Raw genomic sequence first — 72,089 nt, forward strand, 5'->3', positions numbered from 1 at the left:
AGTGATGATAAAGGCAAGACTGAATGGAAAGATGGTAATTCTTACCAAGGAGGCACTAATTCTTACCGGGGAAGAGGTAATTCCTATTCTAGAAGTGGATTTCATGATAATTGTTTTAGATGTGGCAAAGAAGGGCATAGATCTGTTGAATGTAGATCCTCTGAAAGTGGACAGAATAATAGAAATGTTGTGATTCAAGAAGACATTGAAAGTTCACCAAGTGGACTTGAGGTTGGAGAAAATCTGATGGTGAGAAGAACCTTATGTAATAAGAGAAGTGATGAGGAACCTATTTTAAGGAGAAGTCTTTTCAAGACAAGATGTAAGATGGCTGAAAAATGCTGCAAAGTGATCATTGAAAGTGGGAGTTCTACAAATCTAGCATTAGAAGAGTTGGTTACCAAGTTGCAGTTAGAGAGGCTGAAACATTTCAAACCTTATCATGTTTCATGGATCAAAGATGAGCATAAGATATTGGTAAGTGAGCAATGCCTTGTGAAATTTAAAATTGGACATTATGTTGATGAAGTTTTGTGTGATATTATGCCCATGGATTGTTGTCATATTTTGTTGGGTAGACCTTGGCAATATGATAGACATGTTGTACATGATGGAAGATTGAATCAATATACACTTTGGGTGAATGGAAAGAAACAAACATTGTTGCCTTTGATTGAAGTTCCATATGAGGTTAATTGTACTACTATAAAGATTTGTATGGTTAATGAGAAGTAATTTGAAAAGGAAGTGAAGAAGAATTAGGTTTGTTTTGCCATAATTTCAAGAAATCCAAGTTTTGTCAATGAAGTCCAAGTGCAAGAAAATAATGCTAACAAAGTGCCAAATAGTGGTGACTGAGTGACAGATGGTAGTATTGACCAAGTGCCAAAAGAAATTGTAGAACTGCCCAATGAATATAAAGACATTATTGCTGATGATCTTCCTGATGGATTACCTCTAGTAAGAAGTATAAGTCATTGTATGGATTTGATTCTTGGAGCAAGTTTGGCACACAAAGCACCATATAGATTGACACCTACAGAGAATGAAGAACTTAACAGAAAAGTGCATGAGTTGTTGCAGAAAGGTTTGATTAGAGAAAGCTTGAGTCTATGTGTTGTACCTACTATATTAGCACCTAAAAAGAATGGAGAATGGAGAATGTGTACTGATTCCACAACCATTAACAAGATAACAGTTAAATATAGGTTTCCTATGCCAAGGATGGATGACATAATGGATTGTTTAAGTGGAGCAAAGTATTTTACCAAGATTGATTTGAAGAATGGCTATCATCAGATCAAAATTAGAGAAGGTGATGAATGGAAGACTACTTTCAAGACAAAAGATCATTTGTATGAATGGTTGGTTATGCCTTTTGGTTTGACTAATGCACCTAGTACTTTCATGAGGTTAATGAATAAAGTTTTGAAAAGATTTTTGGGTAAGTTTGTGATTGTTTATTTGGATGATATTTTGATATTTAGTAAGACTAAGGAAGAACATCTTGAGCATATTAGACAAGTATTGCAGAGATTGAAAGAGGAAAAGTTGCTGATTAATCTGAAAAAGTGGTCTTTTATGCAAGAGGAGATTGTGTATCTGGGATTTGTGATTTCAGCTAATGGTTTGAAGATGGATCTTGAGAAGGTTAAAGCAATTTTAGAATGGCCTACACTTGAGAATGTGAGTGAGGTAAGATCATTTCATGGTTTAGCTAGTTTTTATAGAAAGTTTATAAAGAATTTTAGTGATGTTTGCAATGCTATGACTGAGACAATGAGGGGAGATAAAAAGGAATTCAAGTGGACACATGCAAAAGGTTGCAGAATTATCGGTATTGGCTTTGCCTAATTTCAACAAAGTATTTCAAGTTGAATGTGATGCAAGTGGTAATGCAATAGGAGCTATATTAAGTCAAGAAGGTAAGCCTATTGCTTTCTTTAGTAAAAATTTGAATGATGCTAGAAGGAAATATTATGTGTATGATCAAGAGTTTTATGCTATTGTTCAAGCATTGAAGAAGTGGAGACATTATTTGATGCCTAAGGAGTTTGTGTTGTATACTGATCATAAAGCTTTACAATACTTGGGAAGTCAACATAAATTGAATCAAAGACATATGAAGTGGGTTGAATATTTGCAGAGTTTTACACTTGTGATTAAGCATAAGAGTGGAGTTACTAACAAAGTTGTTGATGCATTGAGTAGAAGATGTTCTTTGTTGACTAAAATGAAGGTTGAAGTTCTTGGTTTTGATGAGATGAAAGAGTTATATGATGCTGATCCTAATTTTTCTAAGGCATGGAGAGAGTGTAGAGCACCAAATCTGACAGATCACATAAGTAAGTATGATGAGTATTTCATTCAAGAAGGTATGTTGTTCAAAGGCATTCAGTTGTGTATTCCTAGAAGTTCTATGAGGTTGAATCTAATTAAGGAAAAGCATAGTGGTGGATTAGCTGAACATTTTGGAATTGATAAGACATTGGGTTTGCTGAAAGAAAAATATTATTGGCCACAAATCTATAAGGATGTTCAAAAATTTGTAAAGAGTTGTGGAGTTTGTCAAGTTGCAAAAGGAGTGAGTCAAAATACTGGTTTGTATACACCTATTACTATTCCTGAGAAACCTTGGACTAACATTAGTATGGATTTTGTTCTTGGATTGCCTAAGACAATGAAAGGTTATGATTCCATATTTGTGGTAGTGGATAGATTTTCTAAGATGGCTCATTTTATACCATGTAATAAGACATCAGATGCTGAGCATGTTGCTGAACTTTTTTTTAAAGAGATTGTGAGATTGCATAGATTACCAAGAAGTATTATTTCTGACAGAGACAGTAAATTTGTTGGATATTTTTGGAAGACTTTGTGGAAGAAGATGGGTACTGAGTTGAAGTTTAGTTCTACATTCCATCCACAAATAGATGGACAGACAGAGGTTGTGAATAGAAGCTTGGGTAATTTGCTAAGATGTTTGGTTGGGAATAAGCCAAGTAATTGGGAGATGGTATTGGCACAAGTTGAATTTGCATATAACAATTATGTGAATAGGAATACAAGGAAGACACTTTTTGAGATTGTTATTGGAATGCATCCTAGAGGCATATCAGATTTGAGAGATGTTGGTGAAGAAAAGAGAAGCACTGCAGGAGAAGAATTTGCTGATTTTACGGAGTCTTTGCATAAGGAAGTGAAGTTGAGATTGGAACAAAGTAATCAAAAGTATAAAGAGAATGCTAATCAGTCTAGAAGACACCATGATTTTTAGGTTGGTGATGAGGTGATGGTTCATCTGAAGAAAGGAAGATTCCCAGCTAGAACATACAATAAGCTGAAGATGAAGAAATTTGGACCTTGTAAGATCTTGAAGAAGTTTGATAGTGGTAATGCTTATGAAGTTGAGTTACCTGATGACATGGATATATCTCCTATATTCAATATTGCTGATTTGTATAAGTATCATGAGTCAGAGGATGAAATTGTTGTACCTGATGATTATCCTAAGAAGAAAATTGAAGAGGTTGAACATATATTGGATCAAAGAGTTGGTAAGAGCATAGGAGGAAAAGATTACTATGAATATTTGGTGAAGTGGAAGAATAGACTAGTTGAAGATGCTACATGGATTTCATAGTCTGAGTTGGATTCAACTCAGGATGTGACACTTGCATGATTCAGGAGAATCATTTTTTTCCCCAACCTTAGTTGTTTGATGTAGGAGCATCCTAGGTTTCTTTGTAATCCTGCACATTAGTTCATTCTACCTAGTTCCAATTGGGCCGACTTTGCTCACATTTAATTTTGGTATAGTTAATTATATTTGATGAGGGCTGACTTGTCGTTTATCTATGTTCTAGAATTATTCATAAGCTATTTTGGCAAGTATAAGTAGGGTGTTTAGGTTTAGGGTTAGAGCATATTTTAGGGGGGAGTTCAAAAGAAAAGAGATATGTGGATTTAAAAAGTTGACTTGGAGATTTGGAAGTTGTACATTTGTAATTGGTCGTAACCCAGAAGGCCTTATAGCTGGGCATGTATGATGAATATTTGATGAATCAATAAATATATCCTTGTTCTCTCTTTCCTTGGTGTTGTTCCTCATGTTTTCTTCCACTGTGTTAACTCTTGCAGGGTGGTATAGATAGCTGGGTGTGCCTTTGGCCCTAGTTTTCATCCCTTGCCTGCATCAATTTAGGATATGTGTTTATGGGTCATGGTCCTGAGCTCACTACAGTCTGTAAAACATACTAGAAAAAGCTATGGTGGATTTTAAAATGACTGTTAGTTTTACATTCAGTTCAATGATAGTTAGAGATTAACCAAACTTTAAATTTATAAATTTGTGAGGATATTTTTGTTGCCTTAATTCAAATTTCTAATCGGTGCCTTGCTAGCCAAATTTTATATATAATAAAACATATATAAGCTAGTTGTGCTTGGAGGTGTCTACAATGACAAAATGAATTGGAAAATCCATGTAAACAAAAACCCTTTTTGAATAAATTTGACCTCTTTGTTGATAGTTATGGATGCATTGGATGTAGTGGAAGAATAAACACCCTCAAGCTATGCATATTACAATTGAAATATATAATAGCTAAAGCTGTTAGAAATATCAAACAACCCATGTTAAGAATAACCTAATCTGTGAGAAATAATAAATATTTCAATCACAAAAACCAACCCTAAAAATTTCTTGCACAACCCTAAAAATGCTTGGCAACAACTATTACCGAGTAATAGATTTTGCTTGGTAACCAAAGAAAATAGGTGGCAAGAGAGTTTATCAAGTGAGCTTGGTAAATAAAGGATAAACAACTCTGTAGCCAAAGGATGCTGAGTGAGCTCGGTAGTGTGATTACTGAGTGAACTCAGTAACTACAAGAAGGTGGAGCTCGGTAGAAGAAAGCACCAAGTGAGGTCGATAGCCACTGCAGGGAGGAGCTCAGTAGAAGATGTTACTGAGTGAGGTTGATTTGAACTGCAAATGACTTCTACCAAAGACAATACCGAGTGCAGACTTATGACATGAATATTTTCACCATTAAAACTATAGACTCAAAACTTGAAATACTCAACAATAAACTTCACCAATGCAATGAACAAGAAGCAAGAGAATCACGTATGCCTGCTTGCTTACTATTCAACTTAGATTCAAACTATTAGAAAATCTGGGAGCATTCAACTTCAACCAGAAAGCTCTAAAATAACCCTAAACTTTAAACTGATAAAACTTCAAACTTTAAAATTCAAACTTGCAGCTCTAATGGCTACATACAATAACACCTAGAGCAATCACTACTTCAATAGGTTGAAACCAATAAACTACAAACATACAAAATGACACAAAGAAGCACATGCAACTACAAACACGACAATGATCCCTTCTGTCCCTACAACAACTGATCTGTTGATCACCTTCTCTACTCTCTACAACTTCTGAGCTCTCCAACTTCTTCTCTCTCTATGTCTCTCGATCGAATGGAATAGAACATTCCTCTTGTTATATTTTCAAAATGTTTTCCCCCTCATTTATGAATTTGAAAACTCACCCACCACATTTATGTTTCTATCTATTCTACTGATCGTTAGGTGGTAGGTGGGTGTTTGGCTCTGGGGAGAAACGACCAACAATAATTAACATTCCAACATAATCATGGTAAATTGCATCCCTTGCAACTATGTCAGAACCACTATGCACTGCATGCTGGTTAAAAGCGGCAACAAATAGTAATTTTACGCTTCATAATTATAGTATAGAATAATTATGATCATTAAAGATGAAAATAGTCATTTACTTGTTTAAGAATGGTGATAGACGATCATAGTCATTGTACTCTTCGACCAATACAATGTTTGTAAATGTCATAGTAAAATATGCAAAAATAGTACCAAGTACAAATGAAGGTAACAAGGGAATCACAATAAAATAGGGTACAAGAATAAAACAGAACCAACTATAAACTAAGCTAAACACAACTTGTAGATAATAGTATGCTACAACTTACAAACAATAGTTCTATTAATTGAGAACATAATATACAAAATATGAACTCTATAGCATTCTTAGTAATCTCTATGCTCTCTCACAATGTAATTACATGGTCTCACAATGTATGTTTTCTATAGAAACATAATCTTCTCTGATCATATTTCAAATCAACTCTACAGACTTCTAAGTTCTCTCAAATTCTTTGATTACACACATCCCTTAACATTACATATTGGCCCCTTTGTATTTATAACCATATTGAAGAGGTTACATTGCATACATGTTGTTCAAGTAACTTATTGGTTAAGAACTACATAAATGTGAAGACAAGATCATATCAATGGTTGAGTAACTTGGAGCTCCCAAGTTGGTAATTGGATTGCGAACCGTGAATGTATGTGAGTCTGTAAAGTCTAGACTGAGAGTTGGCGAAAAATTCCATAGAGTTGGTGCAAGCAGCAGTTTGGACTGAGGCACTGGAAATAGTTGGCAGGGGAGAAATTATTTCCAAAAATGAATATAGAACTTTGACTTCAATGAAAATGTCTTCCTCAAAACATATGTTTAGATCTCTATTTTCTTTTATTAGTACATAGATCTTATCTATTGACAGTGAATAAACTATTAACACAGATCAATGAATGGATTCCTGAGAGAGTGAATGAGCTTAGATTAATGACTCTATTTGATGGAATAGTTAATAGTTGATAGGATAGTCATAGTGTCTGATAGAACAATGAATATGACCCTCAAAATAGCAATGGATATAGATCTCATGAACGTGAATCCTTCATGACAATGAATATATTATATCTTCTATGGAATAGTGAATACACCTACAAGAACAGTTAATGGACCTTAGAAATAGCGAACAAACTCTTCAAGAATAGTGAATAAATCTTGTGGGAGTCAATATCTCTTTCATGCTACTACTGTTTTATCAACTAATGTTCTTTTCATGGAAAGTGTTGTTCTTTCCTGAATAGAAAACTCAAATCGTCTCACGAAAACACTTTCAATCAGATTTTTTTACTCAAAATCTCATCCATCCTTCTCAAATTTGACCCATGCTTCCAACTCATGCCCAATTTTTAGGGAAGAAATTTCATTCACGCAATTTAGGTCAGATTTTGACCCATCTTGGGCATTTTTCTAAAAACCAAATTGATCATTTTAATTATATCTCCAGCCCAGTCGATTTCCTCTTGTTCAATTTGGCTAAGTCCATGTTGATTCCATGTTCATAAAAATTTTGGGCCAAAAGGAGTGGAAATCACCAAGATTTGGGCAAAATGCCCAAGGAAGGTCGGACTCCCATCCATCTTGGGCAATCTCAATCAAACTCAATCATTTCCACCAACATTTTGGCCCCTTTTAAGTTGTTTTATTTTTTCATATTTTGTCAAGTTCCATCAATTGGCTTGATATCCCAAAGGATTTTTCCAAAAGGTGAAGGTGGAATTTGGATAGTGTTGGGCATTAATGCCCATAGAGGGTCGGGCATTTTTTCATCATTGGCCTCTTGCTTTCCCTTGCTTAGAAATAAAGTTTCAATACAAAGAGACCTCCTTGTATAAAAATCAAGCATCTCTTTGAAGACAAACAATGCCAATTGAATTTTTCACATGATTAAAATTTTCTTTTGGCTATCCCCAATGTGTGGGAAAGGCTGAGAATGTCACAATTACCAATATTGACATGTAAAGATGCTCTCAAAATGATCCCTTTATTATAATCTTTGAGACCTTTTGGTGTGGGTTTTAGTCCACTACAACATGCTAAATAAAACACTGAATGTTTTAAAGTGGAACACTTAGATGCTCAATCCTCTCTTTATATAAGGTCTTCTCTCATGCTAAGCTTGCAAAGTAAGATCATGAAATGACTTCAAGGTTCCTTCAATTTGTGGATACTTTTGTAGTGAAACAATATGATTTGTTGGTTATCACTTAAAGGACTTATGCTATTCATTCATGGATATCAAATGCTTGCAATACTGAAGATTTAGTTTCACAATATGCAGTGAAACTTTAGTTAGATTTTCCATCTCTCACTTCAACTTAAACTTGCTAAATTTGACTACTAGTACTACTATGAATGCAAGGAATCATGGATGGACTTGGACTCTACTATAAAACTCAATCAGTGGCTCCATGTAACAACCATTTTTCCTGGGTCTAATTTTAACATCTATCATAAGCATAGAATACAATTTTAACTTTGACTTCATAAGAAGGATGTTACATCATTCATGTTCATGTGAAGAAGATTACCGTTAAAGTCAGTTAAACAAAATTTTGTAACTAAATACTTGAAATACCTTTTAATGAAATTACTTCAAAAATTGAAATCACATACCTTGAAAAAACTGAGACTGAAATTCATCTAAGTATGCTTCTACAACCACCTAGGTTAGTCCACAAATATACTATAACAATTTCTCAAATCGACTGCTATCTCAAAAATCATTTGATGAATACCACTAAATGCCAATATAACTTAAATTAGGGCATCACATATCATCTTACCAATTAGGGCATCAATTACCATCAATTTATTTAGGGCTTCTGGTACTGCTTTACCACTTAGGGCTTCTGCAACCACGAATTCAATTTAGGGCTTCTGCGACAACAGATTTTATCTAGGGTTTTTGTGATGACAGATTCAATTTAGGGTTTTTGATACCACAGATTTAGTTAGGGCTTCCAATACCACCATATCAATTAAGGTTCAAGCTATTATGCAATCAATTAGGACTTCAGATTTCTTTTCCTTCCGATTGCTTATCTATGACAATTTCTCAAGATTAGATAATTACTTATATTCAATATTCATTTATATGAAGTAAAATGATGATAAAAATGAAATACCTCAATTTAATCTTACCTTCTCATAAACAAAAATGATAATACATGTTTTCGATAAATAATTGATTTCATGGCTTATCTCTGTTTGATGCATATCTGACATCTTGAGAGAGGTGAAACATTGCCAAGGGCTTTACCACCCAACCTTGGACCACAATATATATATCCCCACATGAAATCTAATGAGAAAGGCCCTCCCTACCCAGAATTGACAGGGAACATCTTACCCTTCACTAGGCATCATGATATATAACATGCCATATGACTTGGTAGCAAGAGATCATCATAACAGGAATATGCATGAGCTATTATTAATTCATATTAAATGATATACGTTAAAATTTCATAACTGATATTACTAGTTCTTATTGTTGATGAATCTTTCCTCATGCCCCCTCAATCTCATCAGGCCTCCAAGCCCATGATTTCTAGGTGCTTGTTTAATATTAATAAATTCACTCTTGTAGGGTATGAATGTTTGTAATACATTCTGAACTGAATTAGTTAAACATAGTTTTGCATTGCATATCCATATCTTTTATACATGTTTAATAATTTCTTATGAATAAAGAAACATTTATGGTTTAAGGCAATTTTCCAAGAACTAGAATTCTTTTACTGACAACCTTGATTCAGTCTGCAATTATATTAATGAAAAAGAGACACATTGAACATTCTTGATTCAACAGTTGCATTAGAAAGAAAAACACGATTGGCCATTCGGAAACATTCTTAATTGTTTCCTACGCTTATATCTTCAACCAATTTTCAATATCTATATCCTTGAAAAAAAAATTCTCAATACACATAGATACAACAGATGAACTCATATTATATCCAACTTGCAAACTAGAAAAGAACAACTGATTGTACTCACTAACCATCAAGAGATCTTTAGATGGGTGTCTCCTCGATGCCTGAACCATTACATCTTATACCTATTCATAAAATTAAGACTCTACATTCTCAAAATTTCCTTGGTATTCATAGTTGATCATTATTACTGTTTGTTTGTTTGTTTCAGAACATAGCTTTTCATGACAAAATCTATAGAGTTAAGACATACGTGGTTTGATAAAGGTATAGTCTATATTCAAAAGTATTTTTGAATTAAGTGATGGCAATCGATAATATCAGACAATGAATAAGATGAGAACATAAAGTTTTATTACTTCCTTTATTGGCTTCTATCATAAGCATCAACTACTTTATTAGTAATCATGTAAAAAAGCTCTGTTGGCATTTTATAATATTCTGAGCACAAGGTAAACATCAGGACTCCATTCTATGCACACAACTCTTACGTTTTGTATCAACCTAACCCAGAAAAGACAAGAAAATGTGAGTGAAAGAAGTTTAAAATGATTTAGCACATCCTTACTTGGCTACGGATTACTATGTGCCCTTCTTTGTGAACTCTTCAAATACCCATTGAATCTGTTGTTTAGTGATGCACAAGATTGATCTCGTGTAAGCTCAGAGGTATGATATTGTGCTAGGTAGGAATAATGTTGCAGGTGATAACATTTTGCAAAATGGACGACGGATCTTAGTAGGGTGTTAAACATATTTGCAAAAGAAGAATTTGAGACAGATATAACAGGATACAAGGCACATAGACAAACTCAGGTTGCAGAATAGTGAGGTTCTGAGACTATGGTGGAAACAAGAACATATTGGTATCTTGTTGGTGATGTTTGAAAATGACAAGGAAACCATATAAAAAGATAATGAATGGCTTTTCAGCTTTCGCCATTACAAGACTCAAATGCGCTTTGAATTCCATTAAATGGAAAAATGAATCGTTAGAATAAAGGTGAAAAAGTTTTATTAATATTATTTAATGTTTAAATCAATGACTAAGTGCTAATACTAAAGAATATTAAATTAGAAATAATAGAGCTGGAAAGTGAAAATAACACAAATATTATTATAATTCAAAAATTTATTAAAATCTTATAAGTATTTTTTTAAAACATCATTCTATTAATTTATTAACATATAAAGTGTTGGAATTATGATATATTTGTTATTAGTGCAAACACTTATTTAATTCTGAATGCTTATCTAGCTCATCACTTAGTCTCAAGTATATACCGAGTATTCAATGGTTACCTTATAACTTCAAGCAAGTAAATAGTTCTCACCGAGCATTCTTGAAGATACTGAGTGAATGAGAAGTTCAGCAGTGTTTACCAAGTGGAAAAGGTAAACAACGGACTTAGTGTTTATTAAGTTAAGCAAGGTAAATGAAGAAGTTAGTTTTTATCGAGTGAAACTATATCTACCAAGTCACCAATGGTTATCGAGTTCCAAGTAATGTCATGTGGCTAGTATGAACTGAGTCTCTACTTCTACCGAGTGCATGATGATACCAAGTAATGTAGTGAATGTCGAGTATCAGAAGGTCACCGAGTCAGTTCAGTGAACCTGAGTTATTTACTATTGGGCCGACTCACTACTATTTTGTTCACTTGTGTTTTGGCCGACCTTGTAATTTTAAATATTGGAATGGTATATATGTAATGTATGATATCATTTGAAATATAAGGATGACATGTATGAAATGAGAGAGTAATGTTCACATGTGAAGAAGGTATTACTATCAGCAGCAGAGTAAAAAGGGATACAACAAGGTCAACATAGGAGCAGAAAAGTTATATCTATCACATCAGGTGATCAATGCAAAAAGGATCTTATCAGCAAAAAAGTTGTAAGTAGATCCACTACTTCATCCTAACAGGTGAATCAGTTTTTAAATCCTTTAACAGGGTAGACTTAATAGTCCTTTTGTAAATCTCCTAACAGAGTGCATACTTCACTATATGTTTGTAAATCCTCTAACAAGGTGGATCTAGCAATCCTACTTGCTCCTAATAGAGTAGGTCACCAGAAGTGATCATTGTAAGCCTTAACCAGCCAACTTCATACTGTAGTAACGAATTTTTGTGGGTATCATCCCCACCCCAATTTTACTTTCTAATTGGAAGGTTTTTGGGTCACCAAATCATTGTGTTCAAGTGTTACATATGATTGATCTTTCATTTATGTAGTAGATTAGATGAATGAATGATGAAAGGTTAAAATGATGAATTGCTTAAAAAATTTATAAGTTACTGATTCACCCCACCCCTCTTAGTAACATATCTCATCCTAAATATTTCCAACAATTAGTATTAGAGCTTTGTGGTTCTCAGGATAAAGTTTGATAGCTTGAGAAAAAATCAAGGACAATGGAGATATTCAAACTTGACAAATCTATTGAAAATGAAAAGCTAGATTTGGAAATGGTCATGGCTCAACTCAAAGAAGCTAAGGAGCATCTTTCTCAATCCTTGAAAAGAAGCAAGGAACTTGCAAGACAAATGAATGATCATCAGTATGTTGAAGAAAAGATTGAAGACCTTTTACCATCAAGCAGTTCAAATGAAGCTAATGAGGCAATCAAGGAACTCTTAGAAAAGAATGGTTCCCTGCAGGAAGAAGTAAGAAAACTCAAAGGAGAACAGGAAATCCAATCAATCAGGCTGTGTGAAGTCTTGGAACAAAGAAACAAGGAAAATGAAGACTTAGAGGTAAGAAATAGTCAACCCCTTCAGCATCAAGATCTTATAAATCAACTATCCATTGCAAATGAAGCAATTATGAATCTAAGATCTAAAAATGAAGACCTAAGGAATGATCTGATCACTGAAAGACAAATCAATGAAAGCTTAAAAAGTGACTTAAGATCTGAAAGACAAATCAATGAAATTTTGGAAAATGACCTAAACACTGAAAATAAAATCAATAAGAGAGTGATGAAATCAAAAGCATACATGACTCAATTAAATCAGCTAGGTGAGCAAAATCTTCATAGACAAAGAGGCAAAGCTGGACTTGGTTACAAGGAAGAAGGTGAAACTTCCAAACAAGGTGCACAAAGGAATCAAAGGCCTACTTGTAATCACTGTGGTAAGATAGGTCATACATCAAACAAATGTTGGAGTAATGGAAAGGTAAAATTCAATGGTAAATGCTTCAATTGCAATCAGCATGGTCACAAAGCTAATGAATGCAAAGAAAAACCAAAATTTGAAGGCAAATGTCACAAATGCAAGAAACAAGGTCACAAGGCATCTAAATGCAAATAAAAAACATTCAATCTAGCAGAACAAATTTTCAAAGAAATATTTGGTTGGGACTACAATACTTGGTGCAGGTGTCACTATTGTGGAGAATATGGACACATTGGAATAAACTGTGCAAGACATCACCTAAGAAAGAAAGATACAACCATAAGATGTTACACATGTACTGAACTTGATCATATAGCTAAAAATTGCATGAATATCGGAAGAATTGAAGATGAAAAGAAAGCTAAAGCTGATAACATTCAGAAGTAGATGAGACAATAGTGGATTCCTAAATCTACTGAGCAAGACAGTTCAAATAATGGTCATGTCACTCAAAAAGTGGGTGACTCCACCATTTCTAATTAAGATTTAAGAAGACTCAAGAATTGCATCTTCTAGCCACATCTTAAATAGTTCTAGAATAAAAAAGTGCAAATGATCAAATCAGTATTTCAGATACAAGGATCAAAGAAAAGTTATCATTCACCAAGTTGCATGTATCGAGCAAGGTTGACTAAAGACCTTACCGAGCTAGGTTGGGAGTATCAAAAATTTTGTTAGACCACCGAGTTGCAAGGTTTTATCGATTAAATCAATGACAGACTGGCATGCACTATGTCATCTCAGCTACCTTCATACTGAGCTTTAATGATAATATTTCATCAAAAAGTGCAGAATTTGATTTCATTTTTCACCGCGACTTAAGAATACTCAGAGTCAAAAGATTTCTAGTTGCACGCCGAGCAATTTTAAGAAAAATTCTTGTGAAGAATTTGTTTGAAGAATTTATCATCCACCAAGTAGCAATGGCATCCGCAAGCACTAGTAGCAGCAAGGCGAAGAGAGGTTCTAAAATGCTAGTGAAAGGAGTCGAATGGAAAGCCCCAAAATTCAAACTAGTGCCTGCAATTGCTGAATCACTTGACCCACATGGAGCTCAATCAAAAATTCCACCTAAGGTACTTCTTGTTAATGATATTCATGTTCATTTCAAATGCACTGTTCAAAAATTTGGTACATTAGATATGGATAATGCCCTAGGTCAATTATGTGTTGATGGAGCCCTAAAAATTGAGCATAAGCACTTAGAAGCAAAAGGCTTGACCCACATTTTGCACCTACCAAGGAATTTCCAAATTAAATGGGTTAGATATGTTCTAAACCATGTACACAATGGTCATTTGTGGTTGGAGCAACCCGTATTGATAACCAAAAAGATGATTAATAAGATCACAGGTCTGCCTATGCTTAGTAAAGCCAAAACCACTAAAACCCTAGGTCAGGATGAGTTGCAGAAGAAAACCCTAGCAGAATGGGATGGTAGAGGACTAAAACTTATCAATATATCTAACATGGAACTTAGATTTGGCATTTATGTAATCGCATATAAACTATACGGCTCCAGCAGATTGAATAGTGTACCGTGTGAGGCTGTGGATTTAGCATTTAAGATTGTAAAGAAAAATCTAGAATTTGATCTATTAGAATTACTGTTAAGACAGCTAAATAAGAATATGGAAAGCATAAGGACTTTAAAGAATAACCCTTGTAAATTTGGTTCTTTGTTAATTTTCTTATTCTTTTATGTACAAAAGTTTTTTCCATGCAAAGGATCTGTAGTATGGAGAAAAGATACCCCAATTCTATATTAAATTAATGAATTTATAGCAAAAATGGCTGAAAATTTTGACAAAGTCATGGATAATTATTTTGAAGACTTCAAGAAAAGGATGAATAATAGGTTCAAAATTCCTCCTAAGCTTGTTGAGGATTATAAAGATGATATATGTTTCATGGTTGACTATGATCATGTGTACATACAAGCAGTCATACATCGAGTGGCATGGGTAAAACCATTGCCCTATGAATTAAATATTGATGAAACAAGAGACATCATTGAGGCACTGGTGAATGAACCAGCTATCCCTAACATCCCTACCTTTGGAACTTATGATGAAGCAAAGGCTAGAATAGAGCTTGAAATCAAGCTACCACAGGCCATAAGCAAAGGCAAGAGAAACATAGCCAAAATAAAAATTGCAACCGGTCCTCTCATGCTAACTAAAGGAAAAGGCGAGGACGAAGAAGATGATGAAGAAGAAGAAGAAGAAGAAGAAAAAGAACATGAGTCCAAAGAAGAACCTCCAAAGAAGAAAGGTAAGGTAATCATTACCAAACCTAAGAAGACGCCTACTGCAATATTCTCAAGGAGAACCAGAAAAGGCAAACAGGAACCTATACTGGTCAAGCCTCCACCCACATTTGAGGAAAGGCTCAAACAATTGGAAGAAGGAGCAAGCATCAAAAATTTCAAGGCATTGGAATTCGAAACAAGAACAGATGCTGAGAAAATGCAGATTGAGGAACGGATACTCTCCAAGATGGGAAAATGGAAATACTCCCCAGACAAGCTTGCCTCTCAAATCTCCAAGGAACTATTGGAGAGATTTCAACTAAGATGGGAGACAGCCACCCAAATGGTAAAAGATATCTATGAGCAATCTCTGAAGAATCTTCAACCAAATCTCACTGGAGAAGAAATAAAGACTGCAATGAAAAATCATGAAGGAAAAATGATGATCAGATTTCACAATTGTTTGATTTTAATCAAAGACATTGAGCATGTTGTAAATGATGCAACAAACATGTGGAAAAACATCTATTATCTGCATAAGCCTAGTGAAGACCCAGTAGAAATCAAAGATGATGACAACAGTGACAATGATGATATAAATGACACTCCATCCATCATAGTCTCTATAATTAAATTATAAATTATAAATAATCATACTAGTTAACCTTTCATCTTAATTCCATGAAATCATGATTAACGAATAACTAGCATGTCATCTTCACTTGAAATCATAATGATTAACTATCTTACCATTTCACTAGATTATATCAAATTAAACTACCAACTGACTTCATGTGAACTTCAATGTCTATATTTCAAGCTAGGTCAAAAATTGGGATGTAATACTCCACCCACCTAGTACAAGATTCTAAGGAACATTCAAATGGTTTTAAAATCAATACCCACTTCCTAATCCCATCAAACTGATGCAAAAGATTGAATATCAATTGAACATAAGTGCTTTCAATCATCAGCTAGACACACAAGGCACTCCTACCATCAGTAAGAGGCTAGTTGCCTCAAGTTTTTTGAGTCACACAAGCAAATTTACACAATTACTTTCATTCAACTAAACTACTTCAACATGAAAAGAAATCTACTACAAGATGTACATTCTTTGAAATCCATGGTGCAACTTTTGAGTACTTAACCAAACTATTTACCATACCAACTAGTTACATATATATATATATATATATATATATATATATATATATATATATATATATATATATATATATATATATATATATATATATATATATATATATTTATGCATGTATATATATATATATGTGTGTACGTATATGTACATACATATATATATGTATATATGTATATATATATATATATACATACATAGATACATATATACATGTATATATATGCATATACATATATACATGTGTATATATATACATATATACATATATATATATGTATGTGTATATACATACACATATATATATACATGCATATATATATATATGTATATATATATATGTATATATATGTATATATATGCATGTATATATATATATATGTATGTAAATATATATATATACATACATATATATATATGTATGTATGTATGTATGTATATATATATATATACATATATATATATATATATATATATATATATACATACATACATATATATGTATGTATGTATGTATGTATGTATATATCAGAGGAGACAAAATATTGTGTTTGGTGGTATCAACATTGTGTTGGCAATCAATGTAATCCCTAGAATTGTGCTCACAAACTCCTTCTATGTTGCAAGAAAGGGAAAAGCTTCTTGCAAAGGGCCATGGGTAATGTTGATGAGTGTTTTATGAAATCACAAAATGCCCTATATCCTCTAAGAAGCAAAGAAACCATGTATGCTAAGATTGCAAAAAGATTATAGAGGTGGCTACAAGGTTCCTACTTGCAGACTGGCAACTTTAAGTTGGATACATGCTCATTGGCTTGATGTATGTTTATAATCCAAAGGGACCTACTCTATTCCATCTACAGATATAAACTTTCATTGTAAATGATATTGTAAATGCAAGTACTTGATCCTATTCTAATTTCACCACATGTACTTGACACTATTCTAGTTGCATGACAATGTCTAAACATAAAATTGAAACGTATATATAACCAATGGCAACACTTCATTTTTTTCCAAAATCTATTTATCTACTTTAGTTGGCTATTTAGACACTACCTAATCGTACCCCTTACTTCCAAAAGTCATTTCCCCCTTTCCTTGAACGTGAATGATTTTTTTGTTGTTTTCCTCACTTGACCTTGACTTAGCAATTTTCCTAGCTCGAAAGGTATAAAAATAAGGAAAATAAACCCTATGCTGCTTGGACTAATAACTACTTCCTTGACTTCATCATGTTAAAGTTTGTAGCTATGATACAGATCTTTATCTGGATGTTATTACCATTATTATCATCTTTAACTGAAAAGGACACTTAAGTTTAATTTGTAACATTGAATGTAAATGACATGTGTCATTCTCATGCATTGAGGCATGAATATTCAAAGAGTCATAGGAGTTATGAGAATCTCAAGAGACTTTTGGTTATAATGTAAAGAGTCTCTCCTATTGTTATATATATCGCATTAAGTGATAGACATTGTACACTTGAACATTTTCATTATCAATAAGGATATTTTTTGTGTTGTGCGGCTGAGTTTTTTTTCTTTCATTCTCGAAGGGTTTCCTAGGATATTTCTGGTGTTCTCTATTTCTATTTTGTCTCTTTTATTGTTTGTTATTTTCATGGATTTTTGGGCTCTAGTTTTAACATGATATCAGAGCCTAGCTATTGATGACAGAAATATAGCATTTCAAGCTACACTAGATTAATGCAATAATTTCATTTGCTGCACAGATCTTATCTTGTTATATTAAAAAAATTGTAACAATTTGAATCTTTAGTTTTTTCTATTTTTGTATTTCTATATGGAGATGAGGCAATATTTTATCAGCTTCGAGTCTTCTACAGCTCTTTTTTTTTCCCTACTGGTGTTCAACAGTTTTAGGCGCCATGCTCAATAGACTGTGTTCCATCTTGTATCGTTTTTCAGTTGGTAGCTCATAATATGTAACCACTTCAAATATTTCAGTGTTGTTTTAGTATCATGCAAGTGTTGTTTTCCTTCATTTAATTGTCGTATGTGGATTTGGCTCATATTATGGTTGTGTGAGGTCTCGGCTATCCTTTGTGTTGAGTCTTCCAGCTTGCCTTCTGTGATGATGTGGCACAATATATATATATGTGTGTGTGTGTGTGTGTGTGTGTGTGTGTGTGTGTGTGTGTGTATATATATATCTTGTTATCAGGGTTTTCTTATCATATATAGGAGATCTGGAGAAGCGATGCTAGTGTAATGATGCTTTTCATTCTAGTGTTGATATTGATTGGTTGTTTCATTTTTCCAAGTGGGAACTTGCATGTTGGCAATTTTATTTTTCAGAAATATTGTAAATTTGGTTGATAGTGGAGAAGCATCCAAAGTTATTGAATCAATGGTGATTTTGTATCGCATGCATTATTGCCTATTGCTGATAGAGTCTTGAATTGGATCTCTTTGATGTTCGAAGACGGGCTCGACCTTGAAACCAGGATGAGTTTTTTCTTTTAGTTCTCAACGACATCTTGTGTAAGTAAGAAAGGTTTGGTAAGGTGAGTCATATATCTCTACAACCGGACACCGTGCATGTGTCATTTTCATGTTGGAGTTTTTTATTTTAGCATTCTCAGGTTATTAATCATTTTCTTGCTTAATATTTCCTTCTTTTATTCTCTGTCATGAATTAAGATTTGGTGGTCACTTGGTGTTCTCTTCCTTTCGATGTTATTCATGATGACAGAATTTTGTATGATCAGTTTTTTAATTGCCAAGTGTCGATAATCTTGTCTTCTTTTTATTGGTTTCCTATTTTGGCTTCAGGTGTTACTTATTATTTTATGAGTTTGATGTTTGTATCACTCGTCTTTGGGGTATGCATATCATTTCTCTTTATGCAAGATTTATATTTTTATTGCTTTATGTGGACGCTGTCTAGGCATCAGTTTCTTTTTGCCAACCAATTTTACGATTTGAACTTCTCATTGGCATCAGTTTCTTTCTTTTCATTAATTTGAGGCAGTCATTGGCATTAGTTTCTTTCTTTATTTGGAATTTATTTGAGTGATGAGGGAAGGAATTCCATGGGACCATATGGGGGATCTGGCCAACGTTGCATAGTTGACAGGGCTCGATGCTATCAGACTGATTGCCTTGATGGTGAAGGCGGCCAGCAATGCACGGATGCGTTAAAAGAATTATCGTCAATTTGCTTAGAACCTAAAGCTTATTGGGAATCTGCTGGAACGACTTAAGATTATCGAGTTGAAGAAATATCTTGAAACCAGAGAGCCTCTAGAACAGCTTGAAGATGCACTTAGGAGGTCTTATATTCTCATGGATAGTTGCCAGAATAGGAGCTATCTGTATTTGCTGGCAATGGGGTGGCAGTGCAGGTGGAAATTGACAGATATTTGAAGCTAATTCCTCTTATTAGCTTATTTGATAATTACAGAGTCAAGGAACGACTGCAAGCTATTGAGAAGGACCAACGGGAATACACCCTTGATGAAGAGGAGGAGGAAGTTCATCAAGCAATCCTAAATATAGAATCTTCAATAATGAACACCTCAATGTTGCAGAAATCACTCTCCCATAGGTATCCTAACTTGGGATTTGAGGAGGCTTTTAAAAGAGAGTGTGAGAAACTGCAAGTTGAGCTACAAAGTTCCTGATACTTGAACAGTGATCAATGTGATGTGATTACCAAGTCTGTGGTAAATATTCCTTCCAATAATAAACATTTTCACCATTCAAGTTGTGAGGAAGATAATCATCTTTGTGCAGATTGTTGTGAACAACAACCCTGCCCAATGGATGGAAGTTATCTTCAGAAGCAAGATGGAAGTTCTTGGAAACCTTGGGCTGGTCCATGTGAATACTGATTTAAAGAAACTTCTCTAATAATATAAAATGCTTGGAAAGCCAAGGGCTGGTGCACGTTAATGTTGGTTTAAAAACATTCTTGTACATCATATGAAACACAGATACGAAACTTTAGTCTAGTACAGGTTGCAGAGATAAGTATTATTGTGACGTTTAAACTTTAAAGTATATTCTTATAATTATGCAATAACATTTACATTTTCTGTAGAGGCATTATTATAAATCTCTTTGTTTGTGTGTTTTTATTGAGATTAGACCACAAAGAGAAGTACTAATGATCTTGCTGTGAGCCAATCTGATGCTTCGATGGTCATTTAACTGGCTGCAACAAGATAAGGATTATAGCTCCAAAGAGATGTTGAGCTTCAGAGGGAGGCTTCATAATTAAGAGGGAGTACTTATGGAATCCCTATCACTCTCATAAATGCTTGTGATGCTTGTGGTATTTTTGAAATTTGAGACTTAAATGGAATCAAGTCTTAGTTTGTTATTGTCTATTTTCTTGTGTGAATAAAGGAGATTGTAAGATCAGCTATGGAAATTCTTTCACTATGGGATAGTGAACATCATGTTGAGAGAGTCCATGATGTCATCACGTTGGGGATTCTGTGATGGGAGTTGGATGTCATGTTGAGAGATTCCATGACAGTTCATGTTGAGAGAGTTTGTGAACAAAGGCTTAGCAGTGAGTCTTGCAAATCTTTTCATATTAAGTGATTTCATGAATATGACTCATTGTTACAGGTTTTCATGTTGAGTGATTCCATGAATATGATTCATTATTATAGGTTGTCATGTTGAGTGATTCCATGAATATGATTCATTTTTACAGGTTTTCAAGTTGAGTGATTCCATGAATATGATTCATTGTTACAAGTATTCATGTTGAGTAACTCCATGAATTATGCTTTGAATTTATATGATCAGAATTTATCATTGGCATTTTTTGTTGTAGCTTTATGTGACTGATTCAGCTCTAAAGATCTCTCTCTTGCTAAGAGGGAGTGTTAAAGTTTGTAGCTGCGATAGAGTTCTTTATCTAGATGTTATTACCATTATTATCATCTTCAGCTGAAAATGACACTTGAGTTTAATTTATAACATTAAATGTAAATGACATGTGTCATTTGCATGCATTGAGGCATGAATATTCGAAGAGTCATAGGAGTTATGAGAATCTCAAGAGACCTTTGGTTATAAGGTGAAGAGTCTCTCCTATTGTTATATATATCACATTAAGCGATAGGCATTGTACATTTGAACATTTTCATTATCAATAAAGATATTTTTTGTGTTGTGTGGTTGGGTTTTTTTTTCCTTCATTCTTGAAAGGTTTCCCAAAATATTTTTGGTGTTCTTTGTTTCAGTTTTGTCTCTTTTATTGCTGGTCATTTTCATGAATTTCTGGGCTCTAGTTTTAACATGGTATCAGAGCCTAGTTATTGATGACAAAAATATAGCATTTCAAGTTATACTAGATTCATGCAATAATTTCTTTTGTTGCGCAGATCTTATCTTGTTATATTAAAAAAATTGTAACAATTTGGATCTTCATTTTTTGCTTATTTTTGTATTTCTATATAGAGATGAGGCAATATTTTATTAGCTTGGAGTCTTTTGTAGCTATTTTGTTTTCTTGCTGGTGTTCAACGGTTTTAGGCGCCATGCTCAATAGATTGTGTTCTATCTTGTATCTTTTTTCAGTTGGTAGCTCATAATATGTAACCACTTCAAATATTTCAGTGTTGTCTTAGTATCATGCAAGTGTCATTTTCCTTCATTTAATTGTCGTATGTGGATTTGGCTCATATTATGGTTGTGTGAGGTCTCGGCTATCCTTTGTGTTGAGTATTCTAGCTTGCCTTCTGTGATGATGTGGCACGATATATATATATATATATATATAAATATAATGATGTATCTTGTTATCAAGGTTTTCTTATCGTATATGGGAGATCTGGAGAAGTGATGCCAGTGTAACGATGCTTTTCATTCTAGTGTTGATATTGATTGGTTGTTTCATTTTTCCAAATAGGAACTTGCATGTTGGCAATTTTATTTTTCAGAAATATTGTAAATTTGGTTGATAGTGGAGAAGCATCCAAAGTTATTGAATTGGTTGTGATCTTGTATAGCATGCATTCTTGCCTATTGCTGATAGAGTCTTGAATTGGATCTCTTTGTTCTTTGAAGATGGGCTTGACCTTGAAACCAGGATGAGTTTTTTCTTTTAGTTCTCAATGACATCTTGTGTAAGTAAAAAAGGTTTGGTAAGGTGAGTCATATATCTCTACAACCAGACACCGTGCATGTGTCATTTTCATGCTGGAGTTTTTTATTTTAGCATTCTCAGGTTATTAATCATTTTCTTGCTTAATATTTCCTTCTTTTATTCTCTGTCATGAATTAAGATTTGGTGGTCACTTGGTGCTCTCTTCCTTTCAATGTTATTCATGATGACAGAATTTTGTATGATCAGTTTTTTAATTGCCAAGTGTCGATAATCTTGTCTTCTTTTATTCGTTTCCTATTTTGGCTTCAGGCGCTACTTATTATTTTATGAGTTTGATGTTTGTATCACTTGTCTTTGGGGTATGCATATCATTTCTCTTTATGCAAGATTTATGTTTCTATTGCATTATGTGGACGCTGTCTGGGCATCGGTTTCTTTTTGCCAACAAATTTTACAATTTGATCTTCTCATTGGCATCAGTTTCTTTCTTTTCATTAATTTGAGGCAGTCATTGGCGTTAGTTTCTTTCTTTATTTGGAAAGGATTTGAGTGATGAGGGCAGGAATTCCATGGGACCATATGGAGGATCTGGCCAACGTTGCACAGTTGACAAGGCTCGATGTTGTCAGACTGATTGCCTTGATGGTGAAGGCAGCCAGCAATGCACGGATGCATTAAAAGAATATGTCATCAATTTTCTTAGAACCTAAAGCTTATTGGGAATCTATTGGAACGACTTAAGATTACCGAGTTGAAGAAATATCATGAAACCAGAGAGCCTCTGGAACAGCTTTAAGATGCACTCAGGAGGTCTTATATTCTCGTGGATAGTTGCCAGAATATGAGCTATTTGTATTTTCTGGCAATGGGGTGGTAGTGCAGGTGGAAATTGATAGATATTTGAAGCTAATTCCTCTTATTAGCTTCTTCGATAATTACAGAGTCAAGGAACGACTACAATCTATTGATAAGGACTAGTGGGAATACACCCTTGATGATGAAGAGGAGGAAGTTCATCAAGAAATCTTGAATCCATAATCTTCGATAATGAACACCTCAATGTTGCAGAAATCATTCTCCCATAGGTATCCTGACTTGGGATTTGAGGAGGCTCTTAAGAGAGAGAGTGAGAAACTACAAGTTGAATTACAAAGTTCTTGATGCTTGAACAATGATCAATGTGATGTGATTACCGAGTCTGTGGTATATATTCCTTTCGACAATAAACATTTTTGTCGTTCAAGTTGTCAGGAAGATAATCATCCTTGTGCATATTGTTCTGAACAACCACCCTACCTAATGGATAGAAGTTATCTTCAGAAGCAAGATGGAAGTGCTTGGAAACCTTGGGCTGGTCCATGTTAATTTTGATTTAAAGAAACTTCTCTAAGAATGGAAAATGCTTGGAAAGCCAAGGGCTGGTGCATGTTAATGTTGGTTTAAAAACATTCTTGTGCATCATATGAAACACAGATACGAAACTTTGGTCTAGTACAGGTTGTAGAGATAAGTATTATTGTGATATTTAAACTTTAAAGTATATTCTTACAATTATGAAATAAAATTTACATTTTCTGTTGAGGCATTATTCTAAATCTCTTTGTGTATGTGTATTTATTGAGATTAGACCACAAAGAGAAGTACTAATGATCTTGCAGTGAGCTGATCTGATGCTTCGGTGGTCATTGAAATGGCTGCAACAAGATAAGGATTATAGCTCCAAAGAGAGATGTTGAGCTTCAGAGGGAGGCTTCATAATAAAGAGGGAGTACTTATGGAATCCCTATCACTCTCATAAATTCTTGTGATGCTTGTGGTATTTATGAAATTTGAGACTTAAATGGAATCAAGTCTTAGTTTGTTATTGTCTATTTTCTTGTGTGAATAAAGGAGATTGTAAGATTAGCTATGAAAATTCTTTCACTATGCGATAGTGAACATCATGTTGAGAGAGTCCATGATGTCATCACGTTGGGGATTCCATGATGGGAGTTGGATGTCATGTTGAGAGATTCCATGACAGTTCACATTGAGAGAGTCTGTGAACAAAGGCTTAGTAGTGAGTCTTGCAAATCTTTTCATGTTAAGTGATTCCATGAATATGACTCATTGTTACACATTTTCATGTTGAGTGATTACATGAATATGATTCATTATTATAGGTTTTCATGTTGAGTGATTCCATGAATATGATTCATTGATATAGGTTTTCATGTTGAGTGATTCCATGAATATGATTCATTGATACAGGTATTCATGTTGAGTAACTCCATGAATTATGCTTTGAATTCATATGATCATAATTTATCATTGACATTTTTTTGTTGCAGCTTTATGTGATTGATTTAGCTAGAGATCTCTCTCTTGCTAAGAGGGAGTGTTAAAGTTTGTAGCTGCAATAGAGATCTTTATTTGGACATTATTATCGTTATCATCATCTTCAGCTAAAAAGGACACTTAAGTTTAATTTGTAACATTAAATGTAAATGACATGTGTCATTCTCATGCATTGAGGCATGAATATTCGAAGAGTCATAGGAGTTATGAGAATCTCAATAGACCTTCAGTTATAATATGAAGAGTCTCTCCTATTGTTATATATATCGCATTAAGTGCGAGGCATTGTACACTTGAACATTTTCATTTTCAATAAAGATATTTTTGTGTTGTGTGGCTAGGTTTTTTCCCTTCATTCTCAAAGGGTTTCCCAAGATATTTCTGGTGTTCTTTGTTTCAATTTTGTCTCGTTTTATTTCTAGTTATTTTCATGGATTTCTGGGCTCTAGTTTTAACACATCAGGCTTCATTGATTTTTGATAGACCCTTGCACTTGAATCATCTACTTGTATTATATTTTAACATTTTATTTAATGGAAATTTAAGGCGACTTTACCCTTCTATACATATTAACAATGAATGTGGCACTAAAAAGATGACTTCATTCACATTTTCTCTTTTTATCCTTTTTATGATCCTCTTGGTGGAAAATTGACTTGCTTAGGGACTTGTCTTTTCTTTCTGTGGTTCCATTTTCTGTGCATTTTCTAGTCTCATCTTCTTGGTGGAAAATTTCCAAGGATGGGACTTATAACTTCATCACACCCAGCAACCAAATGGAAGATTGGTTGTGATAGGGACAATTTCAGTCTCTTACTTGTTCTTGAAAACCATGACAACTCACTGTGTTGCCCAAGTGTAAACGTGATGTTCAAAGGGATACATTCAAATCATGTCTTTGTCTTATCTCATACTTGTGTTTTTCAAAAGAAAAAGAAGGGCTTGGGACTCCATTGCTTGTCCTAACTACAAGATTTACCACATGCTGAAATTATTTGTCTCATTACATCACTGGGTGTTCCACCATCATGGTTTTCCATCTCTTGATAAGGTAGAACCAAATCCTTTAGTGAGGTTCTAATCCACTTATAGCAGTTATAGAACCATGTAATCAGATATTTTTAACAGGTTCACTTGATGAGAATTGTGGCCATGGACATAAATTCCATTTTTGGAAGGAAGAGATATCCAATCCATGTGCAACAACTATAGTACCACATACTCAGATTTTTATAACTAGTTGACTTGATAAGATTTTTTTGACAATAGACATAAATTTCTAACCCTGACATCTGTATATGGAATTGAATCTTTATTGCCACTGCACATACAACAATCTAATATTTGAGTACTTTAAAGCATGGGACTAACTTGTTTTCCTAGAATTATTAGCTCCTTCCAAGCACCACCAATTGAGATTTTTTTATCCATAGAAACTCTCATTGAATCTATCACAAGACCATCAAAACACCAACCTGCTTAAATTTTGGTAAGTTCCTTTTCAAAAGAAATTATCAACTCCTCAAGCTTATTTCCATGCATCTATGACAAGGTTTTTCTTTAGCATTACCATCATTTAATATTCTTAGCCATTCTTGGTCATTACCTTAAAAATCATTCTTTGGAAGGTGCACCAATGCAAAACATTTATATTCCTTTGAACAATAGCGATTCTAAAAGGCCATGGTGTGCAGGTTGTATGAATATTAGAGTCTAATTGGGGTATGTTTACAGACTTCAAGGTCTTTTCATTTCCTCTGTCTGAACCACTCATAGAAATGGTCAGCTTGTGGTTTGTTAAGGTATATGCCGCTCTTCAAAAGCTAGTGCACTAACCATATTTACCAAAATTGAAAAAGAATTTGCTGATTCTTTGTCACTCTTTCAGTTGATCCCCATTAGAGTTTTGCCCTTGTATACTTTTAGATGGCTCATACACATCTCATGGATCAGAGGAAGGAATATTGTTGGTCACACCTCAAGGAGATTATATTCCAAAAGCTTTCAAGCTACAATTCCCTAGTACCAACAATATCGCAGAATATGAGGCTCTCATAGTAGGATTAAAGATAGCAGCAGAATGGAATATCACTAAGTTACAAGTCTTTGGCGATTCTCAGCTCATCATCAAAAAAGTCCTAAATGAATATCAAACCAAAGATGAAAAGCTATTACCCTACAAAGAGCTAGTTGATCAGCTAACCCAACATTTTACAAAGCTTCAGTTTACACAAGTGCCACGAATGTAGAACAAGGCAACAGATGCCATGGCTAGTATCGGCTCGCTCTTGGAAATTCTCCAAGAAGCTACGTAGTATGATTTTTTAGTCGAGCAGCTCCTCACACCCACCTATGCGAATGAGGATTCAAACCGTGTTTGTATCTTGGTTGGTCCCCAATCCCCTTAGTACCATGAAATTCATGCTTACCTTAATGATGGTATCATATCTCCTCACCTCACACGCACCCAATGCCAGAACCTTATTCAAAAATCATCTCACTATGTCATCATAGCCAATACCCTATATTGTAATGGTTATCATGATACCCTCTCTCGATGTTTAGATGAAAATGAGGCCGCGATGGCATTAAAAGAAGTGCATTCTGGACTTTGCGGTGCCCACACGAGTGGTATTATCCTAGCTCGACAAATCCTTAGAGGAGGTTACTATTGGCCTACCATTGAAGAAGACTCCTGTGAATTTGTCAGAAAGTGTCTCCCATGTCGGCAGCATGCAAATCTTGTGCATGCTCCGTCACAAGAGCTACAGCCTATTGCACCACCTTGGCCTTTTTCTTGTTGGGGCCTTGATCTAGTTGGAACTATCACACCTCTCTCATCTGATGGACATAAATGGATAATAACAGCTACAAACTATTTCACTAAATGGGTGGAAGTAGTCCCCCTAGTCTCAGCTACATGAGTTCAGGTCTCCAAGTTCATCTTATACCACATTGTTTGCCGCTTCGGCATCCCATCCACCATCTTCACTTACCACAGAGGTAACTTTGAAAATCTCAACATGGAAGAATTATGCACTTCCCTCCACATCCATCACCACTTTTCTAGCCCATATTTCCCACAAGGTAACGGCCAGGCAGAGGCAACTAACAAAACCCTCCTCAAAATCCTAAAGAAAGTTGTCAATGATTTTCGTCGCGATTGGTGCCTACAAATAAATCCGGCTCTATGGGCCTATCAAACTTCTTTTCGTACATCCACAAGAATAAGTCCATACTCCCTAGTCTATGGTGTCGAAGTAGTATTACCTATAGAAGTTGAACTTCCCTCACTACGCATATCTTTGCGACCGCAAATCTCAGATGAAGAATACAGAGTAGCTCGGCTCACCTAGCTAGATCTCTTAGATGAGAAGAGACAATAAGCCTTTGACCATCTCACAGTCTACCAAACTTGTCTCAAAAGGAATTTCAACAAGAAGGTCCTCCCACGACACTTTCAGCCAGGTGACATGGTCTTCAAAGAAAATATGAAAGTCCAAGTAGATCGAGAAAAGAAAGGCAAGTTTGAACCTACATGGCTTGGTCCCTATGTGGTTATTGCCTCCTTTGGCTCTGGAGTCTATTAGTTATCTACACTAGAAGGAGAACTCTTGAATGATCCCACTAACATCATTCATCTCAAGAAGTTCTATGCTTGAAGATCTTTGGTATACCTAGCTTTTGAAAAATACAAAAGAAATAGTAAAGAGAAATAAGCATCCAATGGTGAAAACTTGGCAATTCAAGTGCCTTGGATAGGTACTTTAGTGGAAACCTGATAATTCAGGTGCCTTGTGTACTAAAGACTAATCCATTATCTATCACTATCCTATCCCTCATCCATCCACCCACCATCACCATAAAACACCTGCCTGTTCCCTTGGTGTTCCAACCAAATATCCAAAATCTAATAGAGTTTGTAAATACCTCCTGTACAGCTTGTAAATCTTGTACCTCAGCTTGTAAATCTTGAACCTCAGCTTGTAAATCTTGTACCAAATCTTGTATTATAACTTGTAAATCTTGTACCATACCTTGTATATACAAATCTTGTCCAAAGCTTGTACCATATTCAAGCTTGTAAATAATCTTGTATCCTATCACATGCACACAAAGAACCCCATTTTCACTTAAGCTTTTCGCAAACCATCTACCTATCCACCTATCAACTATTATAGACATCCCATCCTTCACAAACATTTCCATCTCAGAAAAAACCAAAACATGAACAAACTTGTACATTTGTAACATATATTGGTCCATCAGCTTGTACATCCTCTTTAGCTTAGCACCATTGTATCTATCCAACATTCGTGTCAGTTCGTCCTTGATCAACATCTTGCACACATCGCACACCTTGGTTAGCTATTCCGATGCATCCTTTAGCTAGATTTCCTATCACCAAAGTGTTATCCTTCTTAGTTCAGCTTGTCAGATGCATCACTCATCCAAATCCACTAGCTGAGGTGCTCTCTGATACGTCCTTGCAGGATATAGCTTTCCTCATGTTTGATCTTGGTTAGTTAGTACCTCGTCCTACCCATCTCGTTGGAAAATGGTTCTCTTTTGGATTTTTGCTTTCTTTTGACTTGGGATCTTCCCTTTTGGGTCTTGAAATATCTTTTTCAAGCAATCTCCTTATTCCCTCCTCAAGGTTGCCACGATCTTCCATATCATGGTATGCTGCGAATGGGGCAATTAGAGCGTAAGGTCTTGATCATGTCTTTTGCTTGTTTTCTTTTTCTTCTTTTGGGTTACCTGGTGTCGTTTCCATGTGTCTTCCTCTAGGATTCATGTGTGATATTGGGGCAACCCTTGCGTGTTTGTTTCAAGTCAGTTCGTTAGTCCTCTAGACGGTTGGTGAAAAGGCCTTGATGTTCTTGGTAACCTTGGCAATTAACCAACAGTCCTATATCAAATCTAGTGCTCAACTACATGGTGGTACTTCTCTTTGAAGTATCCTCCCGCTCAAAAAAAGCTTCAATGGATTCCCTTCATCTCCATTATTCCCCATCCATCTCCAGCATCTGTCACTCCTCCCCCAACTTATGCATTAGTATCTCTTTGAATCACTCCTCACGCTTAGCTTTAGGGATCCACAATCCTAGTCTTAGGGATCCACCAATCAAATCAATCCACCAAGCCTCATCTTTCGAGATCCACAATCCTAGTCCTAGGGATCTTTGAAACCCATCTTCTGCCAATCTGACTCTTTGAAATCCTGTTGCATCAGCTTTATCACCCCATCATCCATCTCCCTATCCTAGATTCCTTTTTTATATAGCACTCCGCTCCTTCATCGCCCCCAATCCTGGAAAGTCTTAAGATTTCTTTACTTTTGTGCCTCTGATTTTCCCTTTATCATTCTCCCGTAGTGAGAGTTTGAGCTAATTCAGCCCCTTCTCTTCGCCAACCTGTGTCTTAGCTCATCTCAATTTCTTGTGCTTTTCAAGAAGTCATCGAGCCTCATTTCTCTCCCCGCTGCCTTTTTGAGGGGGCATCATCTAAGTCTAGTCTCTCCTCTTCTTATTCGAGACTGGGGCAACCTTGTTGCCAAAACATCTTCCTCGTGTCGTCTTCATTCTAACTTTTTTGAAATACTGTTGTCTCAACACTATGTCAAAGAGGGGCAAAATGTAGACACCTAAATTTGATTACACCACTTTGGTAATCCTATTTAGTTATCTCTAAAGGCATCATTAATTAAATTCTTATTTAATTAATCCTTTTCCATCCCTAGCTAATTAATTTAATTAATCATTTATAGTCCTAATTGATAAATCAAATAACCTATCATTTATCAATTAAATCCTATTCTTCTATCTAATTCCAAAAATCCCCATTTATTAAATAAATTTATTTGATAAATAAAATCCTCAAATCTAAAAACCCCTAACTTATCCCTAATCCTCCATTTAGCCTAATCCACCTCATCCACCCATACTAACCTAGCTTAGCCACTAACTCACCCAACCTCATTAATGCCATCCACTTGCACATCTCTAACATCCTTAATCTAATCCTAAACTCAAGCCTAATCCACCCCCTAATGTTGTCACATTCCTTAAGCAAGTTTAAGACTTTCCTAATCCAAACCAAAATCTCCCCTCAAAAATCCCAACCACCAAGTCATGAGTGCTCTTGCAAACTATAAAAGACTCTTACAAGCCCACTCATGACTCTTACATCCATCTTCCACACTCTTCCCTCTTCCACACTCATTCCTCTTACATCTCTCTTACATACTAAACCCCACTCATCATGTCTTTAACCAACCCTTTACCCTACCCTCTCACACTCATCCTCCTTGTGACAAGTGTCACCTTCCCATTGGTGCTAAACAAGCACAATTCATGTGCTCCCCTTTGAGTGCATCTTAGCCCTCCTTAACCATCTCCCCATCCTTGCATCTAAGCCCTCCATCCCTCAAGCCCTTAGCCTATAAATTGAATCCCATCCCAAGCCATTTCAACAACAATCTTTGAGCTAAAGTTACCATGCTATTTTGAGAACCAAAGTCATCAATCTTAACCTTATAATGCCAAATTGAGAGCTCACAAAGCTACCAATTTGCTATTATCCATCTCTACCATTGAAGCAACTTTGAGCAATTGAGCATACATCCACATCAAAGGACACATCTACAAAATCAAGGAAGCATGGAGTGTTTTCTCTTTTGAGATTTGCATTTCTTGTTTGCTTTCATTTTCTAAGCTTATATGTGAATTTAGTTTTAGTTTGTGAATGTTTCTCTTAGTGCTAATGTTCCTTGCACACTAAGATCTAGTTCTACAATATCCAGTTCCACCCCCTTCCTCCTTTGCAGTCTCCTCCGCTGCCTCCCTCTCCAAACTGGAGATGTCCTCCTATGTAAATAAGGGAGCCCGCTCTTGTGCTGTCCAATCATAATAAGTATCTATCTCATCCAAATTGATTGGCTCAGGAGGATCTTGTTGTGCCCTTTTCATTCACAATTTAAGATTATATTGCACATAGACCATGTCATTCATCCTCTTTTGGGACAACCTATTTCTCTTTTTTGTGTGGATGGCCTCAAAAAAACTCAATTTGTGCTCACAATGTGATGCGTTACAAGGCTGTGATAGGATTCTGAGAGAAAATTTTGCAAGATTTGGAGTGCTTGAACCCCAAGTGGTCCACCAAGCCACTGCATCACAAAAATTGTACAAGTCAAAAAATACTAATAGACAACAAAAAGTGAAACATAAATGTTAATTTAGCATTTGAGATTCAGAAGTTTGTAAATGTATTACTTGGGGCTTGTGTAAGCCTTGCTCTCTTGCAGAGATTAGTGGAGAACACCTTGCCCCCTGCTAAAGTGAAGATCTCCTACTCAACGATGATTTTATCTCTTGTTTCCTCATTGGTTACCATCTTTTGGATGCACTCACTTAGGCCTCTGATGACCTCTCCATCAGGATCTGCATATGTACCATCAGCCCTAAAACCGAAAACCAAAAACAAATAAGTCTTGCAATTTTAGTACACCCAACACCCTACAAAAGAAAAATGAACTCAAGTCTTCGTTAACTTAAATTTGAGTAAGAATGAGCTTACGGTATACCTAAAACGTGGGTTGAGAAAATATCTTGTTGCATGAATGGGTTGGTGGAGCTGATTATTCCACCTTCTATCAATGATCTGCCAAATGGGTTCATATTTGATGCTTTCCCCCTTATAGTAATTTTTGACAGATTCTTTGGCCTTGTCCATAACCTCATATAATTAACCCATTGGGTTTTGGTCTCCATCAACCAAACGTGGAACTCTAACTAAAGGCTTAGACACCTGCAATATAAATTTGAAATTAGTTGACAAGTTACAGAATTATTATTTACTTGAGTTACAAACTTAGTATGTTATAAAGTTGTAAAGTGTAAACTAAAACTTAAAGTTTTGTAGTTACCTTTATTATTTCATCGGCCTTATCTGCAAAATATTTATCAAACACAATCTGCACAACATTCTCTCCTTCACTCTTCTTTGAAAATGTGGAATCAAGCCATTTTTTGGAAATAAACATTTGCTTCAAAGAAACCAAATTATTGAGAATTCTTTGCAATGTCAAGAAAATGGTTGCAAACCTTGTGACGACAGGCCTGACAATTTCTTTGCCATAAGTGTGATCTCTCATCAGGCTAAGGACCCATGGGTGATTGTATATGTATTTTGTCACCCGCCTTGCATCCTCCACAATTGGAGTGACCCACTCAAGTTTTCCTATGTCCTCCAAAAAAAGGCCAAGGACATGTGCTGCACATGGGGTCCAAGGGAGAGTGGGGTGCCTCTGCTATAGGAGTTTTCTTGCCAATTGTAAAAGAAAATACTAATTAGTTTCCAACTTTTCAAAAATATCAAACTATTAAAAATTCTTGTTGTGAAATTCACAATGCACATGCAACATAAAATTATGGTTTACCTATTGATACATATGCAGCAGCATTGTCTGTGATGATTTGCACCACATTTTCAATGCCAATCTCTAAGACCATGTTCTCCAACATCAATGCCAATGTTTGAGCATTTTTCACCTTGTTGGAGGCATCGATTGATTTTAGGAACACCACATTATCATTACAGCAGGCCAAAAAATTAATTATGGTCCTGCTCTTCCCATCCGTCCACCCGTCAGAAAGATTGGTGCAACCAAATTTTGTCCATTCTTGTTTCTATTTCTCAACAAATGCTTTGGCCCTCTCAATAGTAGTTCCAATAAGCCTACACAAACAAAATTTAGTTATGTCTTACATTCTTAGTAATTTTAAATTGATTTAGACTTTAGTAATCAACATTCTAATTTCTAGATAAATTAATTAAAATTTAGAACTAAGTAAAAAGTTAAAAATTAAAAGGAAATCGAGTGTAATAAAATTATTCGCTTACCTGCCACCCAACACAAAATGAGAAGGGGACTTGTACCCCTTTCCTACAACTGTTAACCTTATGGCCAAAGCCTCCCAATAGGGACTATCAACAACACTAATAGGAAGGTTTTTGAAAACCTAGAAATCTACTAGTGCATTGTCCACCTGGTCATGGATCACCTTATTCCATCTAGTGGCCTCTAATGAAGGTTGTGCATTAGGTGTGTGCCTCAGCACAAAATAGCTCCCTATCCCAAAAGCACCTGCTGATCCTGATTGTGCGGAAGTGCTAGGAGGTGTAGGATTGGGAGTGGGAGCGGCCCATGATAAGAGTTGGCCTTGCATCCTCCTCCTGAACATCAATGAAACTGCATTGGGTCTTTGCTATGGCTTCCTTGACATGCAATTTATTCCCCTCTCTTCGCAATTTTTTTTCTCTCCAGCTGCGAGCAAGGCATTTGCAAACCTTTTTATTTCTTCTATTGTACTCTCACAACAATTCGTATCATGTTTTGAGATCCCTGTGATGTGATATTTGAACTGGTAAATGCCCCTGGATATTAATTTTTCACATCGAATGCAAATCACTTTGGTTGGTTCATCGAGTGCTTCATGGGCATATTTCCATGCTTCATGGGCATATTTCCATGCTTTATCTCTCGCATTCTTTGGCCTGGTGCCAATGTAGCCTGAAGGGCATGGAATCAATGGCCATTTCTCTGCCATTTAAAACTGCTGTGGGCTGCCTTACACATACAAATTTTAAAAAAAAACTATAAATAAATTATAACAAGATCAAAGTTAACAGTTAAACAAAGAATTCAAGCAACATTCCAATAACAACACCAATAAATTGAAATTCAAATAACATTCAAACAAACCAGTTGCTAGGGTTTCAAATTTTTCAAAAAAGTGCAAATTTCTAACATAACTTTGATCTAGAATGGAAAAAAATGCAATGAATGCATTTAATCTTGCTTACATTCATCAAATGCATTCTTAGCTAATTAAGAACATATTTTTATCCATTTACATGCAAGAAAAAAGAATACAATCTCTTGCAAAAATAAAAAACAAAGTTTCAAATCACTTACCTAGTAACGAAGAAATCGAATAAAAAGGCCTCCAAATGCACTCGATTTTACCTCTTGCTTGCCAAGAACTCCTCCTCTATCCTCTCCTCTCCAAAACGCTCTAAGCAATTTAAAAACCGAATGAAAAAAATATATGTTTTTGTCACTTTATGTGACTGTCGGGCGTAGGTGATTTTTTTCCAAGAAATTGCAATTTTTAGGCAATTAAACACCTATTAATCTGTGATTTTTTTGAAAAAATCAGCAAAAAAAATTTGCGATTTTTGGGGCGACTAAATCGCCGGCCCCAAAAAGTCACGATTTTTTCTATTGATTGGCAATACTCACATCTATGCCTGTATCAACATGCCTAATGTGTTCTGCTTAAAGATGAACATGATAGCTCATTGCTTTCAAGAAAGAAAGTTACCATTCTGTGATTGCCCTCATTCACACAAAAAAAGTGGTAAATAATCAGCTTATATTAGAGTAGAGAAAAATCAACCTTTGACCACTATGATCTTTAAGAAAAAGACTGCCAACTGAGTTGAAATTTACTCTTCCACTCATCATATGGAGTAGAATGGAATGTTGTATATAAAGAATGACCCATGAATAATTTTTATTACCAAAATAGCTTTTAATGTGCTTATACATATTTGGCAGAGCACAATTCTTGTGATCCATGTGGCTATCAATCAACTATAGTTTATACTAGGCTGGTCATGTAAATTTTATCTGCTTTAATTTTTTGTTTTGCAAATACAGTCAAGGTTTGAGATATTACTTTAAATAGAATCATGCTTTTATCCTTGGCTTGCAAACTAATCTCAATTCATCTCTATGTTCCCATATCAATTTTAACACAAAACTCTCTTGTTATTATGATAAATTCAGATTTGTTATTTTTATAAAGTGAAATTTCATTTCATCTTATTTATTATTAAGGGGTATTTCATTAATTTTACAATGTGGACGTGAGGGTAACACCTGTGTATAAGACTTGTGTATTATTCCATTCAAAACTAAAGGATTTATTCTTTTGATGGTAATCTTGATGATCATATGAAATAAGTTGACCAGAAGAAAGGTACAACCAGTGTTACATTAGTATGGGAGTACTTTGGGATGGCAGGACATCGGGGCAACTTTCCAAGATGTTGGGAAAATGGGCCTCATTTTTAGGATGGTGGGGGGACGGCTAGGGGATGGTGGCAAGGGGAGGACGAGCTAGAGAGGGGTGTTGTATAGTATACATATAGAACTCGAAATTCTAGTTATGAAATGATGTTTCAGTATTTCACTAGAACATACCAAATTAAAATACTTGAACATAGAAAAATTGCAACATGAATTAGAACCATTGACATTCAACATGGTAACGTATTACATACCCAATGGAAACATTCAAAAATCAAAATTCAAATAGAATTTCAAGTACACATCCTAGCAGTGGTATGGTTGCGAAATGGCAGAGGTGGGGGTACTTGGGTGCTCAAGTACTCAGTGTGGGGATGTCTCGGGGACGGGTACTTCAAGGTTTGGGAGGGGGGTGCGAGTCTCTGAGTTACACTGGGTACAATAGTCTGTATATGTGCTCTGCATAACTGATATAAATTGAAATTTGAGTTACTAATGAAGCCAACACATGCAGCAGAGATCATATGAATAAGCTTCTTGTAATGTAAAAAATGTTGCTCCTCTAAAACTGTATAATTATTTTGTACAAAATGATGTTTCATTAATTTGTATGCTCTATTTTTCCATGACTAATGCTCTGCCCCCAACCCTACTCTGCAACTCCTTACTTAGTGTCGAAGGCCTAATATTTGGGCAGTAGAAGTCAATGGTGCTATGACAAGGTTCAAAGTTTCACAAAAACTCATGCTCTACCCCCAGCCCTACTCTCCAACTCCCTACTCAATGTCGAAGGCCCAATTTCTAGGCAGTAGAATTCAATGGTGTTATGACAAGGTTCAAAGTTTCACAAAAACAATATCTTAATAATAAAATCAAATGAAAGGGGTTAAACTCAACTCTTAAATGATACATGAAAATTTTGCCTTTCTCTAAAATTGAAAATTTGCTTGAATCTAAATTAAAAAAACCACCTTTTGCATCGATTATCATCGAACTATTTATTTTTCAAGACTTCAAGTTCACAGTTTCAAAAGTTTCTCAAAAATGCCCCTTGGAAGGAATTATGCAATTCTTTCTTTTCAAACCAATTAGCCTTGCAATTTCTTGCTTTGTCTATACGTGCTCTATTTTTCAATCATTTTCCTTTAGCAACAACCCTCCATTTTAAAATCTTACTAGATTGGAAGTTTACAGTCCAATCGTCCATGTGTTATGATTGTTGTTGTTTTGATTTATATAAGTGAAAAAAAAGCATAAATGGCTAGTAAAATGTACCAATTTATTAGTTAATATAAATTATTCTTATATAACTTACAAATTTCTAAGAAAGTTGTTCTATATGCTATTGCCAATGCCACAAGTAATCCAGTTTAAATTAACAGAAAACATGCTGAAATTGTTAATTTCAGACAGGACATGATGGATAGGACATCAAGGTCTCACCAAATCTTACAAGACAAACTCAAACATAGAAGAGTCAAAAGAAAGAAGGATGAACGAAATTACAAGACAAACTCAAAGATAGAAGAGTCAAAAGGAAGAAAGATGAATGAAATGAGGGCAACAAGAGAGATAGAAGGTCGTATTACTTTGGCCTTGCTGCAATCTATCTAGAAGAAAGGCTCTTTCTTGAATATGTTGAAATCAGGAGTGCAACGAGGTTAAGACCTTTTTCTCTTAGGCCTCGTTTGGTTGGGGAAGATGAATTTGTCTCATAACCAAGTTTTCAAAAACCTGGTTATGCATTTTAGGAAGATAGTTGAACCGTTTGGTTGACACAGAAGATGAATATACAAATCCATATTCTGTATTTGGTTGCCAATTTAGAAATTAGAATTGGAACAGAATATGACTAGGAATATTTTTTTTCTTGTGTTTGGTTGTTCATTTTTGAATTGTAATTGGAATTTGAAGTAAAATTTTTTAATCTTATTTTATTAGTGAAACACAAGTATTATAATGAGTAAAGTATTAATATTTAATTTAATATTTATGATTACTAATTTATTTATAACTAGACTATATTATTATTTTTAATTCTTGAATATTCATAGTTTTTTTTTTTGGTAAGAGGCTAAAGCCAAGATTCATTATTATTATTATTATGTGTTGCAATTAATTATTATTATTAAGTATTAATCTTGAGTAGATTCAAACCTAAGACCTCCCACATAGGAGGCTCACAATTTACCGTTGTCTTGTAGGCTCTTGTCTTTGAATATTCACAGTTTTATTTTATTAGCAAAGAATAAATAAAATGATTATTATTTTTTATTTTAATTCTATTTATTAGCAAAGAAAAGTAAAAAAATGATCATACTTGCAATCATTTGTACAAAGTTATAAACTATCCCATAGTTGGGAATTGTGATCACATATATTTTTGGAAAATTATATAAGACGAATTTATCGTCGAATTTTTTTTCAATCTTTTTTGCCTTGTCGAACTTCATCCGAACTTCATAGTTGTTGAACTTGAACACGAACCTTGTGAATTAGCCATTAAATATGAGAACACTAGGAAATCCACTCTCTATACCATTATGCCCCACATTTGGCGAGCAACCCTCTCATGTTGCTCATTCTTCCTATTACTGTCTATATTTTTAGATGGTCAATCCTGCATATATAAACTATGTATAGATCAAACAGATACCAACATTCAAATAACAATGTCATCAATATATGTTCAAATTATGAATATGATGCAAATATGTTTAAATTAGGTATGTGATCAATAATTCAATGTTACATATGTAGCATAAGATAGAAGATAGAAAAACAATATCCATGAACTGATGAGAAAGAACAATATCCATGAACTGATGAGAAAGAACAATATCCATGACTTGAAGGTGGTGAGAAAACACACTGTTAAATATGAAAACACTGGGAAATCCACGCTCTATACCCTTATGCCCCACATTCGGCGAGCAACCCTCTCATGCTGCTCAATCTTCCCATTACTGTCTGTATTGTTAGATAGCCAATCCTGCATATACTAACTAAACATGCTTGAAAAATTAAAATGTGATTATTTTTTAATGGAATACACCAAGGAGTAGCATCAAAAATATTGACCGTTTACAAACATACATAGTAAACAATCATTAAATAGCTCATTTTTTATTAGCATGTGTGGTCTTGCAATATCAGTAAGTCAAGAGCAATAAAAAAAATACAAAAGAAAGACACTTTGTCAATACCATTGGCAATCTTGTCAAGAAGCATATACATAGAAAACCAAATTGCAAAAAAAGACATGAAATAAAAAATATCCAAGAAAATTAGGAATATACATATACATGGGATAGAATTATGAACTATACAATCATCTACCAAAATCCCTCAATACTTTTGATAATCTTGTCAGTGAGAACATACATAGGAAATCAAATAGGGATATAAAGACAAGAAATAAAAACATATGTAAGAAAATTAGGACTATAGATATAACATAGGACAGAATTGTGAATTGTACAATCATCTACCAAATCACATTTCTATCAGCATATGCTCTCAAGTTCTACAATTGAGCATACATCATTTGCCATTCCTCGTGTATTCCACGTATGTATGGTTCACTTATAGCTCTAATTAACAATGCAATGAACAACTATGCCAAATTTTTACGAGATCATAAACTATGTATAGATCAGGTATGTATACATCAAGTATGCTTAGCAAAATAGTAAAAATCTGCTCCGTAAGGTGTTCCAGTATAGTGTTGTGAGATATCAATGCAATACCATTAAAAAAAGCCAACTAACCATTTGGAATTACTTCATATGCCAATCGTATGAATGCCAATGAAATGAAAAACTAAGCTACATATTGACCAATGCCAATCATGCCAATGAAATGCACAACTAAACTATGCATAGATCAAGTATGTATACATACGTACATACATGTGTGTACATACATATGCACATACATACATGTCTGTGTACATATATACATCAATGCAATACCACTAAATAGAGCCAAGTCAAAAATTGGAATTACTTCAAATGAAAATCACACCAATGCCACTGAAATGAATGACTAAACTATGTATTGACCAATACCAATCATGCCAATGAAATGAACAACTAAACTATGTATTGACCAATGCCAATATTGCCAATGAAATGAACCACTAAACTGTGCATAGATCAAGTAATTAGTTCCAGTTTAGTGTTGTGAGAGATTAATGCAATACCATTAAATAGAGCCAAGTCATAAACAATGTATGGATCAACTATGTATAGATCAATGGCAATCATGGCTTTTATCTATACATAGTCAATATGTGCTCAATATGTGCTCAATAATGAGTTCCAATATGTGCTCATGTGATTACCTTTGATTACCTATATATATCCTAGTGCTAATCATAAAATAGAATTACTTCAGATCCCAATCATACCAATCATACCAATCATACCAAAGGCAACTCATAAAATATAATTACTTCATATGCAAATCATACCAATGCCAATGAAATAATCAAAATGTACTTAGTAATAAGTTCCAGTATAGTGCTATGAGAGATCAATTCAATACCATTAAATAAAGGCAAGTGGTAAACTATGTATGGATCAAATATGTATAGATCAATGGCAATCATGGCTTTTATCTATAGATAGTTGACCTATACATAGTTTATCATGGTTCTATTTCTATCTGCTATCTACTTAGCAAAACAATCAATATATGTTGTAACTGTTTGTTTCAAATTTGTTTAGCAAAAAAATTAATATATGCTATAACAGTTAAAATAATCAAAAGATTATCTTTTGTATTGAATAAACAATGAATGAACTATGAGCTTACAAGCTCATCTATATAGAAAATAGAAACTATCTACATACGATAGACAAAGCATTATTAGAAATATGCTAATACCCTCCCATAATGCTTAATCTATTAGTAACACCAATAGGCTCCCTAAATTTTACAAATTTATAAGAACTAAGAGACTTGGTGAAGATATCAGTAGACTACTCTAAGGTGGGAACATACAACAACTGAATAGATCTGTCTTCACCCAGCTGACAAATGTAATGACAATGTGTTTCAACATGCTTGGTTCATTCATGGAAGACCAGATTCTTTGCTAGTTTGAGTACTCCTTGATTATCACAGAATATAGTAGTCGGTTCTGATTGAGGAACATGCATATCTGCAAGCATCCACCAAAGCCAAACTGCCTCACAAGTTGTCTTAACTACTCCTCAATACTCTGCTTTAGTCGAAGGCAAGGCCACCACATGTTGCTTCTTACTAGTCCATGTCACAGCCCTAGATCCTAAATTAAACACATGTTCTATGGAAGACTTACAATCATCAATAGAGCTGGCCCAATCTAAATATGTGTAGCCACATAGTGTAGAATCAGACTTCTAAGTGTATAGAAAACCAAAATCAAGAGTACCACTCACATAGCATAGGACACGCTTTGCAACTGTCCAATGATTAATCTTGGGTGCTATCATAAAGTGGGAGACATAGCTTACAACAAAACTAATGTCAAGTCTGGTGGCAGTAAGAAAAATGAGACTACCCACTAGTTGTCTAAACAAGGATTCATCTATAATAGGTGAATTAGACTGATCGGATAATTGGAGGCTAGGTTCCATAGAAGTGAGAGCAGGTTTGCAATCCTGCATTCTGAACTTGTCTAGAAGACTTATAGCATACTTGGACTGAGAAAGAAACATACTGTGTTCAGTTTTCCAAACCTCAATTTTGAGACAATAGTGCAAGAGTCTGAAATCTGTCATGTCAAAAGTGCTACACAAATCCTATTTGATTTCTGTGATGAAATGTGTTGAACTTCCAGTGATGATCAAATCATTGACATAAACAACGATAAAAAAGACATTATCACCTACATGTTTGATATATAGGTTTGAATCCGATGGACTTTTCCGAAAACCATGGTCAGTTAAATATTTATCAATTTTCATGTACCAAGCTCAAGGAGCTTGTTTCAGACCATAGAGAGCTTTGACAAGTTTACAGACTTTGTGTTCCTAACTAGCAACTTTAAAATCTAGAAGGTTGCATCATGTAGACCTCTTCCTGTAAGTCGCCATTCAAAAAAGCACTCTTGACATCCATCTGATGAACTTTCCAACCAAACTAAGCTACTAGAGCAAGAACAAGCCATATGGTACTCTTTTAGTTGTAGGAGAAAAAGTCTCCTCATAGTCAATACCTTCCCTTTTGTGAGAACCCTCGAGAAACAAGATGAGCCTTATACTTGTTTTAGGTTCCATCAGCTTTATATTTGACCTTGTATACTCATTTGTAGCCAACGGGCTTCTTCCCTACAAGAAGATCAGAAAGTACCCAAGTTTGATTTTTCTGAATGCTCTAAAGTTTAGCTTCCATAGCTTGTTCCCATGTAGGAATACCTTTAGCCTCAGAATAATTTTGTGGCTCATAAACACTATGAATGTTAGCCATAAGAGCAAAGTTAATTGTTTGTTTGCACTTATTTCAAGAAACTCTACCTTCAATGAGCTCATCATCCCTTAGATCACTAACTATTTTAACCTACCATTTGGGTCGGAGAGTAGAAGAGCTAACCTTTGGAGGAGCTAGAAGAGGTTCAGGCACAACAATGAGAGGAAGATCATTCTTAGGAATCTCAACATGATCAACATCAGGTGTCCCATGGCATGCATTTTTTGTATTATTCTACCCATCAGATGGTGCTAAAGGAAGGAGAACACTGGGAGGTTGTTCCTTAGAACATTGCTCAGAAGAGGACAGAAATGGTCCTCGAGTTTCATCAAAAACAACAACACAACTAAAGATAAGATGATTAGTGTCGATATCTATCAATTTTTAGGCCTTATATTTGTCACTATACTCTATCATCATGAGTCTCTGAGTCTTAGAGTCTAATTTGCAATGTTTAGCATCATGAATCCAGACATAGGCAAGAAAGCCAAAAATCTTTAGGTGGTTGATCTTGGGCTTATGACCAAATCACAATTCTTCAAGAATTTTGTTCTTGATAGCCTAAGTAGGGGAATGATTCAGAAGGTAGATAGTAGTAAACACTGCTTCTACCCAATACTTATTAGGAACACTCTTGTGTTGTAACATAGAACGAGCCATCTTAACAATCGTATGATTGCAATGCTCAACAACACTGTTTTGCTAACGAGTGTAAGGTGTGGTGAATTAGTGCTTGATGCCATGTTCAACACAAACACCAGAGAATGCATGAGAACAAAATTCCCCCCATTATCTATTCTAAGCAAAACGATACTGCAGTTAGACTCATTTTCAACCAACAACTTAAAATTCTGAAATGTACTAAGTGCATCTGATTTTTGTTTAAGAAAGTACACCCACATTTTTTTACTAAAATCATCAACAATAAGCAAAAAATATTTGCAACCAGTAATTGAAGATGTATTCATAGGACCACAAATATCAGCATGAAGTAATTGAAATACCTAAGAGGCATGCCAAGAATCTCCATCTTTGAAGGGAGCTCGATGTTGTTTGCCAGCTTGACAAGTGTCACATACTACAAGATGTTGCGGATGAATCAGAGGTAGTCTAGAAACAATTTCCTCTTGAAATAGCTGAGAGAGATACTGGATATTGAGATGTCCATATCTTTGATTTCACAAAGTTCTGAGAGATAAATCACAAGCTGCCATAGCTATTTCAAGAGAATCACTAGTGTCAATAAGCCGACATAGGCCATGATCCTCTAGACTAGTAGCAATAGTAAGACAAGTCTCTCGATCAATAACAGAGCATTTGTGGGCACTAAACGCCACATCCAACTGAGGAGAATTTCTCATGATCTGACTCACAGAGAGAAGATTGAGTGCCATAACAAGAATGTAGCAGACATTGAGAAAGATGAGTTGACACTCACCAAATTGTATCTCAACATGTCCTCTGCCATAAATTTTGAACTCCTCTCCTTCGCCAAACACAACTGAATCAATGTATGGATAGAAATCCGTAAACAAGTTACACCAATGAGAGAAATGACATCCAAAGTCAATAGACCAAGCAGAGGATTAGGCTGAATCGGAAGGGATTTTAGCCATAAAAGCATAGAACACAAACTCCTTTGAATATTTCTAGATGTTTGCAACCAAATTGCTAGAGGGAATCTGAGGTAGTTGATCATTTGTAACAGAGAGCTTGGGAAGCATAACAGCTTTGTGATTTTGATCATCAAACTTATCCTGATCTATTGTAACGAAGGTCCCACCAAGCCTGCCAGTGGGGGCAGGACAAGTTTCTGTACCTAGAACAAGTGCATGCAAACGATGATACTTGAAGATGCTTAACATGTCTTGCTTCTAGTGGTTGTAATTGGTGCCATTAAACCATTGACTGTCTTCTAGCATCAAGTTGGTCAACGATGCCATTTGCACAAAGTTCAAAGCAATGTTTAGGCTGACCTAGAAAAAAATGACAAGTACCTAGAAGAATCAGAGACTGACCCAGAAGAGAGCTCGAAAAACCTAGAAGGAATATGCTATCGATTTCTAGATCCACTAGCTCAAAAATTGATGCACAAAAATCGATGCACCTAGAAAAAATGGATGACAACCCGGCTGAGCTCTCAAAAAACCCACCAAGAATTTGCAATCAATTTTTTTTCAGACCAAAAAAAAGGGTTTCGAGAAAAACCTTAGCCGTCAGCCAAAAAGGTTCAATTTGCAAAAAAAAAAGGAGTTTTGCAATGTAGACAGAGAACAACTAGTTTGTTTTCACAAAGAACTACTTGTGAACTTAGACACGTGTTGGGTTGTGAAGAACTCCCAATGAGGCATGAACATTCAAGCTCGGAGCAAAGAAATTAGAGAGACCCATTTTTAAAAAAAAAAAACGTCACCAAAAAACTGCGATTTCATGGAGATCTTGTTTGTGATTAGATCGTGTGGACTAGGCTTGATTTTTGGTCGTGATTGGCAGCCTTTGAAGCTACGATTGTTCCCAAAAATATGATATATGTAGAAAATTGTGATTAGGAGAAAAAAATGTGCAGTAGAAGTCATGGTTAGGCCACAGATCCAAAACATGAGTTGCAGAGAAAAATAACTACAATTTTCTACGCCAAATGCCACCGAAAACATGATCAGAAACTCTAGCTGCATTTGTGAAAGATCAGAAATAATTTCAAAAAATCATAACAAATACTTTCAATTTTTTGAAACAATTATTTTCCCTGATACCGTAAAATAATCGAAAGATTATCTTGTGTATTGAATAATCAATGAATGATTTACAATGAGCTTACAAGCTCATATATAGAAAATGTATATATAGAAAATAGAAACTAACGAAAAATAAAAATTATCTACATACGATAGATAGAGCATTATTAGAAATATTCTAATAACAGTTTGTTTAGAATCTGTTTAACAAAATAGTCAATATGTGCTCACTAATGAGTTCCAGTATAGTGCTGTGAGAGATCAATGCAATACCATTAATCAAAGTGAATCATGCCAATAAAATGAACAACTAAACTATGGATATATATCAAGGATGTATAGATTCATACAAAACCATTCAACATAGAAATGAGGTCATAAACTATGTAGAGATCAATGCAATACCATTAAACACAACCAACTCATAAACCATGTATGGATATCCATCCTATATTTATGTAGTATACATGGAAGATCAATGACAATCATGATTTTTATCTATACATAGTTGACCTGTACATAGCTTATCATGGTTCTATTTCTATCTACTATCTGCTACAATATATGTTGTAACAGTTTGTTTAGAATTTGTTTAGCAAAATAGTCAATATGTGCTCATTAATGAGTTCTAGTATAGTGTTGTGAGAGAACAATGCAATACCATTAATCAAAGGGAATCATGCCAATGTAATGAACAACTAAACTATGGATATATCAAGTATGTATAGATCCATGCAAAAGCACTCAACATAGAAAACTCATAAACTAGAATTACTTCAAATGCCAATCATACCAATGCCAATGAAATGAACAATTGAATTGTGTATTCATTAATGCCAATCATGCCATGCCAATGAAATGAATAGCTAAACTACGTATTGATCAATGCCAATCATGCCAATGAAATGAACAACTACACTATGGATATATCAAGTATGTATAGATCCATGAAAAACCACTAAACATAGGAAACTCATTAACTGGAATTACTTTAGATGCCAATCATGCCAATGCCAATTCCATGAACAACTAAATTATGTAATAGTTTCTTGCCAGTAATTAGTTCCATTTTAGTGGTGTGAGAGATCAATGCAATACCATTAAATAAAGCCAAGTGGTAAACTATAGATGGATCAAATATGTATAGATCAATGACAATCATGGCTTTTATCTATACATAGTTGACCTATACATAGTTTATCATGGTTATATTTTTGTCTACTATCTACTTAGCAAAAATGTCAATATATGTTGTAATAGTTTGAACAACTAAACTATGGATATATTAAGTATGTATAGATCCATTCAAAACCATTCAACATAGGAAACTCATAAACTGTAATTACTTCAAATGTCAATCATACCAGCGCCAATGAAATGAACAACTAAACTATGTAACAGTTTTTTACCAGTCTGCTTAGAAAAACAATCAAAATGTGCTTAGCAATGAATTTTAGTATAGTTCTATGAGAGATCCAATGGCAATAAAATGAACAACTAAACTATGCATTGATCATTGCCAATCATGCCAATGAAATGAAAAACAAAACTATGTAGTGATCAATGCCAATCATGCCAATAAAATGAACAACTAAACTATGTATTGATCAATGCCAAACATTAAACAGAGGCAACTCATAAACTGATCCATACAAAACAATTAAACAGAGGCAACTCATAAATTGGAATTAATTTAGATGCCAATCATACCAATGCCAATGAAATAGTCAAAATGTACTCAGTAATGAGTTCCAATATAGTGCTATGAGATCAATATAGTTCCAGTGTAGTGCTATCGAAGTTCAATGCAAAACAATTGAACAAAGCAATCATGCAGCACATGTCATTGCAATCTAGTCAATAGACTGGCAAGAAACTATTTTTCTAAGCTCTTTCAAGAACCATCATCAAGAACCCTTTGGCTCTTTCACATTGGAGCACAAACATATCATGTGCTTTTAGGAAAACTACTCGAGTCAATTCAGGGACAGCTTTGAGAGCAGTATATGTGGCACTCAAAACATTATCCTCTTCAGATTTATCCACTTTTACAATCTAAGGCTTACTGAGGCCATCTTTTAGTTTCTTCATAGTTTCACATATCACATCCAATGATGCAGCTAGAGTTGTCTTCTTCCTCTTTCCCCTCCTTGATGATGATGGTGGAGGAGTCCCTCTACCACTTGCACTCAACTAATTGGAATGTTATAACTCCATCAAAATTTGGTTGGTTTTCAAGAGGTGTACCACAATTGGTATCATCCTCATCAAGCATGTGGAATGCATCATTCATAGGGTGCCCTTCTTCAGCATCAAGGGGTGTTGTAGCTGCAAACCCTTCAGCAATGTCATTGCCAACAATTACAACCAACTCAGTGAAATATTGGAAAGATGACCTCTTAAACATTTTTGCATTTTTGAATTCTCTCCTCTACATGTAAGCATTAATAGATGGATTAGGTTGTTAGTTTTTCATTACTAAAATAAGAAGGAAGAATTTCTTCAATCAAAAGAGTACAAAGATCATTCTACCTTCAAAAGCTCATCCCACACAGAATCCTTAGCATCCACAATTTGAGTTTCTTCATTCCAAGCTAACCCATTTGTATTTTTCAAGTCCGTCATTACTCTATATCCTACTTTCCATGTTTTCAGCTTATTCTCAAAATGATCTCATGAGAGATTCAAGTTCATCATGCATTGAATGTCCTCTCAATGGTAGTGCAGACTTCTTTTTTAAAACCACCTTCACCTTTTTGTCTAAGATGAACTTGTTCAAGGAGCAATTCTAGAAACTTTCGTTCCATCAGTTTTGTCCACATTTTCTTCTTCTTTGAAGAAGATTTTTTTCTCGTATTGAGGGATCCATCTATATCACTCAAAGTAATGGGAGAACACATCTGGTTCACATGATCACATCTGTCCATGCTCATCTTGAGCTTAGTATATGCCATTGTGTACTCTTTCCTATATTTCATTTAAATTTGAAGGTGATAAACTTTGAATATCAATTTGTAATACATTGTAATGGAACAAGGCTAACATACTGAATAGGTAAATGCATTACAATTTATAGTAATCATACGATTGAAATTGAAATTTATTGCTCTTTAAATTTAAATGGTATGTAGCAAGGAGTAACATTAGAAAAATAGGATTTTCAGCGAATTCGCCGTTCTCTTGTTACTAGTGGGCTTATGATCTTCATCATTTGGTACTCTTTTCTATATTTCATTTAAAATTGAAGACGATAAACTTTAAATCTCATTTTTTAATACATCCTAATGCAATGAGGCTAACATTTAATAAACTTGAAAGCATTTAACTGAAGATGATAAAAATTATTCAGCTACAACATGTGACAGTTTGAGTTGTTTTGAGGCAGCGGATAGGAGGAATAGTTGGGAGACATTTAAGCTACTCCTATCAGATGATACACATCATCAGCCTACTATACTAGTCAATTCAAACTTTTCCAAATAATCAGATACTATAAATTTAATTGTAAGTGTGGAGGACATAGGGGTTGGAATTGCATTACATGCTCAAGGATGTATCTTTACATTGTTTATGTAGATATTTGGTGGAGCTCATGAATGGTGAGATTAGTTTAGTTAGTAAGTCAGGTGTTGGAAGCACTTTCACTTTCACTGCTGCACTTTTAAGGGTATGAGAACTATGGTGGTGGATGGAAGATTTGTGCACAAAATATCATTTATAGAGACTTGGTGTGCAAGTTGCAATAATTGATGATAACACATCAGCATCAAAAAAACTACCAGCAAGACAAAATGGTGATATCAATGGTAGTTAAGTAGTCATGAGCCCCATTATGAAGCATGTTATTGTACTTTCTCAATGCAAAGATGTATAATAATTGTGCTTTCATACATTTAAAACAATGTAATCTACATTTTAAGTTTGACTATGAATAGTAGATATGATCAAGAGTTTTTGTACATAAAGTAGGTGTAAAATTGAAAGTTAATGCTCTTTTTATTTAATTAGAATGTAGCAAGGATTGATATTATAATAATGAAATCACAAACCATCATTGTATATGCATACATCAATTTAATCATATAAAGCACATTGCCTTCTACTAAATCATTTATTCTCGGGATCTATAATCTTCCCACATCCTACTTGATATATCTTCTTGAAATTGGGCCCACTCATTTCTATCGTTTTGAGACAACCCATATGTCTTGAGCAGTGGTACCTCTTTCCCATCACGATCATCTTCCTCTTCAATAGCTACTTCTGATGGAAGACCATCCTCTATCATAATGAAATTGTGAAGTATGCAATATGCTAAAACAATATAAGATTGTGTCATGATATCATAAGACATTGCATGTCTTAAGATTAGAAAATTCTGCTTTAGAATACCAAATGTACGTTCTACTACATTTTTAAGAGAGGGGTGTCGATGGTTGAACAACTCATGTACAGAGTTTATTGGGTTATCTCTTGACCACTCTTTCAAGTGGTAGCATACACATCAATAAGGAGTGAGAAATCTGGGTGCATTTGGATATCCAACATCCACTAGAAAATATTTTCCTACATAAAGAAAGTATATTGTCAATACTTGAAACATTTAGCATACCCTTGAGCATATTAAAATGTGATTTGGCTTACCAAGGGGAACTACAAGTGGATCTGCTCTGGACAGAGTTGAGGCTAGAACACGACTATCTATAGTAGAGCTTTCCCAACCAACAAGGCAGTACGAAAACTTACAATCAAAGGAGCAGACAACCATAAAATTTTGTGATAGGTTCCCTTTTCTATCATGATATTTACCCTATATGTCAACATCGACTCGCACTAGAATATGGGTTCCATCGATAGCTCCAATGCAATCGTATGGGATATGATACACTAATCAAATGTATGCTCAAGTAATAATAAGATAAGGACAAAAATCCAGGCAATAAACTTGTAACAATGCGCAACTTACCTTGAAGAACAGTTCAAAATGATCTTTCCCACTAATTTCAGGAGTCCTTGGACCAGGTGGTATGAAGTAATCCTTGTGAAGGGCTAAGATAGCTGTCAACACCTTGTGGAAGTACAGACTAACTGTCTCTCTTGAGTGCCCAAAATTATGGGCAATCTTGCGGTTCCTTAGATTGTGCCCAAGAGTGTGGAGGAACATCACTAGTTGTTCCTCTAACTTCAAGTGGATCGTATCTCTCAAGCTTCTTTTTAGCCTAAGAATACGAGCTAGACAAAAGAAGGCTGCCCTACTCATCCAAATCTGATCATGACAATCCACCTGATTGGAATGAATAATGTCTCTACAAAAAGAATTTCCTTTTCTTATTTGTTTACCCATTTGACTACATTCTCGGGCTACTAGTACATTGGCTATGCCAACAAAAGCAAAAAGAATTGTGAGAATGCGGGTGTATGTGATCTTCCTAACTATGCATCCTTGAACCTCTATACTATCTATAGGATCCATCAGTGGCCTGAAACATGGAAAATTTAAACACTATCAGTTATGAGATATCAACTATCACCTATCGAGATACAACATGGTTATTTGCTAGCCTCATTGCATTAGGAAGTCAATTATTTAGTCAAATACAACAAGGAGTACCAACTACTGAGGATCATAAGCCCATAATGAAAAAATTACAATAATGTGTCATTCTACTCATATAATTTGTCTCTACTAATGAAAGCATAATACTAATTCCATTTGTCTATATGTATACACACATGTATGTGAGTATGTATGAATGTATGTGCACCCACATGTATGTATGCATGTACATACACACACATGTATGTATGTATGTATGTACACACATTTATAAATATACATACACATATGTATGTATGTACACACACACATGTATAAATGTACAAACACATATATATGTATGTACTCATACACATGTACAAATTATAACTTGAATTTGGGATTTTATGTACGTGTTTTAATAAACTGTTGGGTCTACCAAAACTGAGGCTCATCTTTTAGAAGATGAAAAGGAGCATTATTGGCATGTGGGAATAGGGTTTCTTTTTGCATTGATCCATACATAGTTTATGATCTCATATACTATGTATAGTTGATGTATACATAATTTAGTTGCTCATTTCATTGGCATGATTTGCATTGATCTCATTACTAAGCACAAAGATGAAAAGGAGCATTGTTGGCATGTGGGAATAGGGTTTCTTTTTGCACTGATCTATACATAGTTTATGACCTCATATACTATGTATAGTTGATGTATACATAATTTAGTTGCTCATTTCATTGGCATGATTTGCATTGATCTCATTACTGTTTTCCTAAGCAGATTCGAAACAAACTGTTACAACATATATTGATTGTTTTGCTAAGTAGATAGCAAATACAAACAAAACCATTATAAACCATGTATAGGTCAACTATGTATAGATAAAAGCTATGATTGTCATTGATTTTCCATGTATACAGTATACTATATAAATATAGGACGGATTTAGTATCCACACTTTCCTAGTACAAAACTAAAACATGTGAATAGGGTCATAGGCATAAATGCTTATAGTTAGGTACATCCATACATAGTTTATGATTGGGTTGTGTTTAATGGATTTGCAATGATCTATACATAGTTTATGATTTGGCTGTGTTTAATGGAATTGCAATGATCTATACATAGTTTATGACGTCATAAACCATGTGTACATTTATGACCTCATAAACTGTGTGCATGAACTATGTATAGATCAGAGCCAAGATTGGCATTGCTCTATACATAGTTTATGACGTCATAAACTATGTTTACGACATCATAAACTATGTATAGATAAAATCCCTGATTTCCATTGATCTATACATAGTTGATCCATACAAAGTTTACGACTTGGCTCTCTTTAATGGTATTGCATTGATCTCTCACAACACTATACTAGAACTCATTACTGGAAAAAAATTGTTATATAGTTTAGTTGTTCATTTCATTTGCATTGGCATGATTGACATCTGAAGTAATTCCAGTTTATGAGTTTCCTATTTTTAATGGTTTTGCATGGATCTATACATACTTTATATATCCATAGTTTAGTTATTCATTTCATTGGCATGATTCCCTTTGATTAATGGTATTGCATTGATCTCTCATAGAACTATACTAGAACTCATTAGTGAGCACATATTGACTATTTTGCTAAATAGATTCAGAACAGACAGTTACAGCATATAGTGACTATTTTGCTAAGTAGATAGTAGATAGAAATAGAATCATGATAAACAATATATAGGTCAACTATGTATAGATAAAAGCTATTGATATACTTGTACATTTCATTGCTATTGGTACAAGTAATCAGAGCTTTAACTATGATATATATATATATATATATATATATATATATATATATATATATATATATATATATATATATATATATATATATATATATATATATATATATATATATATATAGGTAATTAGAGGTAATGGCATGAGCACATACTAGAACTCATTATTGAGCATATATTAACTATTTTTCTAAGTAGACTTGCAAAAAACTATTATTGTTTTGAACTGATATATGTCTTCAATGTAAAGAAAAAACTCAAAATGCAAATGTGGGTGGGAGAAGAGAACCGTGCATGCAGAGACTAGTAGGAGAAGAGAGTTGTGTTCAAAGCCATTGCCACTATCCAAAGCAGAGAAACTCCAGCCACAACCACGACCACGACAAACTCGCCACAAAAAACTTGCCACAACAAACTGTTATTGTTTTGAATTGATATATGTCTTCAATGTAAAGAAAAAACCCAAAATGCATAGTCAGCCTCAGATTGAATGAACAAAAAAAAACCCAAAATGCAAATGTGGGTGGGAGAAGAGAATCGTGCGAGCAGAGATTGTTGGGAGAAGAGAGTTGTGTTCAAAGTTGCCACTGCTGTCCAAAGCAGAGAAACCCCAGCCACAACCACATCCACAACAAACTCGCCACAAAAATAGCCATAGCAAACTCGCCACAACAACAACTGCAACAAACTCACTAGAAACCTTCATCTTCCTAGAAATTCACCACAACAACAACAACGGCTCTAGAAACCCTTGTCTTCCCAATTGCATTTTTGATTTTCTAAAAACCTAAGGTAGATTCTGCAGATCCAATGGTTTAATTCAAACCCATTCATGAAAACCCAAATTTGGGTTTTCATTTCAACTTCCACCTATTTGGTGGAAGATGTTTCTTCCATTTTTTGAGTAAAATTGGAAGAAGAAACTAGAAACTGGGTTCTGTGTTTGATGATTCAAATGCCCCCTTTTTTTTCCTCCGTAACTAGGTTTTGGCCCTCGAAACCCTATTCTTCCCCTCATCTTCTTGCAACCAAACATGACCTTATGTCTTTAGGCCTCTATATCTTTTTGGATCTTTGTGGGTTTTTTTTTTTGTTTTAGTCTTTGTTGCTTCTTTGTTTGTTTAGTTGCTAGATATTTTGTTGATAAATCTTTTAGTCTACCTTTGATCTTGATCATTCAGACTCCTCAATCGACTTAATCAAAACTGATTTCTTCCTCCAAACTCTCATATATTGCTATATCCTATATCAATTGAATAACTATTTTCCTCATTCTTATATACCACAACTTTTACATCTTAAAAACAGAAATAGTTGTTTCCCTCCCCAGGAAAATATACTATAATTAAAAGAAATTCTAACAAATAAATACTCAAATTAGGAAATTGTATTTTTGATGATGCAAAATTTATCATTCCACCAAAGAGTTATGGCATGGTAGAACATTTGTTTTTGGGTGCTTTTTTAAATTAAGCATTCCATTTATTGTATGGATTCAATTAGAACTTTCCCTATGTCCCTCTAATCCTCTTCAATCTTGTCGAATATTATCATGCTGAGTTGCCAAATATTTCAATTCCAACACTTTTCTTATATCTTGAGAAAGACACACCCACCTGGAGCTGCACAAGTGAAATCCTACATAAGAAACTCTTTATATTATATTGCGATTGGAGGTAATGATAATGCTGCCTATATTGCCAATACAGCTTTCCCAAACACCACTTTCTCTTCAACAGTTTGTTGCATTACTCCTCTCCAAATTTGATCAGTACATAGGCGTGCATTTCAAATTTCCCACTCTACATATTATCTTGAAGAAAGACTACAATTTTCTATAAGAAGCATATCATTATTGAAATGCAGCATGACAGGGGCTTTATCAGGTCGGGGTAATATTGCCAAAGATGCATATTTGGAAAGTGCAAATCAGGTGGTTATGACATATAACACTGCATTTAAGTCACTTGTGGAGTGCCTCAGTAAAAAATTAGCTGGAGTAACCATCATCCATCTCAAAACTTATGATTATTTTATCAACATAATTCAGAACCCAAAAACCTATGGTAAATTACACTCTTACCCAATTTCTCAAACATAAAAGCTTTTTGTTTGAAAAGATTTTAAGGATTGGGTGGCTTAAAGAAAAAATAAATTTCATGTAAATTTCTGGATGCATTATTTAAGATTGCAAGCATAGCATGCTGTGGGTTAGGATTGTTTTAAACACAAGTAAGATGTGGAAGTACAAAACACTACAATATACAATTTGGAATGATGCCAATGCCTATGTCTTTAGGGATGGAATCCATCCCATTGAAAATGTTTATTCCATGATTTCATGCCAGATTTGGAAAAGAAATTCTTCATATATTTCTTCGCTCAATCTCTCTACTTTTGTCTTGGGAGAAAAGGTGTCTTGTTAATAATGGTGCACAAACCCCGTCTTTAATATAACAATATTTTATTATTATTTTCAATAATAAACAATGTCATGGCATCATATGGAAGATAGGGCATTGTGTGTTATTCAATACAATAATAAAATTTTATTTCTTATAATTATAAACAAATCAAGCCATCATATGGAGATAGGGCATGGTGTGTTATGAGATCTTAACATATTGTTTTGTAGAGGGAATAACTACTGGATACAAAGATTAAAACATAGAAAATACTCTACTCACTCTCCTTCAAATCATTCTTACGACTGAAATTATCAGTAGCCTATTCTGATATCTCTTTAATTTATACAACTTGTCTGATTGTTTTCCAAAATAAAATTTCTCCTTACAACAAAGAGGAAGAAATATTTCCAGAATTTTGCAGCACAATAGAATGGTTGTACAAATTTCTTTTTTCTAAATAGTGGTTTTTTTATATGCGACTTTCAGAGTTTTTAACTCTTTTTGTCTTTGCGTATGATATTTCCCCCATCGTTATAGATATTAAGATGGACTTTTCTTAAGATCATTATTCCTTTAATTTTGAAATCATATGGTTACTCAACCTTACAAATGTTTAACTTGGCAGAGAAGTGGAATTGATACCAAGGTATGTAAGGAGTGTATTGTAAACATGAGAGAAATATTTGACAATCGGCATAACCCTTAGACCTTTCAGGTACAAGTGCTAGTAGATAGAGAGATTTGGATTAGATGTTAAACAATTTTTTTTTGTGATTTATAGATACAATATTTGTCTCTTATTTCAAAGTAATAATCGGTTGACATCAAATATAAGTAAAATTCAAATGGTACTAGATCAATTCTCTTATTTAGTTGTTTATATAGAGGCTTACTTGAATTACCTTGGAATGCTCTATTTCAACTTTATTTTCTAAAATTTGGTTTTTGAATCAATATTTTATTTTATTTTTGAATTGCTTCCCATGTTCTCTTGATTCAAACTTAATTTTTTTAATAATTTCTAATAACAGTTTTCTTCATATTATAAATCCTAAACATTTCCAAATTTGATTAGCTTACATTTTTTCATTTTCTAATGATATCTCTAATTAGTGTACTCTATTCAAAATAAGTATACCAGTTTCATCATCTTTATTTTTCAATATATTTCGTAGAGAATCAGATCTATAATAATATAATGGTCATAGATCATCATCAAAGATAAGTTTTTAAGAGATCATTTTTTCTTTTTGTAGATAAGTACAACCTTTCCATTGTATATTTCAATTCTGATGGCGACTCTTCAAAAGAGTGCACATATCTTACCCCTGTTATCTATGTTTTGAACTTATTCTAGTTTTGCATTTTCTTGAGGCACTCTATTTCTGTGTAGTAATCATGATTCCATGATTTAGATGTGTTTCCACTGGGTATCAATATTTAATATTTTTAATCTTTTGAAGGAGGAAGAGAGTACAGCTATGTTGTACAATAGGAGGAGTAATTTTGACATCCAGCTGAGAATGACAATGGGGTTGGTGGTAGGGAGCTTCATTATGATGCTGAAAGTGCTTCCATGTATGGAGGCTACCGGTAGAGGAGATGAAAAAGCTTTGGTATTTTTCATTATCACAGACACTTTTGTTCTTTTCGATGCGATGATGGTTACCACAACTTTTCTTACTGGCTGTCATAAATCTCCAAAATTGGAGCACTTGATCTGCATCATTCTATGTTGTGCAGCATTGTCCTTCATTTACGCAGTCCTTAGCATAGCATATATATAGCTGCTCCCCACCAATCAGTGGATTGTGATGTGTGTAGGTGGTGTTCCTGCCACAATATTAGCACTGCTGCTCTTATATCACCTTCTCAACACATTCCCTAAGCAGCAGGAAGATGGTGACTTTAAATTACCTATGTAAAAGAATTCCAAATAGTGATATAACAGGTTATTTATTACACTTTCTAAAGCTACATTGGGGTTTAAGGTTTTTAAGATTCTATTTTTTTTTAGTGTATGATTAGAAATATCTATCTTCTTCTGAATCAAGTACAATGCATTTATTATATCTTTTTTAACTGTCTAAGGGTTATATTAGCGCTCCCTAAGAATGTCTTCTATGCTTTCTGAATGGTTCACTTTTTGCAGGTACTTTTTTTGTTCGTTTATGTGCTGCCAACATTCAAACCCTCCCCCCTGCCTTACATGCTTGCTTTCAGTTATATCCTCCCTTTTGTAGAAGACATCAGTTTATTTCAAATATTTCAGAGATCTTATTTTCTGGATTGATGATCATTGGTCAAGATTTGGTTTCTTGTGACTGTTCTTTGTTGAGCAGTTACCCCTCCCATTGGACCTATTTATGTGGTCTCTAATTTCCTAAACTGTTCAGATGATAGAATAAATATTTGAATATATTTTAGTTTACAAAATGTTAAGTATGTCAGCACCTTAACTGTGTGCTTATTAAAATTTTATGTGAAAATCTTAAATCACTTTAATTTTCTTATAGCAGCTTACTTGGCAAGTTGTCTACATATAATATTTTAAGTCCACATCATCAATTATAAATGTGGTATCAAATCAACAACTTCTATCACAACAATAGAACATGTTCAAGTACTATGTCCTTTCCTCTAGCTAAGAAGTTCACTCATTTCATTTTGCTAAATTGGGTTTCCTTCTATTTTCTTCTGAAGCCTGTTCCACCTACACTAAAATGGATCTTATTGTTAAATTAAAAATTAAATAATAGTTAAGCTTAGAACCTTCCTACAGTCCATACAAAAATCAAAATTTCATTAAGGGAATGTAAAACAAAGTACGAGAATTAAAATATCCACAAATCTCCCTCTTAAGTAATAGTGTAAAACTTGTTTTTGAAATGCATTGAGTTGTACTTCTGTAAGTTCTCATTGTGCTATTCAAAATCTGTCCAGATTAAGTATTTCTTGACAATTTCTTATAGGACAAAAAATTGGCAGTCTACATAGAAAATATATTATCCTCATCGTAGGTTCTTCCATAATCGGAACTTTGAAAAGCAATAGTTCTTTTCAACCTATTTTACTTTATTGATAAAATTTATATTATTGAAGTTCTAAAAGAAATTAAGAGAAGATATACACAATGTCCATTCCATCATAAAATCATTTAATCTCATGTTATAGTTTTTATGTATCGTCTTAAAATGGACACACTTCATTTTGATACCTTTTAGCCCTCCTTAGTGTGGTTACAATTTATTTTTCTCCTCTCCTCCATTTTGCTCCTTTTTGTCATCCTTTTCTTTCCAACATGGTCTTCTAGGTGTTGTTTTGATACTCTTTTGACCATATCTTTTGTTTAGTTTGTTATCTTCCGATTTTGCTTGCATCACCTTGTGACACTTTCTGTGGCCTTCCTGTCCCATCCTTTAGAACCATGTCAAGCTGGGTCGATCGAGTCTAGACTTGGTCGACCCAAGTCGACTTGGTCCAGCACTAGGTGGACCTAATTTGACTTGGTCTAAGACTAGGTGGACCCAAGTCGACCTAGTCCTTGGTGATTGTGGGGTGTGTGGCTCGAAATTTTAGGAGTTTACCAATTAATTTAATTACCTCCCTTGTTGGGCTGAGCTGTTTTCCCACCCAAAAACTAGTATAAAAGAAGGTTTGGGGGCTTCATTTTCATATCTCATTCTCAAGTTATCTCACCCCCACAAACAAGTATTCAAGGTGTTCTTCAAGTAAGCATCTTCAAGCATTCAAGTCTAAGCATATTCTTCGTGTATCAAGCTTCTTCCTTCAAGGTAGTCATGGAGTTTGGCTCTAAGGAGAAGATCCATCATTCGAATCCATTCAAGCTCTTCTATTATTTATCCATGGCATGTCACATACATTTCAATACACGAGGTTTTTACTTCTTTGATTTTCATATAATTCCTTTGAGTTACAACTATTACACACACATAATTGATCATTTATAAAAAGTCAATTTCATCTTCAAAGGTAATTTTATCTTTCATTTGATATTATTCACATCTACTACATGCAAGGATTTCCTTTATTAACTAAATTTCAATTTACAGTTAATTCTTTAACCTAGGGCTTGATCAAGGCAAGCCCTCATCAAATCCCAACCACAAACATTTCTTTTTTGTGTTGATTTGTAGGATATCAATGAAAGGTTTACAAATTTGGAACCTACTTTTTGGGAGATTTCTAGAGAAGTTAGTTTTAAGTCATCAGACTAGATCAACCTGGTTGTAGCACGTCTTCCCAAGTTGACCGAGTCCTCCAGTCTCCATTTTTTGGGAGATTTCTGGGTTTTGTTCTTTTTGTCATTTTGTTTCGAGATACATTGAAGGATATTCAAAAACAGTTTAGATCTATGAGTTTCATAGCCATATTACATCTTCCTCTACTTTTAAAGGTGAGCCTTTCATATTTTATTTCCTTTCATATCTTTACCCTAGATCTCTATCTTAATTGGGCTAGTTGTATTCATAAAGCATCTAGATTTGCATTATTTAAGCAATTAGTTCAATTTCACATTCACATTATCCTATCAAGGGCCAAAGACTACATTTCCTTTTGTTGCATTCCTCTTTACAAGTTTAATATTAGCACCCTTCTTCCTTTTGGGTCCTAGCTAATCTAATTTGGATCATAAGTGGAATCATATTTGAAAATTCCACTCTTTCTCTCACATACATATTTGAATGGTTTAGTGGCCTAGAAAAGAGGAGACCTACAATCCTATTAAAGTGTCTCCATTTTACCCCTAAACATTTTGGTGAATCTGATATTCTTACCCTCTTTTTCTTATCATGAATGCTGATGGTATTCCTTTGGAGGAGTATCCTAAGCATTGCTAGAACACTTGGGAGATTGTTAATGTCACATTCATGACTGTGTTTGTCATTGATGTCAACTTAATTTTGTTTTTGCAAAGATCGACAAAGTAGCAGACAAAGAATGAGGTCATCTAGATTTATTATTGATGATTAGGTCAAGCATGGTTTAGGATGTGCTCTACATTGTGTTTTAATGAAGTGGAAAAGAGTGCATTCAAAGACATGAAGGAGATATTCCTGATTTACAAAGGACAATATATAGACAAAGTACTTGAGAGGCAGTCTTTGATTTTTGGATTGTATCTCCTAATAGAGATAGAATTGTGATATGAAATGTTGAATAGTGATAGTAGAAAACCTAATGATGATGTCAACGAATGCGCAAGGTTAGAGGCCACACGTGTGAGAAGTTGTAAAGACTGTGAACCAACAATGTTGTGTAATTGTAAAATAATTGATTATCTTAAAGAGTCTTATTATGATCAATTGGGAAATCCTTAGGGTCAACTCAAGGAATCATTTTGCGGATATGGTATAAAGGAAGGTATTTTCCTTGTTTCTAAGTATGCAATTTTGATTGAGATCCAATGAGTAAGAGCAGAGTGTTTGATAAATACAAGTGATCCAAGGGATTATTGGATGTGAAGTTCATGATTTGGTATCAAGATCAGAAGAGGTTTGGTCTGGTCAGAGGACAAATAAGTAGCTATACATTTCTATTATTCTGCAAGGAATAATACAGAGACTGGTTGGACAATGAGTTTGATGGTCTTGACCCTAAAACTATTTGGATACCGGGTCCATTTGCCTCCCACAACTCCTAATAGGGTTGGAATCTCCTAATAGGGATTAAAACTCTCCTAATAGGGACTAATATGTACTGAATGTATTTCATTGGCTCCTAACAAAGTCCATCCTCTAACCATTAACTTTAATATTAGTACATCATTTTGTGGGTACAATTCCCACTGGGGTTTTCCCTTTGATCAAGGGTTTCCCTAGTTAACATATCTGGTGTTATTGTGTATGAGTATCTTCTTATGGTTATTGATTATATTGATCACATACTTAAGGATTAATAAGGATTAATAAATGTTCTAATATTTTGATAATTGATTCACCCCCCCTTAGTTATCTTGGTGGACTTTACTTTCTAATGATTGGAATTAGAGCATTAGGTCATTGAAGAAAAATCTTAACAACTTTGTGAGATCAATGACATGTCACTTTAGAAAAGAAAATTCTAAATTTGATGGAGTTATCTATGACAATTGGAAGGAGAAGATAAAGACTCATTTGCTATGTATGGGTCCAAGATATTGGCCGATGAAAAATAATGAAAGAGAGATTGTGGAAGAAAGCAAACTAGAGAAATGCAGTGAAGACATGTTTATGTGCAATATGCTTTCCATAGAGACATTATTTTTAGCTCTTCTTGAAAATGAATATAGTCAAGTAAAATCACTAGAGACATCTCATAAAATTTGGACAACCTTAGAAACTACTTTTGAAGGTGATAAGCATGCTAAAAGAATTAGACTATAAAATTGGATATGTTTGTTTCAAGATGTTAAAATGATGGAAGATGAATCTATAAGAAGCGATGTTGGTAGAATATCTTAAATTGTTGTATGAATTAAGTCTTGTCAAGGATATAAAGAAGAATATTAGATTTCTTGGAAGATTTTGAAAACATTGACACCACCTTTCAAACAAACAATACAAATTATTGAGCAAGTGATACCTTGCACTGAGAAGTTTACCAAAGAGGAAGGTTGGACGTAACAAAAGTAAGCTTGAAGAAATCTAAAGAATTTCCCAAACTGGAAACAACTTTTAGTGCATTAAGTGTTCATATTTCTTTATCAAGAAGTGGAAGCACCAATAGAGAGTATGCCAACAATAGTAGATCCAGATTTGAAGAAGATAGAAAAATTGAAGAAGGAATAGCCCTGCTTATAAGAAGAGAGCAAGATGGTAAGGATTTTTTAAAATGTTGGACTTGCAATGAATTTGGTCATTATGCTTATAAGTGTCCTAAAAGAGAGAAAAAGTACAAAAAAAATTTCAAACCTAAAAGACCTAGAGATTGTTTTTATGCAAATGAAGATGATGAATTGAGGAAAGAGTTTAAGTGAAAATGATGATGAATTAGGATTTGAGGCTATAAAAGAAGATAATTTTGAAAATGAAATTAAAGAAGAAAAATCCCCAGTTTCAAAAGTTGAAAAGAAATTTGTCAAGTTTAGAAATCACAATGGAGGAATTATTAGAGTTGGTAACAATGCAACTTGTCACATCACATAAATATAATCTATTACTCTTGACGGAAAGATTAATATTGATGATGTTTATTTTGTTGATGGACTAAAGCATAACCTACTAAGTGTTGGATAGCTGGTTGATAAAGGTTATCAGGTGCAATTCACAAAGAAGACATGCATTATCAAAGAAAAAGATGGTAAGTTGATTGGAACCAGTACAAGATCTAGAGGTAATGTGTTTCAATTGAATCCTACTTAGATGACTTATTTGGTTGCAAAGGTGGATAACAACTAGTTGTGGCATAGAAGGTTTTGTCAAATAAGGCTAGTAGCACATTTTCTGTCAATGATTTACCTAGAATCATGAAGCCTACTAATATTGTTTGCAAAGAATGTATTATGGCTAAACATAAGAAGGTTTCTTTTCCCAGCAAGAAGTTCACTACCACAACAAAGTTGGAGATTTTTCATAAAGACTTGAGTGGTCCTACCTGAATAAGAGGATTCTATGGAGAAATGTACTTTATGATTTTTGTTGATGATTTCACTAGAATGATGTGGGTAACATTTCTTAAAGAAAATTTTGAAGCATTTGAAAAGTTTAAGTTGTTCAAGAATAGAGTTGAGAATGAATATGTTGTAAAGATAAAATATTTAAGATTAGATAGAGGTGGAGAGTTTACTTCTAAAGAGTCTAAAATATTTTGTGAAGAAAATGATATTAAAAGATAGTTATCATCACCCAAGACTCCTGATAAAAATAGAATTGCAGAAAGAAGGAAGATGCTCTTAATAAAAGCAACAAGAGAAATGATGTTTGAGAATGATGTATCCAAGAAATTTTGGAGGGAAAAAGTCAACACAACACTATACACGATGAACTAAGTATAGATCATAAAAAGTACAAATGAGACTCTTTATGAATTATGGTTTGGACATGCACCATCAGTAAAGAATTTCAAAATCTTTGGAAGTAAATGTTACATAAAGATAGATGATGATATTGGTAAGTTTGATCCAAGAAGAGATGAAGGTATTTTTTTGGTTATTCATTGAAAAAAAAAGCTTATAGATGCTTTAATTAGAGAACTAAGACAATTGTTGAGTGTGCAAATGTGAAAGTAGATGAAAATTTTGGGGTTAAAGAGAGAATGTTGGATTGTATTTTTGATGAAGAAGAAGATAATTCTAAAACTTCTAGAGAAAATATTGAAGCTTTCCTTGAGACTAACAATGATTTGTAAATTGTTGTTTAAGTTTTTGAACAAATAAAAGAACAGAGATCTAAACCAAGAGAAAAAGAGTTGAAATAGAAACTCCTACACCAAACATGAATTTGACAAAGAATCACCCTGATGATTAGATCATTGGAAGCAAAGAAAAAGGAGTGATGACAAGAAATGAAGTACATGAGGAATTATATTTGATTTCTCAAGTTGAACCTAAAAGTGCAAATGAGGCATTCGGTGATGATCATTAGATTCAAGCAATGAAGGAAGAACTAGATTAGATTGTGAAGAATGAGACATAAGAATTGGTTCGTAGGCCTAAAGACAAGAATGTTGTACAAACTAAATGGGTATTAAGAAATAAAATAAATGAAAAAGGTAAATTTGTGAGGAATAAAGAAAGATTGGTATGTAAAGGGTATTCATAGAAAGAAGGTGTAGATTATGATGAGACATTTTCTCTTCTTGCCAGAATGGAAGAAGTAAGAATGTTCATGGCTTATGAAGCAACTAAGAAGTTTAATGGTATTAGATGGATGTTAAGTTAGCATTTTTGAATGGAAAAATTGAAGAAGTTTACATTGAGCAGGCTGAAGGATAAAGCCAAGGAATTCATGGAGATGTTCATTGAGAAAAATAATATAAGGGAAGAGGTTGCATAAATGGTGGGGGAAATAGAAAAAACATTCAAAAAAAAGAGTATTGAGATGTTTGACGATAAGAACTGGACATGCTTATACCTAAAAAGTATGGGGGTTTGACAATTTCAAGTGAAATGGAAAAATTAACCTACATCAGAGGCTACTTGGATAGCAGAAAGTGATATCAAAAAGTTCAAATAGACCTAAATTTTTTGTTCCAGGGGGAGAATGGTGTAGGAGCACCTAGGGTTTGGCTAAACCCTCATCATTTTTAGCTTGTAAATGATCTTACTCTAACCAATGAAGAATAAAGGACTAAAATAAAGTCCCTAGAGTGTGTTTGAGTTCTTAGGGAGTCATTCTAGGTGTGTGCAAAAAGTTACCAAGGATTGGGAAAAATTTGTCATACATTGGCAAAAAATGCCTAGTTGGGTCAAACTTAGCCAATCACCAATTTTATGTGCAAATTCTTGGAGATCATCTTGGCATGTGAATGCATCTTTTGTAGAAAATATTTGTGTTTTTAGGATTACAAATGTCGAATTTACCATTCAAACTTTATTCAATTATTGTGAAGAAATCATAATTTTAGTTGTCCTTTTCTTTGTTGTTCCTTAGTATGCATATGTTCCACACAAACATAAACATGTGTTACTTTGTCAAAAGTCAAGAGAAGTCACCTAGAGCAAAAGACACCTCTAGACTTGGATACAACAAACAATCTTCATCAACTGAAGAAGGAGAATCATCTAAATGTGGAGAGCAAAGGAATGCAAAATCAAAAGGAAAACTTGCATGTTATCACTATGGGAAAATTAGACACACAACCAATATATGCAGAAGAAAAAGTGGTAAACAAATCTCTAAAGCTAAGTCAAGAGGTTATTATTTTAATTGCAAGAAAATAAGACATTAAACACATGAATGTAGATCAAAGAACACTGACTCAGCCAGGAAGGTATCTAGATTCCAAGGTCATTGCTACAATTGTCAAAAGTATGGACATAGAGACTATGAGTGTAGACTTAAGAAGAAGTCACACTAGTCACTTAAAAAAGAAACTCATACATCAAAGAAAGACAACTCCTACAATTGGGATTACAACACATGGTACAGTTGTCACTATTATGGAGAGTATGGACACATTCTAGAGAACTGCATGAAGACACATTTTAGAGGAAATTACAAGAAATGGCTAAATGGAGAGATAGTATGTTTTAGTTGTCTCAAAGTTGGGTACATCAGTAAGAACTAAAAAACTAGGACACCAACACCAACACCAACAGTGAAACCAACACCAAGCAATGGAAATGACAAACCAAAAGGAAAGAAGATATGGATAGAGATAGTAAGAGCTAGAAGTAGTAGAGTAGATAAGATAAATTTATTAATGTCCAACAAAAGACAACTTGGGTCTATGGGAATGGAAGCTTACAACCAAGAAGTTAGCAGATAAATAGAGCACCAAACGATGTCCATAGAAGAACAATCATAATAAATGAAGAAGAAAGCATGAGACATCATGGAAAATATTAGGTATCTATCTTCAAAGGGAAAAAGTCCAACAATGATGAATATGGCTGGTGGCTACTAGAGGCCCTATGGTGTGGTTGAGTGTTATGAGAGGAGTGTCACTAGTGAAGAGGTCCACTGCGGGGTCTCACTAATATGGAATGACCTGTGTTAGGCAAACTGCACGGTCACTTGACACCCCATGTTGGAGCTAAGGGTGAGAAGGTCATAATAAGCTGTGCCTAGGTCTCGCTCATGGGAAATGATAGTTGTAGAGTATGGTCATGAAGTTGTAAGGACTCACAAAGATAGAGTGTAATGCAATGCTGATCTGTGTACTCGAAGAAATCTGAGAGGGATTTGCAATCTTGAAAAATAAATTAAAATATCCCTCTAATCTCATAGTATATGAGACATTTGAAAAGGAAATGGATGTTATATTTTGCCTCTCCTAAGGTACAAAGTTTACAAACCTAATCCTCTATAGCAATATGGTAATTGGCATGGATTCGAGGTTGATGCAAGCCCACCTTGAAGGAACCAAGGGAGATGCACAAGGTGTATGTTCAATATCTATGTAAGTCATTAGGGCATACAATAATCCCATCTCAATAATCTAAGAAGTTCTCAGTGTAGAATGCCATCCTTAGATGTAGTCCCCCTAGAGGATCAACCCAGGTATGTATAATATACTGCATGTAGATGTCAAGTCTAACATGCCCATTCACCTCCTACCAATAGGGGAGGAGATAAGTAGGAGTGTCCACTGAGAACTGGTAGGAGGGAGATAGTTGATGTCAATCCCAACTAATCTCAGAAGGATAGTAGCTTAAGCATACTAGCAACAGGCTCTAGTGGTTGGATCAGAATCTGTAACAACAACTAAAGAGCAGTAGCCTAAGGGTGGGTATCTATGTTGGCCTTCACCCAAGTCTGCAAAGCCACAAAGACAATGGAGAAACTAGATCAGGTTAAAAATGGATGCAAGCCTAAAAGGGTGAGCTCCAAACTCAGCCAAAATACCACTATGGGGGGTAGATCTATGACATCTAATAATCCGATGGAGGAGTAGAGTCTAGGTGCACTCAATATTGGTCCAATCTAAGTCCTAAAGAGAAGGACCCCATACCACCAAACCATAGAGCACTATGGGTCTTACTAAGAAATCTAGGAGGGATAGCTTAGGTGATGTGTCCTGAAAGTGGTGTCTAAAGCACTATCTCTTGAGCATGGCAAGGGAACCCAACCCTTTACTGTTCTGAGGCTGAATGGAAGATCTCAAGCTGAAACAAGATCCATAAAACTTAAAACCAACGTATGTGTAAGATGATGTAATCTCAACTTACCAAACTTGGAAGTGAAAATGGAGATATGAGTGTTGGAAGCATGAATGCTAATGATATTCCTATGGAGGAGTATTGTAGAAATAGGATTAGATTATTATCATGATGATATGTTACATTCATGATTGTGTTTTTCATTGATGTCAACATAGCATTTTTCTATGGTTTTTGATAGAAGAACAACATAAAGATCAAGTTGGTATGGATAGAAAATTGAGCATTTTCACCAAGTGAGGTTAAAAGGAGATACCACTAAGTGCCTAGTATATGTAGCTAACCTTAGAAGTACAAGATATTAAGTCTGGAAGATGCTATGCAAGTTTTAGTGAAGACTATTTTAAGATAGAGTTAATAGAAGCATGTTATGATAAACTTGCTATATCTCTTAGCAGTGTTGTTATTCTATGAAGCCAAAGTTAAAGATGTGAAGATGACATTTTGGAGATGATGTAGAGAAGCTTGCTCATCATAATGTTATGTGTATAGAAATTTATTAAAGTTACAAGGTGGAAGATTAATGTTATCACTAAGTGTAACGTGTTCTTAAAGTGGTCCTATAATAATTAATTGAGAAGGTGTAACAACTAACTCAGGGTGTAATGCCCTGCCCAGAGATCCTTGGAAACAAGGATTCAAATCAACCCAAGATATTTTTTTTTACAAGTATGAATGCACAAGACAACATCATACATGGATCACAAAGATTGCAACGGAAGACTTCAACACAATCCCGGCAACCAACGAATCTCCGAACGCCACTACCAAACTGACACACACAAACAAAGCCAAAAATGACAACAACAAGAAAAGTGATGGACAAAACATCCAAAACCACTCAAGAACACACATGCCCAAACAACATATGACATGGAAAGAAAGGTAATTCACATGTTGAAACCATCATTACTCTTCTTTCATAAATTCATTAATTAAGCATAACATAAGCACTAATGCATAATGAACTGAAAGGTTTTCAACCAAGGGTCCAAGAGTCACTATAGAACAAGTACATACCTTTCAATTTCTTTCAAAAATAAAATTAAGTTTAATCACCATTTAAACCATTCAGTTACCATAACAACTTTAGATCTAATAAAGACACACTAGCATGTTCTCCATGATATTATCCTTGAACGTACTACCAGAGGTTCGAGATGAACATGATAGAGTCACAACACACAATTGGGTAGTAGTAAAACACATCCAAAATAGTCATCATGAAACAAAACAAAAAGCCCAAATGGGAGAATTGCCGATTCCAACAGTAAGTACCAAAAGAGCTCATTTCAACAATAAGTCAAATGTGACAACTGCCACAAAGAGAGCGATAGATAAAATTTGATGACTACTCCAAGAGAGGAAAATACTAAAAACCAATGCTAGCCCAACAACATGAGGAAAGTACCTCCAGCCCAATAAAATAAGGCATCAAAAAAATCACATTACAGGTGATGACTGAGTACAGTCACACAGGAGGGATAAATCACCACACAATGCTAATGAATACATCATCCTAGCACCGTTAGAGAACACACTCACACACATCAAATAGTATACCATTAATAATATCATGCATATGCAGAAACACTAATTTCCATGCAATGCAACATTTAGATATCCATCCAATTAATACAGTTTTACATAAGCTTAAGAAACAATCAGATTGGGGACTTAAGTCATTAACCCAAATATATAATGCAAAACTACAACTTTGCAATGATTCACAATAAACACTCATTTTCAATGAAAGGAACCATTTCATCATTATAATCAACAAAATAAAGAATCAAAATTAAGATTCATTCATTTACTTGCAATTAGGAGAAAATAGGGAAACAATGCACCTACTCCACAAGGAGAAACAAGAAGAGGCACACAAGCCAACACATGGAAACCAATCAGTGGTTCCATCCAAAGAGGGTCACACAAGCAACCAACCAAACAAGGCACATCGATTCCGCTTACAAAATTAGGAAGACTCACTTCCTTCTCCACACACTACTCTAGTTGCATCTACTGGACAAGCAAGTCAATCACGAGTAGATACCAAAGCAACAAAGATCACGAGTTCTCACCGAGACACTCGCACTCAACCAACGCAACAACAACTACAAGGGCAACATAACCACAAAGATCCCAATGTTTGAACATGGGCTCTGATACCAGATGTAATGCCCCACACGAAGATCCTTGGAAACAAGGATTCAAATCAAGCCAAGATATTTTTTTTTTACAAGTATGAATGCACAAGACAACATCATATAGCGATCACAAAGATCGCAACGGAAGACTTCAACACAATCCCGACAACCAATGAATCTCCGAATGCCACTACCAAACTGACACACACAAACAAAGCCAACAATGACAACAACAAGATGAGGGCATAAGAAATGACCACTCATCAACAAAACACCAAGCTGGGGTAATATGCAGAATCCCGAAATTTGGCTAAGCCTGAAATCCTGAAGCCCTAAAAATTTCTAGAATCCATAACTTATCTCTGAGAGGTCTGAAACCTATCTCAAAATTTTTTTTGCATATATTAAAATATATCTTAAGTATACGTCAACTTATACTTAAACAATATTTTGTAAACCCCGAAGAACAACAACAGAAACCCAAAAACTGAATTTCAAAAGAAACCTCCTGAATTCAAAATGCAACAACATAGGCTCGAAGAACACTCAAAAGGGTATCCAAAACCACTCTCAAAAAGATCAGATCATGAAGAAAAGTGCTTTTTGATGGCACACGCAGGTTTTTCACAAAAACTGTGCAACACTTTTTACTAAGGGAGGGCGACACTTCTCCCTTACTGAGTGCGACACTTCTCAAGAAGGCGTGTGATACTGGAAAAGTATCACGCAACATTTCTCATAAAGTCGTGCAACACTCTTCCAGTTTCGTACGACACTTCTCTAGTAATGCGTGCGACACTTTATAGTATCGTACGACATTCTTTCTATGGGCGTGCGATACTTTATCAGTGTCACACAATGCTGAACAAATGTCACCCATAGAAAGTAAAAACACTTCCAGAACTCAAAAACAAAAAAAAATTGACAAAAGAACCTCCACACTGGGGAGTATTGGATCCACAAAGGCTCAAGGAATGAAAACTCAAGTGCAAGAACAACACGGAAAGAAGAACACCAAACCATCTAAACTACAACAGCAAAGAACACACCGAAAATAAGCATTACAGAGAACAAAAGCAACATTGCAATGCACAAAAATGCATCTTAGGAACAAAACAACCAAACTAAGTACGCGGTTCCTCCCAACTGTCAATAGCATCATAAGACCATCATGGGTCCTAGCCATCCCTCGCGTGTAACATCCCAAGCCACCAACCAGATCATCAGTACTATTGTAATAGGGACGTCACTACTAAAAACATGCAACAATATAAGCATAAGGAAATCTAACATGCTAGTGATAATGCATAAGATAATCCTACAGCAGATAACATCACCTATCACATGCTAAACAACAGTAAGCAACATATATACTACTAAAGCAAATCACATCATCTAATCATATGCTAAACATCATAATAAGGGAATGTGCCAAATAAAATAACATCATCTAAACATGATATACAAGCATCCCAATGAAAGCATAAATCACAAGAAAGCATACTCTGGAACCCAAAGTACCAAGTGAAAACATCCAGCAATGGTCGCACTAGGATAAGAGACCGTCTCTGTACACCAGTCCCTAGCAATGTTGAAGGTAGCTACGCCTCCCAACCATGTGGAACTCGTAGGTCCACACCCACCGTGCTGATGGAGATAATGATCCAACCACAAACACACATAAAACACAACATCCATGGCTAACACTCATGCTAGAAAGTATAATGGCTGCAACCAAGAACCTAAAACAATGCAAGGAGTACAGATCCTGGTCAGACACTCAATAGGCTACTATGTAGGGACTAACATCATGGAGAGTTGCTTGGCATCAAAAAGCCCAAGCTAGGACTTGCGCAGATTCAACATCCCTCAACGGAAAGGCTCTTGCACCCAATACCTTTTTATTATCTTAAGTTTTATTACTAGTCACACATTTTATTTAATTATCACTTAATTAAAGCTTCCTTTGCCAACCCTCTAGGCACAATGATCACCAGGTTGCAAGGTAGAAGCCCCCTCCATATGCTACCCTACCCTACCCATGCTCATCCTATGACAAGTGCTCGTTGGCATGCATACTCCCATCCCAACCCCAATGATCATAACTTTCGGCAAATCCACAGAAGATCAGGCCTTGCAAGTCACCCAACAAATGTACGTGTACGTACTCGTGTGTGGCGCACCACCATCATGAAGATCATAACACAAGGACAAGAATGAGAACACAATGCAAAGAAAACACTGAACTGAAAGCAACACGGGAAGGATGGATTCTACACGAATCCAAAAGCCAATAAAACCATACATCATAAAATCACTCAATCGGCCTCAATTCGAGAGTATGGATTCTACACGAATCCGAATGATGTAACAAGACCACACATCATGAACTCACTCAATCGGCCTCAATCTGAGAGTATGGATTCTACATGAATCCTAGCGTTCACCAAACAAAAGCAAAGGTCCAACAAAAACCATAACAGGTATAAAATCACTCAACCGAACAGAACATCGGGAGTACGGATGCAACATGCATCCCAATGCAACATAAAAGTGCAATAGTGGTCTGACTGATATCCAAATGGATCATCCAGGTCCACGAACCACAATGTGCCAAGAAAACTCGAGAAAATATGGTGGCACACAAAACGAGATAAAAATTCCAAAAATTTGGAAAACTTCAAAATTAAAACCCATTTGGCCTTTGGGTTCAAAAACCCTAAAAATCCAAAAATAAATGAAATCGAACACCGTTTGCAAAAATGGCCAGCATAATGGCGTAAAATCCCAAACCCTCATCCCAAAAAATAGGGAAATGTGCATACCTACCCAATCGGGTAGAACTAGCTTATAGAAATGGAGGGGAACACTAGTTCTCAACCTCCAAACAAACGGCTACCAAAAACAGAAGCAGAAACGGAGCAGAAACAATAAAACAGGAAAGCCCTACCTCACAGCCAAAAGGGCAAAATGGGAATCTGAACCATAAAATAAATATCTTGCAGAAGTAGCTGAAAATTGTAGCAATCCAAGGTTTCCCCGAGCTGGATCCAACGAGCCCAACCTCGCGACGATCCCATGATCGTAGCTCCTACAACGGACAAAACAGTAAATCCTCATGAAGAGGATTTTGGGTTTTACTCTCCAACTTTCCAATTTGAAAGTGAGAAGTGAGGAATTAAATTCCTCTTTGGATACTTATTCACTTTTCAGGTGAATAATCGATTAGGGCATTTAACCAGCCAATCTAGTTAAACCTCGAATCAACCCAAACAAAAATAGGCTATTCCTATAAATAGGAATTCATCTATGGCAAAGCTACCAGAAATTAAAATAAATCAATTAAAAAGCCCGAAAACCCAAAAACACATAA

At 34.7% G+C, this 72,089-nt stretch overlaps 2 pseudogenes; both read left to right on the plus strand.

Annotated features, from left to right (window-relative positions):
• The first annotated feature begins 19,440 nt into the window (after positions 1-19,440).
• Positions 19,441-19,931, plus strand: LOC149559012 (protein MID1-COMPLEMENTING ACTIVITY 1-like; annotated as a pseudogene).
• Positions 19,932-23,036: 3,105 nt separating this feature from the next.
• LOC149559013 (protein MID1-COMPLEMENTING ACTIVITY 1 pseudogene) lies at positions 23,037-23,536 on the plus strand (annotated as a pseudogene).
• The last annotated feature ends 48,553 nt before the right edge of the window (positions 23,537-72,089 follow it).

Source organism: Cupressus sempervirens, chromosome 5 (assembly GCF_028749045.1).
Source record: "Cupressus sempervirens isolate cs-2001-9-10 chromosome 5, ASM2874904v1, whole genome shotgun sequence".
Lineage (NCBI taxonomy): Eukaryota > Viridiplantae > Streptophyta > Pinopsida > Cupressales > Cupressaceae > Cupressus > Cupressus sempervirens.